The sequence below is a fragment of the Notechis scutatus genome, chromosome 3 (assembly GCF_049901735.1).
Source record: "Notechis scutatus isolate UNSWTSFEM ecotype Mainland chromosome 3, rNotScu1.2, whole genome shotgun sequence".
NCBI lineage: Eukaryota > Metazoa > Chordata > Lepidosauria > Squamata > Elapidae > Notechis > Notechis scutatus.
In genome coordinates, this window is record NC_142011.1 from 60,482,357 (window position 1) to 60,554,445 (window position 72,089).

General features: G+C 39.7%; 2 long non-coding RNA genes across 2 annotated transcripts; one reads left to right on the forward strand and one right to left on the reverse strand.

Moving 5' to 3' along the window:
• Positions 1-10,910: 10,910 nt before the first annotated feature.
• LOC148131210 (uncharacterized) lies at positions 10,911-29,806 on the reverse strand. The gene is made up of 4 exons (XR_015748577.1): positions 29,470-29,806; positions 13,078-13,148; positions 11,818-11,921; positions 10,911-10,983 (listed from the first exon to the last, which is right to left on the reverse strand). It is a non-coding gene; the product is annotated as an uncharacterized LOC148131210 (long non-coding RNA).
• Positions 29,807-30,656: 850 nt separating this feature from the next.
• On the forward strand, positions 30,657-38,459 carry LOC148131211 (uncharacterized). Its single transcript, XR_015748576.1, has 3 exons — positions 30,657-31,153; positions 32,817-32,914; positions 38,268-38,459. It is a non-coding gene; the product is annotated as an uncharacterized LOC148131211 (long non-coding RNA).
• The last annotated feature ends 33,630 nt before the right edge of the window (positions 38,460-72,089 follow it).

Sequence of the window (72,089 nt, forward strand, 5' to 3'; positions counted from 1 at the left end):
GGGTCTTGGCCTGTTCGGATCTTTTCCCGTGTAAGATTGAGAGCATCTTGGCAATGTTTCGATGAGGTCACACTCCCCATCTTCAGGCTGGTGCTTTCAGCTTCGTGCTTGTGCGACCTGCATACTTGTACCCGTGAAAATCTATGAAAACAAATAATTGTGTAAAACAAATAATTGTGTGTGTGTCTCTCTGTGTGTGTGTGTGTATATGTGTGTGTGTGTGTGTGTATGTATATATATATATATATATATATATATATATATATATATATATATATATATATATATATATATATATCCGAAAGCACCAGCCTGAAGATGGCGAGTGGGATGTCATCGAAACGTTGCCAAGATGCTCTCAATCTTACATGGGTCTTTTCCCGTGTAAGATTGAGAGTATCTTGGCGACGTTTCGACGAGTCCCACTCGCCATCTTCAGGCTGGTGCTCGGCTTCGTGCTTGTGTGACCAAAGTGTGATTGGAGCTGCTGTCTCTCTATAAATACTGGTGGGGAGGTTGGCTGTGTTGTCATTTCTTGATTGGTTGATGGAATTGATGTTTGCACATTGGTTGGCTTTTTCGTAAGAACATGTGTGGCTGAGGTATTGGCTGTTTGTCTATCAGCCTCCTGTGTTGTAACGACCTGGGTAATGGGCTGTGTGATGACCTTCTGAGTTCTATTGTTTTGACATCCTGGGTGTTGTGTTGTCATCAAGGGTCTTGTGCTGTAATCTCCTGGGTCGTTGGCTGTGTTGTAACATCCTGAGGTTTTGTGGTATAACCTCCTGAGTTCTGTGATGTGGTATCTTGAGTGGGTGGTTGTGATGTGACATTCGGGTTTTGGTTTGGTTCCAAGTTTGAGGCCTGGCTATGTGTTCATGGCGTGTGTCAGTTTGCTTGGTTTGGGTGTGTGTGGCAGCTGGTGATGCAGTCATGGTCTGGTTTCTGGACAGTGGTTGCCTTTTGTCTATGGGGTGGGTTTGGGTTTGAGTCTGGTGAGGGAGATTGGTGGTGGCGTCATGTGTTGTTTGGGGTCCAGTGTTGGTTTTCGTGGCTGGGACTCATTTGTTGATAAGGGCTAGTTTCCAGATGTCTGGTAGGCGGGAGGTATCATCCCGTTTATTCATGTTATGGGGGTGTTTCTCTATTTCGATGGCTTCCCTGATTATTCTCTTGTTGAAGTGTTCAGTATTGGAGATTAATTTGATTTCCTCAAAATTAATTTCATGTGCTGTGGCTTTAAGGTGCTGGAAAAGGGAGGAAGTATTTTCTTCTTTTCTGACTGCGTTCTTGTGTTCTGTGATGCGTGCATTTATTCTCCTGTTGGTTTGTCCAATGTATGTGGCTGGGCAATTGTTGCATGGTATTTCATAAACTCCTTGGTTTTCTAGCTGGATCTTGTCTTTGGGGTTTCTTAGGATGTTGGCTATTTTTTGGTCAGTGCCGAAGGCTGTCCTGATATTGTGGAGAATTGCTGATTTTATCTGTGGTGCCTTTGATGTAGGAGAGGAGGGTGATACCATTGTCCTGTTCTGTGTCTCAGTTTCTGGGGGGTGTCTCCTTTAGGATTAGGTTGGTAATTGTGTTTCTTTGGAATCCATTGGAAATTAATACATTTGTGAGGTGTGTAATTCTGTTCTCAGGTGGTCTTTGTCAGCTAGGTGTTTGGTTCTGGAGATGAGGGTCTTAGCTACGGAGTTGATCTGTGCAGGGTGGTGATGGGATTGTGCGTTTAAGTAGCAGTTGGTGTGTGTTTTCTTCCGGTGGATGGTGTGTCCTAGGGACCCATTGGGTTTTTTGTAAATTAGGACGTCCAGGAAGGGAAGTTGGTTGTTGGCTTCTGTTTCCATGATGAATTGTATTTTGGGGTGTAGGCTGTTGAGGTGTGTGAGGAAGTTGTCCACTTTTTCTTTCCCATGTGGCCAAATTACGAAAGTGTCATCTACATATCTAAGCCAGAGTTTGGGTGTGTGTATAATACACACACACACACACATATATACTGTATATAATTTTACTAACAAAATATATTATTTAAGAAGCTGACAACTTTAGCAAATACACATTGCTGCAAGCCATTATGACACTTGAATGGATCTGCTAATTTTAGATTCACTTGGTTTATCTTTGCAGAGTTATGTTCAGCTTGAACCTGTTTAACATCCCTTTCACAGAACTTTGAAGAAAATCTGGTGTATAATAATAAGCATTGTTAAATTACTTATGAACACTCACCACAATATATCAGATCTGACGTATGTGTAACTGACAAATCCAGTAATGTCTCTATTTAATTTTAAAATAAGGGGCTTGTCAAAAATGAAAGATTAATTAAAATAAAGTTGACAAGAAAAGTCAGGAGGGCAAATCTCTTAGGATTCTGGGAAGTGATTCAAAACCATTATAGCAGAAGCTTAACTAAAATGTGTACCACAGATTAGGAAAGATACAAACCAGACCAAAGTTGTGTCAGAGCAGATAACAAATTGGCTATGGGAAGTTATAAAAGGCCAAAAAGCCATCCTTCAAAAAGCACAAAAATAAAAATAAAAAAGACTTTTGGTATACAAGTTACCAAAAGGATTCCTTTAGAGACTATAGAAAATGTAAACTGATCACAAGGCATAATATTTGCAAAACAATTAGATCAAACACACATTTCACTTTCACATTTTTATTTTCTCCAATTATTATTTCCCTCCCCGTTTAGCTTAGGTTTTAGTCTTCATCCCTTTCTATTTCCAAGAGTAAAGGAAAATGGTGCTAACCAATAGCTTAGCTACCGTGACAACTAGAATGTGAGTAATCTCTATTACCTCATGGCTTAGTTGCAGAAAGTCCAATGGAACAATTGTGGGACATTCCATTCCTTCATGTTCTATTTCTTCACTTTTGTGGGTACAATATCTGTAAGAGATGACCAAGCAGAGCCCGAAGGTGGGGGTCAATTGAATCTTCAGTTTGGAATCCTAATGCAGTCACAAGAGATCTAAATCCAGCCTCCTGTGAATTCTGTTAACTCTTATCTAGCAGTAATTTGCCTTGACCATTACTATATCAGATTCTTGTGTACAGGTAGCAATAATCAACTCCTCTGTGGGGTCTTGAGTCCTGTTCCTGATTATTTGTGCCTGACAGTATCTGAGGCAGTGAAATGTTGGGCTAAAGTTGTTTTCGTATAGCTCAAATTATGTATACCTCTATTTTCTAGGATTACATAATCCACTGAACAATAAATTTAACTAACAGGTTGTTTATACAACTTACCTAAAATGTGGATGGCTATTTTTTTAAAATTTTAATTTAATTATTTACCAAATTATGGCACTATCTCACTCTGTGGACAGTTTACAGATAAAAACCTATACATAGTACTGTATATTAAGCAGGCAAAGCCTAGATGGGCATTTGATCCTACCCAGCACAGATGCTTTTATGATTTTATTCCGATTTTAAACTGAAAAGTTTAACAAAATATTAATTGCATTCTACTCCCAATTAGTGCTCTTTCTACGCCTTTCTTGTGTTCTGTTACCTTCAATTAAATACTCATTCCATCCAGTTATAAAATGAAAACAGATTAAAATATTTCCAACCTTCTGGTATTGTACCATCCATTTTATTTTGAACATAGGCATGAACAGTGTCTTACAACATAGTTGTACAACTTTTTTTTAGAGAACTAAAAAAATAATAAAATAAAAATTACATCTGATTTTGTTTCATAGCCATGATAATTAATCTATGTTTACTTTGTTTAATTAAATATAATAAATGAATAAATGAATTTGTAATTATGTATTTGTAATTTTCAGCATGCCAAAAGGAGAAAGAAACATTAATTGGGTTGCGATTTTGGGGGAGTTTTTGAAGACTCTGCCGAAGGCTTTTGAATTAAACATGCTCTAATGTTTCAGCTTCTACATTACTCAGGTCCAAAGAGTATACGTATAGATTATGCAAATTGCAACCATGTTCACCATTTGAGTTTAAAAAAGCCTGTTGTGGTTATCAGACCTTTCCATCAGACATGAAACTGAAATCGAATAATTGTGACATGTAAAATGCTATTTTGTGAATTCTAGCATTGCCTGTGTTTAATTTCTACCATGCAGGCCAGAGGTGTAATATGGGGAGATTGTGATAAGGCCAGAATGAAAACCACACACAGTATCTAAAAGGCAGCTTTCCCTACTCCTGGTTATTTGGGGATACTGTAACTCTGGCTTGGCAGTGATGGAAATCACTAGGAAGTCTTTTGCCATTATTTCTTAAAACTCCTACACTTGTTTGCTAGATCAGCTCCTACACTTGTTTGCTAGATCACAACGTTAAATGTATTTATGGTATCAATAGAGTTGCAATTCTTCTTAAGTCAGATTATTCGATACAGATGGAATGCATTGTAGGCCTTCACCCCAGAAGACATAACTGAAATAAAACGAAGCAGACAGTCTTCTCCGGCCAATTGGGAACACTTAAATATATTTTGTTCTCTAGGCAGAGATTACATCTATAAAGAAATACAATTTTTCAGAATACACTAAACCTAATTGCCAGAGAAATATTTTTATACCATTTTAAAAACCCAATAATAGTTCTTTGTTTAAAATGCTCCCAACACTAAATCTGATCTCCTGCTAACTTTCTGCACATTGCTGTATGTGTCTGGATGTAATCCAGGTTTCAACAATGCTATATATATTATTATAAACAAACATTAATCCTATTCTCTGTAATCTTTTTTTTAAAATCACCACTTGAGCCTTCAGAGATTGCTTCCCCATGAAAATGCAGGAACAGAAAGCCAGTTCCCATAAAATTCAGATCACAACAAGTATCCCTGCATATTTATAATAAAGCTACATTTTCATCAGTCTTTAGGAAGGAAAATATTTCCATGTAGGTGATTTTCTGAGTCCTAATCAAACACAGCTGCCTCTGTGTGTCTGCTGCCCATTGACTTCACCATACAAAAAAGAATACAGACAGGAATATATGCCCACAGTAATCTTAAGGTGAAAGCATCAGGACATGGGTGTGCTGTGATGCCACCGCTCTTATCTCATTTTTATTAGATTAGAACCAGATCTACCATGAAACATTTTGTACCATGGAGAAACAGCAAATGAAAGCTTTGTCTCATGATTCTTTGGGGTCAAATTTCCCTCATGACTGACTGGTATGACCCACAGGCCTTTTCAGAAAATGTGCTTAATCAGATCAGCAAAGACATAAATGATGCATTCATAAAGTACGCTAAGCTTGGTTAATGTTAATCTTGGTTTGTTTATTTTTTCGTATTTGGTATACAGTAAACCTGTCCTGTTTGACTGCAAGATCACAAGACTCAATGTATTGTGTGAATGCAGAAATTAATCAACCTTTAACTGTAGGCAAATGCTATACCCTATTGCAGCAAATGTGGTCATATTACACAGTATTTTTGAATCCTTCTTAGACAAAAGATAATGGTAAAACAGGTATTTGGTTACCCAGGAAAAGGTTTAATAGGAGTATCAACCTATTACAGGAATCTGTATAAATACTGCTTTAGAATAGAGCATAAACTAGTGATTAAACCCAGTCCATAAAGATGGATATTATCAGCACATAGACTCTGGAACTGCTGAGACTAAGGCAAGGAAGCACAATAACAAGAAAACTCTGGGGATTAAATACATTAAACAGTTCAAAGTATCTGAGTTAAGAACACTCCTCTACAATGATCCAATACATATCGATTTCACAGAAGACAACGTTGAAAAAGCACTAAGCAATCTAAAACCATCTCTATCTATTGGACCAGACGGAATATGTGCCCACTTCTTAAAAAAGATATCCACTGCCATAGCCGAACCTCTAAGCATAATCTTTGAAAAATCTTTCAGGACCAGCTCCTTGCCAAACCTATGGTCTCAAGCCACAGTCATCCCCATCTTCAAAAAGGGAGATCCCAGCCTAGTTGAAAATTACAGACCAATCTCTTTATGCTGCATCACCTGTAAAGTCATGGAATCAATTATTAACCAATCCATTATCCTCCACTTAGAGACAAACAACCTACTCTCTAATAAACAATTTGGTTTCAGAAAAAAACCTATCCTGTAATCTGCAACTCTTACACTGCAGAAACATATGGACTACACAACTCGATCAGGGCAAAACAATAGACGCAATCTACATAGACTTCTGTAGAGCCTTTGATTCAGTGGTACACGACAAACTACTCCTAAAACTAAAAATGGTATCTCTGGACACCTGCATAACTGGATAGAAGCATTCCTGTCAAACAGACAACAAATGGTCAAAATTGGGAGCATCCTATCAAATTCTGTACCTGTCAACAGTGGTGTCCCCCAGGGCAGTGTTCTAGGACCAACTCTCTTCATACTCTACATAAATGATCTCTGTGATCATATTAAGTCCAACTGCATTCTCTTCGCTGATGATGTAAAGCTATTCAACACCACAGATAAAACTGCTACCCTTCTAAAAGATCTTGACTATGTATCAGAATGGTCAAACAAATGCAACCTCAAATCTCAACAAATAAATGCTCTGTCTTACATATTGGCAAAAAAATAATAATCAGAAAATAAAATACAAGCTGAATAGTCAAGACCTTGTTGATGATCCAAATTCTGCCAAGGACCTTGGAGTTCTTATCTCTAATGATCTAAGTGCTAGAGCCCACTGTAACTACATAGCCAAAAAGGCATTAAGAGTTGTTAACCTAATCCTACATAGCCTTTTCTCTTGTAATATCACACTACTAATGAGAGCATACAAAACATTTGCTAGACCAATACTTGAATACAGCTCATCAGTCTGGAACCCGCATTACGTATCTGATATTAACACAGTTGAGAAAGTCCAGAAATATTTCACAAGAAGAGTTCTCCACTCCTCTACTCGTTGCAGAATATCTTATGCCACCAGACTTGAAATTCTAGACCTAGAAAACCTAGAACTACGCTGCCTTCGGTCCAATCCAAGTATAGTATATAAAATTATACATTGCAATGTCATACCTGTCAATGAATACTTCAGCTTCAACCATAACAATACAAGAGCACACAGTAGATACAAACTCAAGGTAAACTGCACCAAACTTGATTGCAGGAAATACGACTTCAGTAACAGAGTGGTAAATGTCTGGAATACTCTAGCTGACTCTGTGGTTTCTTCCCCAAACCCCAAAAACTTTAACCTTAGACTGTCTACTATTGACCTCACCCCTTTCCTAAGAGGTCTGTAGGGGGTTTGCATAAGCGCACCAACGTGCCTACCATCCCTGTCCTATTGTTTCTTTTTTATTTTTATTTCTTTTTTTTTCTTATATGTACCCATTTCATGTATCCATAACTATGTTTATACTTATACCTGTTATCTTATAATTGCTTGACAAAATAAAATAAAATAAATAAATAAATAATTAAACTCAACTTTAGAATAAATATAAATTCTATATTCAGTTTGAGCTTCCATATGCAAAATCATTCATAAAAACTATGCCTTGAGCTATTCATATCAAGTTTCATAGCAATTATATTTGCTTATCCCCTAAGCTATTTTAGGAGGACCCATAACTGTCTGTCCAAGTTAGTAGGGGCTCAACCTATAGCCAAATATTAATTGTAACATTATTAAAGAAAGTGATCTATCCCTAATTCAATTTTGATGAATCTCACTTGAAGAAGATTGTCACAATGTGACACCTGGAACAGTGTTCTCAAATGTGGATTGAACATAGTAAAATTAATTCATGGACTCAGTTAAATTCCCTGGATGTGAAATGTTGTGTGCTCAGCATTTTTAACTGCAGGAGGGATGAATTCAGTTCACTTTATGTAAAAGTAGCTGATAGTTCATTTGCCCATTTGGGGAAACATAAGATATTAAAGCATTCCCTTCCTTGGAACTTGATATAAAGGGATTTAATGTGACAAATGCCACCCCCAGCTATAGACTCTGTCCCCACCATTATTCCAGATAAGCTTTCTGTCCCTTTTGCAAATGCCCTAGTCTTGCTTTTATTAAGTTTATTCCATTGCAAATGGTCCTTTCAAAAGAAAACCAGGGTATAATATTTATGTTTTTTTTAAACTATCAGATTTAAAAGGCTGCCAGACTTCATAATGATTCTGGGTGGCATACAACACTTAAAACCAGCACAAAACAATACAATCAAGAAAAATATACAATTCATATCAAGAAATCTATATACCACTAAAACTCTTTATCTGTTTTTTTTATACCCTCAAGTTAGCTCAAACAGTGCATTATACTACAACAATTTTTGAACCATGTTATCAAAAATCTGCTTGCATAATGAATGTATAAAAAATCTGGGACCTATTTCTGTGGAACTGAAATTTCTACAATGTTCAGACCAGGTTTATTTTCAAAGTTGTAACTGTTGCAGCGTCTCCACAGTGATGCGATAGTGATTTCCAATCCCCTCTATCAGCTTCCCATAAGCAAAGTCAGAAACTGGCTCCTATTTCCATTGGATTTTCTTTTTGCCCACTTGTGGTCATTCTGTTTATTTGTTTAGATAAGTGAATATTGACATTAGGGACATTTGTTTGCCACTACAATTCTTTTTCTATCTGTGACAAATACTCTTATTAGATGATTCCAGGATCGTCCAGCATTGGGGTAAAAAAAAATTGTGGGTAGCCTAAAATTTAATATTCTTTCTGGTTACATTATACTGCATTACTTTTCTCTCAAAGGATGACAGAACAAGTCACAGGGTTGTCTTTTTTTTTTTTTTTTTTTTGTAAATTTTACTTGAGTTTTCACAAAGAGAAAAAAATACAAATAAAACATCTTTTTTGAAAGTAGCGTAACCCCGAGTTACATTTCTTCGTACAGACACAAATTCAGGTTCATGCTCATTTTTATATTCTGTTCCATATCTTATTACTATTTTACATTTTCTGCATAGCTTCTCCCCTCTTTGAATTTTCTCAATTTTATTTTAATTATCTCATCTCAATTCAAATCATTGTATTTATATTTTTTGTCTGTCCTGTTTCAATTATCTATTATCTTTTCTCATTAAACAAAATTTCTCCTGTAGTTACTGATTGGAGTATGACGCCTTTATATCTTTTCCCTAAAGTTATAACATTCAATATAATACATAACTTCCATTCGGATTCTGCTTGGTACATTCTTAAAATACACACTGTATTCTTTAAAAAGAAAAAAATTATAAATGTATATAATTAAAACAACATTCCATTCCAATTCAATTCTATCATTAATATTAATATTCATTAAAGTCTTAAAATCTTTAACATTACTTTTCAATTAAATATCATACTTCTATGGGAACAATTATAAGCTTTCCATAGTTAATTCCCCCCCCCTTCACTTATATTTTATAAAACATTAACTAATTAAAATGTTCCCGTTCCTTCCTAATTCAATTTTCTCATTTATTTTATTTCACTTATTTTATTCACAAACATTTCACTAAATTACACTAACTATTTTATCCCTCATTTTAATCATACATTGTTTCCAATTTTCTAAAGTTATTTCTATTACTAATATAACAATACAATCTTATGTACCTTTACAGAATCCTTTTTTCAGTTAGATTTTCACCCATTATCTCTAAATAGGTCCTGTTTCTCTATATCTTGCTCCGGTCTTTTGTAACTTCTTTTCCTTTCCTTCTTCCCTCTCTTCTTCTCTCTCCCCTTTTTACTCCCTTGTCTCTCTACCTCTATTTCTCTCTTCTGTATTCCCCTTTTCTGTTGCTTTCCAGTACTATATTTATTTTTCGAATTATTTTTCTTTTCTTTGGTTGTTTTTTAAGTCCCAAATTCTCCATTCTCTTCCCCCACTTCCTTTCTCTTCCCCACATAAAATTACTTGTTCATTAAAGATGGCCTCTTCTTTGTCCTAGTCTTCTTGTTCTGCAGCCGCCTCCCATTGTTTCTCATAGTTCCAAATCTCTACCTCTAAGAATTGAAAAACGAAGCCAAAAGAACCCTTCCCTTGTTGTGCATCTTCTTTGTACTTTTTAAGTTCATTTTCAATTCATCCAGAAGTGGTGCCATTGTATAAATTTTTAAACAACCACCCGATTGATTTTAGTCATTCAAATAAAATAACCAAGAATCCAAAGATCACCAAATAATCCAAATACACGCAAGCTGTTTCTTTTTGCTCTTTTTTTTCACTTTCTCTTCCTGGGGTTGCTATTTAGTTACAAAGTTTCAGTTCAAATGTATCTTTTAGAAGTCTTGTTAAAGTTTTACTGTAGATTCTTTTTAATTCCAGGCAGTCTTCTCCCTCTTTCAGATCCTGCCCTTATTCTTTTCTCTCCCTTCCTGCTTATGAAAAAGAAAGTTTTTAATGTCCAGAAATCTTTATTATCCCTTTGGCATTTTGTTTTATTTTCAGCTTAATTGCCTATTGATATCAAAGTGGATTTTTCCGATTTCTTATTGAAGTCTCTTAGTTGTCAGTATAGGGAAGGAGAGAGAAGAAAAAAAAAAGCCAAACCTTTCCCTTTTCACTTTCCTTCGCTGCTTCCGACTCTTCTTGGGAGCGATGTTTAAATTCCAGGGTACCTTAGTTGTTGCTTTTACAATTTAACCCGGTCAGCCAAAACTTTCACTTCTTATCTTCCTCCTGCACATTCTTTTCCGGTCGAGTTCTTCTTTGTGGTGGCCATTCCTGACCACCACTGCAACCGCCTTTGGGAAAGGGAGTAATGGCCAGCTGAGGAGGAGAGATGCGGCTCTCCTCGACCCTGCTGGCGGTCTCCCCCCTCTTCACCACCGGCTCGGGGTGCTCCAGCGGCGAGCCCAGACAGAACCGTGCACGATCGCAGATTTCTGTCTGTCGCCGAAGAGACTTCAAACTGGAAGTCAAGTCACAGGGTTGTCTTATAAAATATATAAATTAGATATATGTGATCCTGTAAAAGGTTCGCCACTCACTCTAATCCTAGACCTGAGAGAAAAAAAAACATGTTTTAAAAGATAGGTTAATCAAGGTTAGGGTAGGGGTTATTAAAGCTCTATTCTGTAGAAGGGTAGAAAGGATGCATCCTTGTTTTTATTCCCCTTGTAGTTGGTAATGCTTCTGACAGATTTCTTGCTATACTGCAACTTATTTTAAAGTTGTCATCAACATGTAAAACTAGAGATAACAGATTTTTGTTAAGAGCATGAGAAGCCTGCTTGAAATCCACTGACATACTGCAAATTGAGTTGATTTAGAAGTTGTGATATATTTTTCTAGCACATAATGTAGTATTTGACACTGGACCATTAAGGACAGGCAGTCTCTAAACCATGCTTGTTCATCTGTAAAGATATTCTCCAAGTTCATTCATGACTACAGGCCACAATTGAATCAGAAACCCAAATATTTATTTTGGTGCTTGTGTAGATAACGTACTTTCAACTTCTATTGAGAAAAGGCACACGATTAATTCATAGTTAAGAGGCACTTCAAAAATGTTACAAGTATAACCCCAGCTGTTATATAATGTGGATTAGGTGTCCACTGTTTGAATCTGACTCTCATGGTATGTTTAAGTTCATGACCCCAAAGAAAACTTTATAAAAACAAAAAACAAAGCATTGTGTTGATATATAGCATTACATCAAGTTCATTAGAATTAGCAGCTTTCCTTGTCAACCGAGCATGAGCTTCACAGAACATAGTACAATAGATCAAAAACTTTTATGGATTCAAATGCTTTGTGGTTTTAGCTGGCCACCCACAATCAAGCCTTGCCTCCCACTGAGAAGAGCTTTACATGTGGGCTGCTACTATTACCCAGAATACTCTTCACCTTTCTCATGCTCCGGAGAAAACAGTTATGCTTCTTCTCAATCAAAGTGGGGTCAGTTTTCCAATTCTGTTACAACACCACACCAGTCCTGTTACAACGCAGATTAAAAATGGGATGTACACCAAGATGTAAACATGAAACAAAGTAGTACAAGACATAATATTAAGATGGAAAATTACAAATAAGACTGAATGTAAAAAGTACAATGGGAATCTTTGAGCCTAAAGCCAGCCAGTTTCCAGATAGGCTGTTCCCTCAATGACTATAAGGAGATAAAGTTTGCAGAGTGTCAATGTAGAAAAAAGATACAAATGAGTTAGAGCAGGGGTGTCAGACTCAAGGCCCGGGGGGGCGGAACCAGCCCATGGGATGCTTAGATCCGGCCTGCAGGGCCACTCTGGGAGGACTGGCCCATGGTACCTCTGCCAGTGAGGGCCATGTGTGGCCCACCTGAGCTCTGTTTTTGTTGGCAGAGGGTTGCAGGAAGCCGTTGTGGGAATTGCAGCCATAGCAGGGGTTGACAGTCGCAGCTGAAAATGGAGCTCAGGAACCCGTTTTCGCTAGCAGAGTGATCGGGCCACCACAGGCGTCTCCCGACATGAGTTATGTCATGCTGGCCACGCCCACCCTGGCCCCCCTGAGGTCAAACACAACCCTGATGTGGCCCTCCAATGAAATTGAGTTTGACATCCCTGAATTAGAGTGAGGGAGATTAATAATATTTAATTGCAGGTGAATTATCTGCAAAAATACCCAAATCAGTCCCTTTGGTTTCCAAAGAAAAGCCTAGCTCTCCTTTTTATTTTGAATTTGGCTGCTTTACTGATGACTTGTTCATCCTGTCCACTGATGTTCAGCCCCACCCACATTTCCCACAGAAAATCAGGTGGTGGGCGGGAAAGGGGATGGGAAGGAAAAATGTGTGTGTGTGTGTGTGTGTGTGTGTGTGTATAAAGCTGCAGTTCAATTGGCTGCTGGTTTTGCCGCATTTGGTCTGCAGATTGCCAGCCTTGCATTAGAATTAAGAATTGGTTGCTACTAGATTTCTGCTCAGCTGAACCACCTTTGGGATGAGGGTTTGGAACAGAAAATGGCTGTTTTGCCCTCCAGCTCTTCTGCTGTAAGGGCTCTTGGCTAACATTACAAAATCAAATATGTTCTTCCGTACATGATGAAGTCATTACTAAGAGTGATTTAGGAGAATTTTAAAGCTATAAACTTGAAACTCTTTGCATAGAGCTTACATAACCGTAAGGAGCTACTGGATTCTTTCTGCTGCCATCTGTTGGTTGGGGATAACACAGCTAATGTTCTCCTGAAACAGAAAACAGATATTAAACAAACCTTCTTGAATTGTAGCTTCCCCTGGATGAAAAGAGTATATTGAAGCTCCCCAAATTATATGCCTCTATGGATCATATCTACTCAGGGGATGCTGGCATTTACCATTTTAAATTGCTCCTATCCAGTTCTCATACAGGTTTCACCCTAAAACAGCTAAATGAAATTCTGAAGGCTGAGACACAATAGCTTGCAAAGTATTTGGTTCAGACAACAAATTATGGATAGATCTTTCTGGACACACACACACACACACACACACACACACACGCACACACACACACACTTTGCATATGAAAAGTAAAAGTGTCAAAATGCACACAACAGCAGATACAGTCAATTTTTTGGGGAAAAAATCATTTCTTATGGGTCTAATGTCTTTTACTGTCTTTTATATATACTGCATATATCTTTCCCATGAATTAATTCTGTTAATATGTTGGCAGTAACTTTTGCCTTCTAAACAGAAAGTTATTGGTTCAAAACTCAGCAGATTTTTTTTAGTCCCCCCCCCCCCCGCTCTTTCTCTTTTTATAAGTCCACCACTGTATCACTTCATCATGTTTCTAGTTAATTGAAATTAGTCAACCTATGTATTATTTGGGAACCCCTTCTGTTTCAAAGCACCATAAAAGAATGATGAAACAATGCAGGATGGGACTTTCCCCCTCTTAAATACAGAAAGAGAGAGAACGAGAACGAAAAGAAAAAGAAGGGTTGCTCAGGGGTGTTTAATGCTGAGAGGCACTATGCACAGTAGGCAATCCAAGTGCAGAGATTGCCCAGAACAGAGGAAGGTTCAGCAGAGAAATTAAACACAGTGTCTGAGCTACCTCAAGAACAAAAACACCAGTTGGAGATTGCATTGGTGATGGGCTGGGGGTACATGAGAGGATGATGTCTCTTCCAGCCCTGGGAAAATCCCAAAAAAAGTCTGCAGAAAAATTTCCCACCCCGTTTTTTCCTACCAATCAATCATTCTTTATTTGGGATCGCAGGATGCTCTCTCCAGCTCCGTTCTCAGGGGGTGCGGGGGGAGAGAGAGAGACCTTTGGCTTCATGCAAGGAAAGCAGCAGAAGCAGCAGAAGTCTTTCTTTCTCTCCCACAAACTCTGCCAGAAATGAGTCTTTGCCGGTGCAGCCTTTTGGAGCAGAATGCCTTCTTGCAGGATCCCAAAGACTCATTTCTGGTGGAGTTTGGGAGAGAGAAAGAAAGACTTTTGCTGCTTTCCTTGCATGCAGCCAAAAGCAGAAGAAGAAAGAAGTGGAAAGTAGCAGCCCGGTGGCCAGATGAGGTGTGTGGGGCAAGTGAGGCAAGTTCCCCCCCTCCACTCTTTCCCCCTCCCCTCACTACCTTGTGTTGTTCACAATGCAAATGACACAAGCCTTGTGTTCCTGTGGTCCATGTAGGCGGTGCAGCCTTGTGTTCCTGCACAGCCTGGATTAATTGCTTTGGGGATGACATTTCTCTGAGGACTACCAAAATTTTCATGCAGACCACCAGTAGTCCCCGGCCCACTGGTTGGCGACCACTGGTTTAGAGAAACAGTCCCCAACCTTTGGTACCTGGGACCGGATTCAGAGAAACCCCCCCCTTTTTTTTTCATAGAAAAGCAGCAATGGTGGGAGGGGATGGTTTCACCCCCTACCTAAAACTCACAAATGTGCAGATGAAGCTTCACTTGCTTGTGTAGCCCAGTTCCTAACAGGCCGTGGATCAGTACCAGTCCCTAGTTTGGGGTTTGGGGGCCCTTTGGTTTAGACTAGATGCTCTGTGTCCCTCTTTCCTTAGAATTTATGAAGCAATTGCATAAAGTCATTTGTACATGGCAAACTCCAATCAGGGGGATATTGATTGAAGTCATCTAAGATTGATTGAAGTCATATGAGACGGGATTATTACTTTAAAATGAAGATGAAGATAGACTGGGAGACAGAGAAGAGAAAGAAGTACAAGAACTAAAAAGAATAGAATAGAATAGAATAGAATAGAATAGAATAGAATAGAATGGAATGGAATGGAATGGAATGGAATGGAACGGAACAGAACAGAATAGAAAAGAATAGAATAGAAAAGAATAGAAAAGAACAGAATAGAAAAGAATAGAATAGAACAGAACAGACCAGAATAGAATAGAATAGAACAGAACAGAACAGAACAGAACAGAAAAGAACAGAATAGAATAGACCAGAATAGAATAGAAAAGAATAGAAAGAATAGAATAGAAAAGAATAGAATGAAATAGAATAGAATAGAATAGAATAGAATAGAATAGAACAGAATAGAATAGAATAGAATAGAATAGAATAGAATAGAATAGAAAAGAACAGAACAGAACAGAACAGAACAGAAAAGAATAGATTAGAATAGAATAGAATAGAATAGAATAGAATAGAAAAGAATAGAAAAGAATAGAATAGAATAGAATAGAATAGAATGGAATGGAATGGAATGGAATGGAATGGAATAGAATAGAATAGAATGGAATAGAATAGAATAGAATAGAATAGAATAGAATAGAATAGAATAGAATAGAATAGAAAAGAATAGAATAGAATAGAATAGAAAAGCAAAGGAATAGAATAGAATAGAATAGAATAGAATAGAATAGAATAGAATAGAATAGAATAGAATAGAATAGAGTAACAGAGTTGGAAGGGACCTTGGAGGTCTTCTCGTCCAACCCCCTGCTCAGTCAGGAAACTCTACACTATTTCAGACAAATGGTTGTCCAATGTCTTCTGAAAAACTTCCAGTATTGGAGCATCCACAACTTCTGGAGGCAAGTTGTTCCACTGATTAATTGTTCTCACTGTCAGGAAATTTCTCCTTAGTTCTAGGTTGCTTCTCTCTTGATTACTTTCCACCCATTCCTTCTTGTCCTGCCCTCAGGTGCTTTGGAAAATAGCTTGACTCCCTCTTCTTTGTGGCAGCAAAGAAGAAGAATGAATTCAAATGATAACACACCTGAGGTCTGCTCTGAATATTACTAGTTAATTCAGTTGGCTTTCTTTCCAATTTTTGCAGTAGATTGACTTGTCTCAGCATTGTATTCAGTATTTTAGGAGCAGCTGGGCTGGGCAGCATGCCATTTATAAACTTAAGGACAGCTGATGGCAGATGTATTTATTGTAAACATGATAGCCCTGGTGACAATGACAGCATGCTTAGACCGTACAATAGAACTGCTACCCACATTTTCAAGTAACTCAGCAATCAAAATGTGTCCTTGCAGCTTTCGGGTATAAGATGTCAGATTTTATGAGATTTCACACCATGTTCTAAACACTGTGTGCTTTCTGACAATATCTGAAAAGCCATTTATTTTTGAACCGTGAGCTTCTACTTAAATCAAAGAGATGATTAATCAAATGAATATATACTCAGTTTGGATGTAATTCAAGACTCTTCCATGATAATCAATAGATGAATCATTTGAGCAGCTTTTAAAATCTATAGTAATTGAGGGAGCATCTGGCTGCAGATCAAAGCAAAGGAACAAGATTCACCAACACATTTTGCCATATCATTATTTAAAAAGCATACTACTTCAGAATGACTTTTTACAGACGCAAATAATTATTTGTTTCTAATTCATACAGTGTAAGGTTTTTCAAGGCTTTCCCGACTGCGTGAATGTTGCAATACAGCTTTTAAATATGAAAGCAATGATTCTCAGAGTTTGAACTCATTCCAGAATAGTACAAGTATAGTTTGGGGGGTTTGCTGGGATCGGCAGGCCTTTAATTAGCCTCTCTTGATTTAAAAGGATATGAAGAACTGCAATGCATGAGGCAATGCAGGATATAATGTGTAGGCACTTCGTAATGACTGGGAAGAAGCAGCAGTCAACTAAGATCGATGGAGCCAAATACATGGAAACTTCAACCTTACAGGATGACGGAGAATGAGAAGATCAGGAGTCAGCAGCTGATGACTTCGGTTTTATATCCTGCCCTTTTTTCACCTCCTGCTGAGCTGCTTTCCCAGCAAAGGAAAGAAAAAGAAAGAAGGGAGGGAGAAAACAACCCACCCAGCCATCCAACCCCATGAACGTTTTTTCCAGATCAGGGGCTGATGGCCCCATCTGTTGACATAGCAATAATTTTTAATGAGAAATTTTTAGTATTTGTGTGGGAGAAGAGAGCATTGTGTACACAGATGCAGTGCTGGCCACCATGGTGAGGAGCTGAACCGCTCCCTCACCTCCCTTAAGCCCGGGGTTCGGAGTCCCAAAACAGATTCCTTTCAGGCAGAGGAAAAACATTTAGGCCCGCTCACCTTTGAACTGAATGCAACGATGTTTACCTTGGCAAGACAAAGTGGCAGTTTTACAGATATTAAATACAGTCCTGAGGGGAAACTGGAGGCTGTCCGAAATTTTAATCTCCCAATTTAGTCAGTCCAAGAAATTAGCTAAAGGGAAAATTAAAATGCCACCACTGCCACTACAAAACCATACACAAAATAGACCCTGGTTGAAATCAAGGGTCAAGAGAGTTAGAAAGTCCAACAAAATCCAATATACAAGCAATTACATATCAGAAATAATTTTAAAATTATTTGTAAAATCCTACAGATTAATGATCTCTGCTACTTTTCTTTGCATCCCCTGGGGGCTGGAGGCTAACTCATATGAAGAACAATTGCAGGAATTGGGTAGGTCTGGATTAGTGAAAAGAAGGAGATGGGATGACATGATAGCAGGGTTCCAATATTTGAGGAGCTGCCATAAAGAAGAGGGAGTCAAGCTAGTCTCCAAAGCAGCTGAAGGCAGGACAAGAAATAATGGATATAAATTAATCAAAAGAGAGGAACAACCTGGAACTAAGGAGAAATTTCCTAATAGTGAGAATAATTAACCAGTGGAATGGCTTGCATCCAGAAGTTGTGGCTGTTCCATTGCTTGGAGGCTTTTAAGAAGAGACTGGATAGCCACTTGTCAGGAAAGGGATAGGGTCTTTTGCTTGAGCAGAGGGTTGGACTAGATCCCTTCCAATTCTGTTATTCTATTATTCTTTTTAGGATTTTCCGCATCCCGACTACCTCAGCTAACCTCAGCTCCAGTAAATTCTCCAGCAGTTCCAAGGATCCACAGCCCTACAGATGCCATGGGCCATTCATCTTTTAATTCGATTTTGCCTGTCAGATAAAATTGCTGCAAACACAAGTTTAGCACATCTTGAATCAAGATAGTTTTTCTTCCCCCTGCTGAGCACCAGGGCTGTGTCTTCGGAAAGGGAGGGCCAGAGCAAAGGAGATGAGGAGGGTTCTGAACCAGGCCTCAAGAGTTCCTGCCGAGGCCAAGGCCCTGCTTACTGATTTCCAAGGATAGCAAAACAACGTACCCAAGGAAGAAACAAAGAAAAAAATGGGTGGTGGATGTGGAAAAAGTTGTCCCTCCCCCACTGCCCACACAGTTTGGCTGTGAGCACTAAGACTTCAGCAATGCTGTCAGAAGTCTCCCAGCAGGAGCACAATTCATGTTGATTTTACAGGGAAGGTTGTTACCCGCATTTCACTGTTGATTTATTGGGTTTTAACCAGCTCCTTATGGTGCACTATAAGGAGAGGGGAGGAGAAAAAAAAGGAGAGAGAGTCATCTTGTACTTCTCCAGGAGAACTGCTGACTCTTAGTAAAACGACAATTGGGATGATCATGACAAATAAGGCCAGGCACAGGGATGGCGTTTCAAGAGGCCGGGCTACAACTGAGGGAAAAGTTCTCTGCTGTACACCCGGCCTATTGGTTGGCCACCTGCCATGCTTGTTTAATATTTGTCAGAATTTATGAAGGCCGCAGCGAATGTAGAATAACAAACACTGTGTCCGAGGTTCCGCATGAAACTTCAACAAGCAAGGTGCTGCAGTTACACACTTGCTGCCAAACTGAAAGGGCGGGGGGACTGGGGACTGGAATATAACTCTGTGAGTCAAAAAAAAAAAAAAAAAAAGCCCAAGAAAGCCCAATAGAATTTAAACAACCAAGGCAGGCCTGGGTTTGTTGCCATCTGCAGACTTCATTAGGCTGCCTTGATTGGCCTGTGTTAAACAAAGATGGGATAAGGTTTCAGACTTTTTTTTGTGGGAGTGGAGCTAAAATTTCAGGCTGATGGTTTAGTCAGGTGTAAGCATGAAGTTTCCAATTTAGAGACATAAATCGAAAACTTTTTTTAAATTTTATTATTATCCTCTGTTTTACCCTGACACCGGGCTTCACCTCAGCTCCTTTTCAGAATTCAGCTGATGTGTTTACATAGGCTGTGCCTTAATTGATTGGCATGCAATCTAATATGACACATAAAATACATCTTTTTGTGAAAGATACTGTTCAGTATCTTCCAGACTTCATAATTGGAAGTTCTCAGTTGTTTGCCTTTGTGTTCCCTTTTTCAAAATTCTTTGGATTCCATCTATCTCCAGAAATGTGTGTTCCAAAATCAGACCAATCAACCGTGACAAACTAAGACACACCTAATAAGTTGTTTCATAAAGAAACAGCCTACCAAAGAAGCATGTAAAAGCAGGAAAGCAAAACGGACATTTTGAAGGGGAACATAGTGCAGACAGAGCAAATTTTCTAATTTGTGAGGTGTTTGTTACACAGAACAGTGTAGAAATATGTGTAGCTGATTGTGCTGGGCAAGAACAAATATTCTGATGATAGTTAAGGGCTAGCGAGTGTATTATGGCATGTAACATTTGTGTGGACCATAATGTACCCTTTAAAATGTCACTAGATTTCTTTTGTTGATTTTATTCCAAACACTAGTCTTCTGAATGTTATCTCTAGGGAAAGTTCTACACTTAAAATGACATTGTTTAACAAAGCATTTTTCCAACTACTTATTTGTTTTCTCTCCTATGGTGAAAATAATTATTAAGATGCCTTCAGCTAATGTGCAAGTAGATAGCGGAGAGCCAGATGGAAGTAATCCTTCAATTTGGACCTCTATATTAATAGAATAGAATAGAATAGAATAGAATAGAATAGAATAGAATAGAATAGAATAGAATAGAATACTTTATTGGCCAAGTGTGATTGGACAAGGAATTTGTCTTGGTGTAAATACTCTCAGTATACATAAAAGAAAAGATACATTTGTCAAGAGTCAAGAATCATAACATACAACACTTAATGATAGTCATAGGGTACAATCAACAATCAAATCATACTAGGAAACAGTCAAGTGGGATGGGATGGGTGATAAGGAGTGGTGAGAAGATTAACAGTAATAGTAGTGTACACTTTGTAAACAGTTGAACAGTGTTGAGGGAATTATTTGTTTAGCAGAGTGATGGCTTTCGGGAAAAAACTGTTCTTGTGTCTAGTTGTTCTTGTGTGCGGTGCTCTATAGTATCATTTTGAGGGAAGGAGTTGAAACAGTTTATGTCTGGGATGTGAGGGGTTTCTAAATATTTTCACAGCCCTCTTTTTGACTCGTGCAGTATACAGGTCCTCAACTGAAGGCAGGTGGGTAGTAATTGGTTTTTCTGCAGTCCTAATTATCCTCTGAAGTCTGTGTCTTTCCGGTTGGGTTGCAGAACCAAACCAGACAGTTATAGAGGTGCAGATGATAGACTCAATAATTCCTCTGTAGAAATGTATCAACAGCTCCTTGGGCAGTTTGAGCTTTCTGAGTTGGCGCAGAAGGAACATTCTTTGTTGTGCTTTTTTGATGATGTTTTTGATGTTAGGTGTCCATTTTAGGTCATGTGATATAGTAGAACCTAGAAATTTGAAGGTCTCTACTGTTGATACTGTGTTGTCTAGTTTAGACCTCAGATGAATTTAGGAGTAAATCATGAATTTAGGAGCAGCCTAAATTTAGTCTTATCTAATGTGACTTGGATAAATCACTTATCAATGATACGTCAATTTGGTACAGACAACTTTTTAGATTTTATTATTTAGTACTTCCACTGACCATCCAAACTTGATAGTTCTGCTAGATATTGATGATACCCTATTTTATATTTCCAAATAATAATAAAACCCAGGGTTTTTTTCCCCATTAACTGGTAAATAACACTCTGATAGGAGGCAATGTGGAATCCTGTATGTAATATTATTTGTCTAGTATAAGATACAAATTCTCAAAACTAGAACCTAATTAGACAGCCTGGAAAAAGAGATAAGATAAAGTTGTTACAAGTCATATCAATTATATTTTCATGTCCTTCAACTTGAATTTGGAGATGAATTATTGTCTAAATTAATAAAAATGAGGGACCCTTCTTTTTATTTATTCAACCCTTTCACAAATCCAAATTTAAAATGGAAAGATGCACATGAAAATCATATAATGTTTTGGAGCCACTAAATTTGCCCTTCTAGTAAAATGTTATGCATGCTGTGTTTGTATATTTGCAAAACAGGATGACATAACTGGGGATTGAAACAGTTTCCCGCATGTTCATGTTTGAAGGATCAGAGAGGTTTAAGGGGCAAAATAAGTTGTTCAGTTATGCAGAGGCTTAGTAGACCTATTTGGCCATTAATTTGTTTAAAAATTGTTAAAATTATGCTGTCAGCAATTGGAATTTTGCCAGTGAATTTCATCTGGAGAGGCTTTAGGGTTTCTATTCCCGCTATCCAGGGAAGGCTACCAGCCTCACCCGCAGAATGAAAAAGCAACCACAGGAAATTGAGTTTTGGCGAAAGAAGTGTGTATATTACACAACTTTCTACTTCAGGCTATTATCAGGACACTCTGTTACTGGTACTGTGTTTCTCACAAAATAAGGCCGGGCCTTATTTATTTTTGACCCCCCAAAAAACGGCTAGGCCGTCTTTTTGGGAGTGACTTAATTCCCCCCCTTGCATCCTCGAGCGGGCGGGCGGCGATGGCTTGGATGTTGACCATGGTGTTGGTGGGGCACTTCGTATCGGGAGACCTTCTGCCACCATTGCTTTCCCTTCTCCCCATGCTGCCGCAGCGTTTAGAGCAACGCCGCGGCATTTGGCACAGCCACGCATGGCCAGCCAGGGTTCCTCCCTGCAACCGGAGCCTGGCGGAGACACTCTGCTTCAGGCGCTCCTGTCGCCGCCTTCCCTTCGCCTTCAAAGGCAAAGCCAATTCTTTTAAAAATGACGCCCTACTACCGGTACGACAAAGACTCCCATGCCCGAGAGGGCAGCCCAACCCCACGTGGGGCCGCAGCACAGGATCGGCCCACCCCAGGAGAAGCGCCTAGCCGCCATCCCTGCCTGGCACGGGCAGATTGTGAAGAGCTTTGCCTGGGGCGCCCAGCACAGCTGACAGGTGGGCCTTCCTGCCCAGCGGCGGAGCTCTCACCAAGGCAGTGAGCGCCTCCCTGCTGGACCCTCTGCTGATCCCGCCAGAGCTGTGCAGGCTGGGCAGAGTCAGGAAAGCGAGTCGCAGGTGCATGCCCGCCTGCCTAGCGAAAGAGCCGGGCCGACCCAAGCTTGGCTTCCTTCCCAAGTCCCTCCAGCCTGAACCTGAAGGGGCCACCAGGAGAGGCTGCCCAAGGCAGTGATAGTGCCCACCCGTCCGTGGACAGGGAGGCAAGGCGACGGCTTGTGCCACGTCCTCCTCCGAGCTGAGCCCCGCCGAGTGAGCGCTTCTGCCCAATGCCTGTGCCGCGGCAGCGTTTGGAGCTGCTGGCACGTTTGGAGATGCATGGGGACGGGGACGGGCTGGGCGAGGGGTGGAAAGGATGGGCGGCTTCGGGCTTTCTCCGCTGGACCCACCGGCCAGGGAAGCAGCGCTGCCATCGCCTTGCCTCCCTGTCCGCAGACTGGTGGGTGCTATCACTGCCTCGGGCAGCCTCTCCCGGTGGCCCCTTCGAGTTTGGGCTGGAGCAACTTGGGAAGGAAGCCAAGCTTGGGTCGGCTTGGCTCTTTTGCTTGGCAGGTGGGCACGCACCCGCGGCTCGCTTTCCTGGCTCTGCCCAGCCCGCATCACTCTGGTGCGGCCCTGGCGGGATGAGTGGAGGGTCCGGTGGGGAGGCGCTCACTGCCTTGGCGAGAGCTCTGCCGCCGGGCAGGAGGGCCCACCTGTCAGCTGTGCTGGGCACCCCAGGCAAAGCTCTTCATGCTCTGCACGGCGCCAGGCAGGGATGGCATCTGGGCGCTTCTCCTGGGGTGGGCTGAGCCTGTGCTGAGGCCCTGGGAGATTCGCCTCCCCATGTGGGGTTGGGCTGCCCTCTCAGGCAGGGGAGTCTTTGTCGTACCGGTAGTAGGGCATCATTTTTAAAAGAATTGGCTTTGCCTTTGAAGGCGAAGGGAAGGTGGCGACAGGAGCGCCTGAAGCCGAGTGTCTCCGCCAGGCTCCGGTTGCAGGGAGGAGCCCTGGCTGGCCGTGCATGGCTGCGCCAAATGCCGCGGCATTGCTTTAAATGCCGCTGCAGCACGGGGAGAAGGGAAAGCAACAGTGGTGGAAGGTCTCCTGATATGAAGTGCCCCACCAATGCCAAAGTCAATTCAGGCAACACCATATCCGGGTATGCAACAAAAGTACTTCCTAATGGCAACCCCCCCCATTCCTCTCCATTTCACATGTTTAATATAGGCCGCAATTTGCTGGGAGGGGCTTAATTTGATTTTATGCCTATAAAGCATGCTGGAACTTCCTATTGGGGGAGGCCGTATTGTTGGAGAAACACGGTAGTATTCAAGTAATTGGAGTCAGTTATTAGTTCAATTTCCTTGTGTATCTGAAACTGGGATGGTGTCTTCTTTCACCCAGCAAACATCTTGGGCCTCCTGATGATTATGGAAGGGATATAAAGCACGCGGTAAACCCAGAACCAAACTGTTGAAAAGAAAACATGACAGGTTGTAATGGGGGGTTGTGCTGGCATTATGAACCCTTAAGATACACTGATCTTTTTCCTCATCTGACTCATGTCTGTGGAATTTCATCAGCAAAGAATCTGCTTCCACTGGCTCAGACATAAAGAGACACTATTTTTGTTTAATATTTCAACAAAGGGAAAAGGTTAGCAAGGGAATTAACATCCGTACAAGGACTGTTTTTCCATGGAGTTTACCCAGGGTAGCCAACACACAGCTAGCTACAGTGTATATTTGTCTTTTCTAAGGCTGAGTGGTTTCCGTATAGACTCTTGCCAACCACTCTGATGAAGCCCACAAAGCATGTTTTGCTGTGGGGAGAACTTGTACTCTTGACAGCAGCCAACGAAAGAGCAACACATATTGAAGTGCCTAATTTTGCATGTCTGGGTCAGAGCTACATCTATGAGTTTGATGTAAATTCCTTTTGGTCTTTTTTAAAAAAAATATATATTTCAAAGTCACTTAGATCCGAAATTTAATGTTGTAAGAGCCTGATCCCATAAACCATTTGATTTTTTCTTCAAGATTAATGCTGCAGAATTCCTTAATTTTATTTTAAATCAAGGAATTATCCATCTTAAATGTGGAATGCACTTGAAAAGAATCCAGCTACATTTGACAGTGTGGACTATTTATATTCTAAAACATTACTTACTCCCTTTATAATATTGAATTATTTACTTAGAAATACTTTCATTCATTTAGTGTCCAAATTTTCTCAAGTGTTGGAACAGTGGTTTAACCTCTCATCTCTGACACAGAAAGCAATATAATCTCTGTTTTCATCCCATTCTTTAAACATGTCTTTCTGACTACCTGGTTTTTATAAATAGCCACATAAGTTATTAGGAAATGACTTTTATGAATTATTCACAGGGAACCAAAATCAGAGAGGATGCACACAAGATCTGTTTCTGACAACAAATATATTTGAGCAAGATATGTTTGGTCAACTGTATTCCAATAAATTAAATTCCATAGCACTGAATCCTATTTCCTTGGAATCTTAATATTCTGATTATTATGGCATTTTTCTTTATGTCCTGTTGCCAGTTGGCTGCTATAGCTGATAGGCTTAAGCTGGCACTGCACAGGAAATGCTTATAGGAACTAAAAGGATTCTGGAAAATGTAATCCTTGAGAAAACATGCGCTGGGAGGCACACATCTCATTAACAATTTGGTATTTTTCAGAGGCTTTGTATTATTTTTATCCCTTTTTATCTGAGAGAAGGACCTGGACCAAGATCATAAAGATTAATATGCTCATTACTTTACTTAGATGTTTATTTGGTTTGATCACTTGGCCAAATCCAACAGGATGAAGTTCAGCTGTTGCAAGTTCAATCTGTCATGAAGCAGCTAAAAAGACCAATACATTATCAAAAAACACTGCGCTGAGATCACAAAAGAGAACTGATCTGTTGTACTCCATGCTATGTAGACTGAATTTAGATTACTGCGTGTTCACTTTTGGATACTAAGATATGAGAATCTGGAACTGGGACTCAGAGGAAATCTATCATGATACCAAATCCCATGAAGAAAGCTTGAGATAGTTAGCTGTATTTAGCCTGCAAAAGAAAAGAGTAAGAAACAGATACAAAACCACTATACAAATATTTTTTAAAATAGCCACATGCAAGTGGATGTGGATTTCTTTTCACTTGGAACTGAGAGCTGGACCAGGTCCAACAAATTGACATTTAAAACATGAGATTTTAGCTTGTATCGTTCTCACAAAAGTCATCAAAAATGTGTACAGTGATAGCAAACATCAATCTTGAAATTCCTGAGATATATCCAAGCCTGGATCATTTCCACAGCACTGTAAGACGTGATGTTGTGATACAATCAAAAAGACATATGGGAACTTCTCTGTTTGAGATTTCAGAAGTGTTATCTCATTTGTCTTTCCTGAGAAAATGAACTTAGTTAGCACTTGGAGATAGCTCTCTCTAGCAGAAAGAAATGGGCACAAGAACCTCTAACATATTAACTGCATGCAGTACTTTTCAGTGTGGTTTGAGATGGCATCGTTAGGAAAAATGAATACCATCATTTGATATGCAACTTAATTATAGAAACATTCTATAACTCCAAAGAATTTTTTATGGGAACAGATGATACAGCATTGTTCTACATTAAATTGAAGCAATGGGCAGAAGATGAAACATATGTAGTTCTAGCTATATTTCTGCCCACTCATAATTGCGGTTCTATCATTATCTTTGGCCTTGGAATGTTGACATATCTTATCCATTAGTTTAAATTTTGCTTAAAAGTCTGTGCATTAATCTAGCCTATGACTAATACAAAATATTTTTGAAAAGACCAACAACTGTCTTGATTGATCCACTTAAGTAATTACTCATATTAATGTTAGTAGATACTCAGCAAGTCAACTTGCCAGGTTCATCTTTTTTTACTCATGTCTTGGGTTGTAGCCATGACTGCAAAGAAAAATGGAGCTGCTTTGATGGCAGAATGAGAAAGATTGTTGATCAGCTCATTTTGTATGTTCCTCATTTCTGTACTTAGCATACAGTTCTGACCAAGGCTTCCTAGACGCAAATTACACACACACTTATTTTAAAAACAAGACTTATTTTATTACAATGCTGGGAATTGTTTTCATTCCCAATTGGAATTGATCTCAAACATTCCCTCAAGTTAAGCACCCACCTTTCTTTTCTGTGAAGTTCTGCCAATAACAGAAGTATCAAATGAACTAGAAAAAAAACCAACTGAAGTACAAAGAGCTTCAAGAATGAATCTGAACCGAACAAACGACTTTGCTTCCTGCAAAGGTGTCACCATCTTTGCCTGTCCTTTATACCTTATGGGAGGGGTAATCACCTCCCAGCCTTACTCCCGAGTTGCCCCTTTTGTTTCAGCTGCTCTCGCCATCTAGCAGCTTTGCGCACAGTCGCACGGGGAACAGGCTCCCCTGGGTCCTCTGCCTCGCTGCTGCCAGATTCTGAAGGCTTTGGAGGCAGCACCCCACTCCCAGATGGTCCTGGCCCCATCTCTGCATCGGATGCAGGACCCTCATCCGAGTCCCCTCCAGACTCCTGGACTGGTCCCCATTCTTCCCCACTGTCCGATTCTGCTGCCGTCTGCCGGCTGCCTGCGAACCACAACACATACTTATCAGCCTATCCAGCTCAGGTTTGCATGTCGCAAGGAGATTAATAATTGAAAGCCTATTTCCACAGACTCAAGGTGAATACTTATCATGCCTCTTATAATCTCTGAAGAGCAAACTGGTTTGATCGTGATAATTCTATTCAGCACTTGCCCTTAAAGCTTTGCTCCTCTTTAAAAAACCCATTCTAGATTTTGCATCAGTGTCTTTTCTGAGTGCTACTAATCTAGATATTTTGCCTTGGGATAATGGGCAAGCTGACCAAGGTTCATTTAAAACCATGAAATGTTTTTATCTGTGCTTACTAGAACTAAAGAGAAATTTCTTGACAGTGAGAACAATTAACCAGTGGGATGGCTTGCCTACAGAAATTGTGAGTGCTCTGACACTGGAGGTTTTTAAGAAGAGTTTGGACAGACGCTTGTTTGAAATGTTATAGGGTCTCCTATAGGGAATCCATGGGGACATGGAAAACATTATCCCACTAGTTAAAGTATTCTTTTCATTTTGGTAGTAACAGGCATTGCATGTTAGTGAAATCTTGAAAAGATAAGGGAAGATCATAAAACATTTTGTTTCATTTTGCTCCTGATCATTATGATCATATTTGGAAGAGCTGGCTCTTCACTCAGGCCTTTGCCTGACAGAGCATGAGCCTTCACTTCAGCATGCTTTTACTCTTATGTTTATCTTTTGTGTTTATTGATTTGACAACAATTGCTTTGATTGTTGTGAGGCCTACCCCAAACCAATTTTAATATATTATTATTATTATTATTATTATTATTATTATTATTATTATTATTATTATTATTATTATTATTATTATTATTATTATTATTATTATTATTATTATTATTATTATTATTATTATTATTATTATTATTATTATTATTATTATTATTATTATTGAACTCACAGCCAGCCAGATGTTCAGACTTGATTTTTCTAGAGGTCCTGGGATAGGTTCATATTGTCTGATGGTGTTACAGATCAGGGTTGCAGGATGTAAGCTGTTTGAAGTCAAGCTGCCTCTTGCAATTGACCAATGGTGATTTTGTCAATGCTGCTGGCATTCAAGGGGTGCTAAGATATTTTAGGATTGCACTCAAGGCTCCTATCACTATTAGAACTATCTTTGCTTTCTTTTGCCACAGTCATTCTATTTGAATGTTTTTATATTTTGTGATTTTTTTCCAGTTCTTTCTCTTCTGTCTTCAGGCATTGCAATATCCACTATTCCGACATTTTGTCTCTTATCAACAACAGTTATTAAATCTAGGGTGTTGTACAATTATTATAATTCTCTTCTTAAAATGGTGTTTTGAAAAAGAAATGAGCTAAAATTTGCAAGCTTTGCTCCTTTGTGGTCCTGTTTTTTTCTCACATCTTTAAAATCTGGCTTCTTGGTTTCCTCTGCTGCTTGGTGTTTTCCCTTTACCCTTGCCTGGCTGGGTTGTTAAATACTTTGTAAATTAAACTCAGGATAGGGAATTTATTCAAACCTCAAAAGCTTGAAAGAGGTTCAATGCAGCCCCTTTTGCACCAGTATTCCATAAAATGTGCTTTATAATTTGTGAGTTGGAATGTTTATTTATTTAGGAAATTTATATGGCTGCTCATCTTACATATATAACCCTGTGGCTAATGATAATACATCCCCATTTAATATAATCTGAATCAGCAAAAACACAGAATCAGAATTAAAATACTGAATACAATATTAAAATAACTGATAACTGATATAACACACTTATATCTTCCATATCTGGTGAGTCATAGCTGAGACCTTCATCAATGTATTTGCAAAAATTAAGGCATTTTGTCCCATTGTGCAGCATTAAGCGTTTCTTACACTGAGCTGCATGCCAGCTTCCAATGTTTGTTAAATGTTTTTTTTTTTTTGAGCCTTTGGGTGCCATTAGCTATTATTTTCCATTTCAACTACTGTGAGGAATTATGGTCATAATTAAACTTGCCTGCTTTCATGGGGTTTTCATAGCCTACAATTATGTCACTGTTCTTTGCAGAGAATAACAGACTTGATTTGTAGCTCCCCAAGATAATCACTGTGTAATTAAAATGGGCTGATTAGTTTTAGAAGGAGCTACTGATTTAAAAGCAAAAGTACAAATGACTTGTGTTTGGTTTGGTTTGGTTTGTATCTCCTCTTGACTTGCATTGTCAATAAACAAACAAATAAACACACATGGTCTTTGGTGCTCCCTGGGCTTGGCTGTTTTTCTTGCAGATGTTTCATTACCCAAACTAGGTAACATTATCACTTCTCACTGTTCATAAAGGAAGTCAAATCAATTTACTTACTCATAAATCCCTCAGACACTCATATTTCTTGGAATGATTGCCTGCTTGAATTTGAGGATACAAACCTTTAGGATTGTCAGCTTGGAGACCATCAACAGTGTATTATGAAACACTGCTGCTTCTTTTTCTTCTTTTTCTCCCCTTTTCCTTAGTTGTTTGGGTGGGGAGAGGGGTTTGAGAAAGAAAACATTTTCTCAGTCAACCATTTACTGTGCAGCCAGGGAAAACTGTCTTGTCACTCTGCCATGAGCAACCCTTTCAAGATAAGTCAAAATGATTTACCCTGTAAATAAAGTTTGCTGTTTTCTTTAACTGCAAGAATTACCCATGTGGCAGAGATTTCCTATGGAGGAGTGGTGTGGTAAACTTTCTTCATTTATCCACTTTGTTTGCCTTCTCTCAACTCTCTCCCCTACAACATTGGAAAAATTAGCAAATCTATAACTAAGGATATATATCTATATATATATCTATCAGACCCAACAGATCATTCCTGCCTGGGTTTTTGAAATCATACCTCATAGGAAGACCAGTTGTTCCTATTTGGATTCTAATTAAAGAAGGGGTTTTCTGGTCTCACCATCCAACTCTCTTTGAATTAGGAACTAACTGCATCAAAGGTTATTCTACAAATAAATAAAACAAATTTAGGTGGCCTGATTCTATTGGAAATAGGCAGGGCTTTCTAGTTTCTGAAAAAACAAAACTTTAGCATTTAACATTTTCTTTATATAATATCTGAGGTAGCACGATTGTAGGAATGCATTAGGTTAAAATGCATGCAGAGTAGAGGTCACAACAATCTTAATTTAAAGGTTATTTTTATTCTGTTCTAAGGCATTCTATTTCATTGTTGACAGTTCTTACCATTATTTTTTATGTATTTTATTTATTTTATTTGATTTGTCAATTGCTTACAAGATAATAGGTATAAGTATAAACATAGTTATGAATAGATGGATACATATAAGAAAAATAAAAAGAAGCAATAGGATAGGGATGGTAGGCACGTTGGTGCGCTTATGCACACCCCCTACAGACCTCTTAGGAAGGGGGTGAGGTCAATAGTAGACAGTCTAAGGTTAAAGTTTTTGGGGTTTGGGGAATAAACCACAGTCAAGTAGAGTATTCCAGACATTGACCACTCTGTTGCTGAAGTTGTATTTCCTGCAATCAAGTTTGGTGCTGTTAACCATGAGTTTAATTAATTAATTAAATGATTAATTAATAATAAATAAATAAATAAATTAAATGAATTTAATTAAGAAATTCTTCCTGAAAGTCACCTTGAATTCTACTGATTTAAAATGGAAAATTACTGTTTTTCATCCTGGTTCCCGTGTTGATTAATTTTCCACTCTAACTGGGTATTGGGATCTAGGTCATGTTGCAAAGCACTAACTCTGAGATTGCACCTGTACATTCTGAAATCCTTCCTTCTTTCCTTCCTTCCTTCCTTCCTTCCTTCCTTCCTTCCTTCCTTCCTTCCCTTCCTTCCTTCCTTCCTTCCTTCCTTCCTTCCTTCCTTCCTTCCTTTTTCTCACTAAGCCCCTTTTCATTCTTTTTTTCCCCCACTGTGCCTGCCACGTCATCGAACAAATTGACAACTGACTCTGGAGCTTCACAGAGATTTTGTGAACTGGGACAAGACAAGTTTGAGCTGCCTGTCATCATTGCACCACAGGTGAGAAAAAAGTCTGTTTTGAATTGCCCTGGCTTTAACCCTGAGTTAAAGTACATTTCTATACTACTAATATTCTCATGTCTATAACCTTTAAGGGGTGAAATGTGCATTCTAGGGCAAAACTTTGTCAGATCAGAAGTGTCCACTATCACTGACACCAACTTGTCTGACCACACTTTGAAGACACCACTGTCGAGACTGAAGATTCCTCATGCTACCAAGTTATGCTATTCTGTAACATTTTAGGGAGGGATATTCTGCTTGTTTGCTTCTTAACAAATACAGGTAGTCCTCGACTTATGACCACAATTGAGCCCAAAATTACTGTTGCTAAGTGAGACATTTATTAAGTGAGTTTTGCCCCATTTTATGACCTTTCTTGCCACCACTGTTAAGTGAATCACTGCAGGTGTTAAGTTAGTAACACAATTGTTAAGCGAACCTGACTTCTCCATTGACTTTGCTTGTCAGGAGGTTTGCAAAGGGCATCCCATGACCTCAGGACACGGCAACCATCATAAATATGAGCCAAGTGTCTGAATTTTGATCATATGACCGTGGGACTTTTGCAACAGTCATAAGTGTGAAAAACGATCATAATCAGGGGTGGGATGGTACCGGTTCTGCCTGGCTCTGTAGAACCGGTAGCTCTGAAGAGCAGCAGACACAGAACCGGTTCTGTGTCTGCTGTTGTTTGGCCCACCTGCCCATCCGGGCTCTTACCTGACCTTTATTTCCTGCTTTTTCAACTTCAGCTGCATTGTGCGGCACAGCTGCAGTTGAAAAAGCAGGGAAATAGAGGCTTTTCAAACGCTGTGCACTTGCGCGCAGCGCTTATCAGCTGTCTGGGAGGCACAGCTTTGGTTGTATTACACGCACATGCATAAAACGTAAGTACCGAACTGGTAGTAACACCGGTTGAATCCCACCCCTGGTCATAATTCACTTCTTTCCAGAATCAGAATAGAGCTGGGAGAGACCTTGGAACTCTTCTAATCCAGCGCCCTGCAGGAGAACCTAAACTATAGGGCAGGATCAGTGCCATTATAACTTTGAATGGCCACTAAATGAACTGAAGTCGAGGATTACCTGCATCAGAAAGGAAATCAAGACAACACTGGGCACTAAGCCAAACTGCCATCCCATACTACAAAAGCATTACAGGAAGGGCACAAAGCTCATTTGGAAGCCTTGCAATCCTACCCTACAAACGGCAGCTTTTTGATGCAGAACTGGCCCTCGGAACCACAGCATTGGGCTAATAAACAATTTGTTTAGTTTTCTAACCTGCTGATAGGGAAAGATAGTTTACATAATTATCATTGTGTGAATGACAGATAAACATTTGGGTGAAGCATTTCAGCTGGTCATCAGGCCACCTCCTTCCTTTGAGGCAAGTTGAAAAAGTGCAGCAACTTTCACAAAAGGAAAGTAAGTGCTTGTTGTAAACTCGGGAGACAAGAAGCTTAAAAGACTGAGCTTTTGTTGGGTGCTTCTGTGGGAGGGTACTGAAGCACATAAGATTTGGAGAGCCCTCACTAGCCTGTTTCCTTAGGGCCTTAATGCATCAATTCCCCGCATAAACTTCATCTACATTATTTTACATGACCTTGGGATATATTCATTTCTGAATAAAGTGTTTTCTTTTTTGCTTTCTTTTCAGAAACCACGTACACTCTGGGAGAAATAGTAAACATGGCCGTGAACTCTTGAGCTCTTATTTCTTTATCAAATATCCACTGTTTCCCCACACCCCCCAAGGTAAAATACCTGGGAAGTGTCAAATCTTCTTTGCACAAATGACAATAAACTCCGATTGCTACACTCCATCCCTGGCAGGTTTTACAACAATTGCCTTTCAGCTGCAAAGTATGCTACATGGTAGTCAAGAATCAGTGCTTCACTCGCAGGCTCCTTGTTTAGTGGCATTGACCTTTCACTTACAGATACTGGTTATTGAAAGGAAAGAAGAAAGCCCATAAAATCTTTTTATCGCACTGTTGTGGATCATCCCCTTTCAAAATCTGTAATCAGAATCCTTATTCTGGAACAGTTTAAATAAAGGGATAAGTTTGGTGTTATGAGAAACATTATAGAAATAATAGTTGGCCATGGGTCCAACAGCTGACTGGGGGATAGTTTGCTTTATTCAGAAAAACAGAATTACAGAGATGGAAGCAGAGGGGGTATTCAGCAGGTTCTGACCAGTTCTGGAAAACCAGTAGTGGAAATTTTGAGTAGTTTGGAGAACCAGCAAATACCACCTCTGGCTGGAGATTTTACAGTATCCTTCCCCTGCCACGCCCCCCAAGCCACGCCCACAGAACTGGTAGTAAAATTTTTTGAATCCTACCATTGGTTGGAAGGGACCTTCTCCTTCAACCTCCTGCTCAAGATTCTATACAATTTCAGACAATTAGCTGTCCAGTCTCTTCTTAAAAGTCCCCAGTGATGAAGCGCCCACGATTTCTGAAGGCAAGCCATTCCACTGGTTAATTGTTCTTACTGTTGGGAAATTTCTCCTGGTTCTAGGTTGGTTCTCTTCTTGATTACTTTCTATCTATTGCTTCTTGTCTTGCATTCTGGTGCTTTGGAAAATAGGTTGACCCCTTCTTCTTTACTGCAGCCCCCCAAATATTGGAACACTGCTACCCTGTCACCCCTAGTCATTCTAGACTAAATATACCGAACTCCTGCAACTGTTCTTCATAGGTTTTAGCCTCTAGTCTCCTAATCATCCTTGTTGATCTTCTCTGCATTTTTTCAAAGTCTCAACATCTTTTTTATACTGTGGTGGCCAAAAGTGGATGCAACGTTCCAGATGTGGTCTTACCAAAACCTTATAAAGCGGTACTAACACTTCCTTTGCTACTCCAACTTTAGGCAGGGAATTATCCTACTGTAAGAAAGGTAACTTTTTCTTTGTTCAATGTAGCATCACTTGGTTTTTCAACATTTAATAACTGTACATTTGATGAGTAAGAGTTTTATATGTGAACTCACACTGAAAATCATTGTGCTACAGAAGCTACAACATAAAATGACACTGCCCCATAAACAGAAAGGCCATTAGTCCATTTTGTATAATACTAATGTGAACACTGTTTGTCTCATAGAAATTTTCATCCCTTCATCTGAGAAAAATGAGGAACTTGTAGACTTCCAAATGTTGCTGAGCTCCAAATTAAGGAAGTCAAGTCAGAATTGTCAAGTGATGGATGTAGTAATATTGGGCATGGGTGATATGGACATTCTGTGGGTGAGAAATATGGGGCAGAGAGAGCCCCCTTGAAGTGAGAGTAGAGGGAGACAAGCATCTAGCCAGTGAGAAAACAGGAAAGGAATGGTTATGATATTGCCATACTGAAATAGGCATGGGCCCATGAAGCAATAGCAATAGCACTTAGACTTATATACCGCTTCACAGTGCTTTACAGCCCTCTCTAAGCAGTTTACAGAGTCAGTATATTGCTCCCAACAATCTGGGTCCTTATTTTACTGACCTCGGAAGAATGAAAGGCTGAGTCAACCTTGAGTCAGTGAGAATCGAACTGCTGAACTGCTGGCAATTGGCAATCAGCAGAAGTAGCCTGCAGCAAAGGTGGTATTCAGCAGGTTCTGACCAGTTCTGGAGAACCGGTAGTGGAAATTTTGAGTAGTTCAGAGAACCAGCAGTTACCACCTGTGACTGGATATTTTACAGTATCTTTCTCCTGCCACGCCCACCAAGCCATGCCCACAGAACCGGTAGTAAAAAAAATTTAATCCCACCACTGGCCTGCAGTACTGCATTCTAACCACTGTGCCACTGTGGGTCTTGTAAGATGAATGGAGTAACAGGAGAGGGCTGGTATCCAGGTGCTGCTTCATTGGGTTGGATTGGTTGAGATGATATCTCTAGCAAAATATGGAGGGTTGGAGTTTCAAGAAGCTAATATAGGGATCTATATTATATAGAGCACCTATACAAGCTAATATTTATGCACTGATAGCCCATTGGAGATTTGAGACAGTGGGATAGTCTATTCCAGAGAAATTTGGTCCAGGTCCCCATTTCTGACCATTGCCTATTTATCAAGGGTTGGATGACAGGATTACTAGAGACATGGCATCAAGTTGCTATTGGTAAATATCACGTCTCTGGGCCTCCTTCATTGCTCCTTCATATGATTATAGATGGATGCACAGATCAGATGTACACCATGAAGACATGATTGGGAAAAGACAAGATATACACTTATCTGAAATTTGGCCACTAGGTTTTTGCATGTCTTCAGCAGCTCTGATGCCATGGTGGCACAGTGGTTAGAGTACAGTACTGCAGGCTACTTCTGCTGACTGCTGATTGCCAGCCGTTTGTCAATTCAAGTCCCGTCAGCTCAAGGTTGACTCAGCCTTCCATACTTCTGAGGTTGGTAAAATGAGGACCCAGATTGTTGGGGGCAATATGCCGACTCTGTAAACCACTTAGAGAGGCAGGAAAAAGTACCGTGAAGCAGTATATAAGTCTAAGAGCTATTGCTATTAGCTTGGCAATTATTGTTCATGAGATCTTGGCTATGGTATGAAGCCCTGTCTCACACACACATGGCTGGGTTTGAGTGTCTTATATTACACCAGGCATTAAGGGCAGAATGTGCTTACTGTTGATTTACTGACTGTCTGATTACTCCATTGCAGCAGTCATCTCCAAGCTCTTGGATCTCACTGCAGGGCTGGTAGTGAATAACCTGGCTTTTAGTGCTTCTAGGTATGTACATATGGCCTCACCATCATGGCTTCCAAGGTATTCTATGGCAAATGGTCTTATAGGCTACAACTTGTTAAGAATGCAATAGAGATAACAGAGTTGTGGTTTCAGATTTCACAGACATGAGCTACTTTAGTTTACTAATTATAATATGCTAAAGATAATCCCAGTGCAAGTTCTACAATGAAGAATGAGATTAGATTATTACTGACAGATAATTGTTCTGGCTCTGTTTAAATAGCTTACATGAAGGAGACACACATTGTTCCATGTGTTCCATTAGTAGTGCTACCCAGACCTTATCATTAGGAAGTTTCTCTTAATGTTTACCTAAATTTGGCTTCTTTGCACTTTCTATATAATGATGCTTTTTAATGTAATATTCTGGAGTAAATGAAAATGAAACTGTTTCATTTTATATGTAATAGTCCTTAAATTATTTATTTAGCTCTCACATTACTTTTAATTCAAACATCTCTAGATTGAATATACTCATTTCTTTCAAATAATTTCTCAATTTAAAGTCTTTCTCCTTTGCCTTATAGTTCACTGTCAACTAGACTCATTTCAGTTTATTGAAACATAGCATCCAGAACCAAGATGGACAAAATGACCAGTACAAAATAGGATGGAAATATTATTGTTCCATGATCTGATGACTTTTTTTGTTAATGAAACATCTGGATGTTTTTATGTGGAGATTGTATAACGTCACTAATGAAAAGCCATTACACAGCTATTCCATCTGAATAGAATGGAAGAAAGACAGGAAAAGATGAGAGAATTAGAATTGGAGTATGCCATCTTTTGGGAACCTTGGTTAAAATTAATAGGATAAGACAATCATTAGATAAACATTTTTCCAGATATAATCTAAGATTGCACTAGGATTTTTAAAAAAGAAACCGCTTCATTCTGATAGTTCATGTCCAACTGGTGATTAGTAGTGCTACCCAGATTGTTTTTACAGGTACTGCTGTCAAACTTATTCTCCCCACTTCCTATATTGTACTTGTTTATTTTGGCTCACAGGGCAACACTTATCACTGTTGAAATCTTGTGTTGGCTTCGGTCCAATATTCTTGTATGTCAAGATTATTTTGCATTTTAATAATTTGCACATAGAGTTCAAAATTTAAAAATTTGGGACCTGTTCCACAAGGGGCAGGCAACTAATATTTCTGCAATATATTTATCAGTATGCAATCAGGGGGGATAATATGTGTATATGTGTTTGTGTCATTTTTAATGCACATTTTTTTAAATGTCTTGCTCATTTTTTATTTGTTTTTATAAAACTCTTTTTTGGAGTTTTGTATTTTAACTTTTTTTGAATAAAAATAAAAATTCATGAAAAAATTATACTGCATCTTAATTCTTCTTATAGAACAGAAAATGGAATAGAATAGAATGGAGTAGAGTAGAGTAGAGTGGACTAGATTAGACTAGATTAGAATTCTTTATTGGCCAAGTGTGATTGGACACACAACAAAAGCTCTCTGTGTACACACATACAACAAAACGATAGGTCATCGATCACAAATAATTACAATCATTAATCATAAAATACAAACAATGTGATAAATAATAAGAAATCAGTAGAAGAAAATAGTAGGAAAGATGAGAAAGGATGAGAAATGAGAAAGATGCTAATAGTAATACAGCCTACTACATGGGTACATTTCTTAGGCTTGATCTAGTGCTGTGAGAATTCAGGGTCTCTGAATGTAGTTGTTTTGGCCTGCAATAACGGTGTCTTGAGGGGAGCAGTTGAAAAAGATTATGTCTAGGATGTGAGGGGTCTGTAGTTGTTTTTCTAACCCTCCTTTTGGTTCATGCAAGTATTTAATAATATTCCAAATCATTTATAAAAATATGGACTAGTATACGACCTAGGAAATTGTTCAGTGACACCAGTGGTGGGATTCAAATTTTTTTTTTTTTTACTACCGGTTCTGTGGATGTCGCTTGGTGGGCAGGGGAAGGATACCATAAAATCTTCAGTCAGAGATGGTATTTGCTGGTTCTCCGAACTACTCAAAATTTCCACTATTGGTTCTCCAGAACTGGTCAGAACCTGTTGAATACCACCTCTGAGTGGCACTATACACAAGACTGCTCTCCAGGGTGGTAAGAAACATTAAGGAAAACTTAATGATGGTGATGGTTATTCAGTCTGCAATGAATCTAATTATGGTCCATTCATATTTTACCAACATCTCAACTGAGATTTTATGGAAATATTTTGGGCCCTAGATCTGCTGAAAATTCGTGTTAAATTTGATGGAAACTTTTAAGCAATCCTTCCATTTATTTTTATTTTTATTTTTACACCCTCTTTTCTCCTGTATTGCCTTCATTTAGAAGAGAAAAGTGTGAAATTAAATGATGGACTACATGAAAGCAAATGACGTGATCTTGAAATCTGACAAGATGGAGATCTAGGAATCAGGGAATTGCAATTCCTTGGAAAGAACAGGTATGCAATTCAACATTGTTTATATGAAGCTCAAGACACCTCTATGGTCAGGAGGACAATATCCTGCAAATTTAACAGTAATACAAGACTATTCTTGTGTCTGGTTTGGAAGTTGCACTATTTTTAAAAAATAAATACATCCATATTCCATCACAACCCGGAATTGGTTCTCAGTGGTTTCCATGATATAAATATTAAAACATCCACTGTAGAAGTTAAAATAAAAATAAAATTCTTAAAACCAAATCATTTCCCTCATTTCAACCAATCAATAAAAATAAAAGAGAACAAAATCTAACTAGAAGTAGCTTGGTCTTCTTTGTAATGCAACCAAGAAGTGGGCTATTTGATTTCCACTGGGAATAAAGAGAGCTCTTACTCCTGTAAAACCATGCCTCCTGGCTTTGGCTCCTTTGTCAGAAGTTGGGAGCTAAGAATTGTTTCTCCAAGATTGCACAGTAATCTTGAGCTGATTCTGACTGGAGTATACTGGTTACACTAGTGTAAAATGCAGGTTTCATTCTGTCGAATGAGGTAGTTAACCATACACACATTACACGAGTAATGAAGCAGCTACATTGGCTTCCTGTAAACTATCAAGTGTGGTTTTTGCTTGGCTTGTGAGGTCCGGAATAACTTGGAATCAGGATACCAGGTACATCGGCTTCCCTGATTTGGAGCTGAGCTAAATTAGAGGAGTTCTGTTGCTTGTACATTCTGATTGCCATCTTTGAGTTACTAACAGATGGGTTTTTTTTCCTTTGGAGTGATGCCATCTCTCTGGAATGCTTTACACCCGAATATTTGGAAAGGGTTATGCATTTTAGACACCTGTTGAATAGACATCTTCTTACCCAGGCTTTGCTTCTAGGACTGTAATTTATGAAGTTTTAGTTTTTTATTTTCCCTTCCTGACCCAGCTAAAGACATACACGAACTTTGTCCTGAATATTTTAATCTACTGTAATCTAACTGGTTTTATTTTAATACATGCTATTTTAAGGTATTTTGCCTCAAAGCGAGATGGATGGAAAGCAAATCTAATAAATATATTTAACATGGGAATGCAGGAGGGAGAGAGAAAGGTGCAGCGTGAAAGAACAAAAAGACAGTAATGGTTTTCAAGTAAATGTGAAAACCCAGATATTTTATGTGACTATTGAGACAAATGTAAGTAAGGATCAAATGGATCGAAAGGACTAATTTAAATCAAACTTTATGAAGTAGCGTACTAAAATTACTTTGATAGGATACTTGCACGTCATCTCTCAAAACACATTTCCTTTTTAAATTCCAGCACATAGTCACTTGCATTCTAAAGTAACTGATTCTCAGGAGGCTTGTACTAAATGTTCTTTATCTGGAATACACTCTTCAATTCTTATTTGCAGTGTTCATTCATGGGAAAGATAGAAAGGTGAATTGGAGTGCATATCTGTTTCAGCTAGGAGCTTAGGAAATTTCGTTTTCCTTATCTCACTCTCTTTATTTTTCTCTCTTGGACTTTAATTTGATTTGTTTTATATTTTTTTAAAACTCATTTTCACTTGCCACACAACATCAGTTGGAAACACTGTCATTAAAATATTGTTGTTGAAAGCTATTGTTTTCTTGCTTAAAAGAAGCTTTGAAAAGCTAGGATACTATTTTCAGAATAAACTTTCCGAGAAAATAACTTCTTATCTCTTATATAGTTCATACTTTCCATCATCTTGCTCAATCTGGATGATGAGCCTTAATTTTCAGCAACCAGCGTGGGAAAACTGATGTGATAATGTACTGAGGGAACCTTTTTCTATCTGTTTAAAAATTGAGACCTCAATTCCCATTTCATTCCAGCCAGATAGTATCACTTAATTTTTTGTAACACTCCTACAATATACTCTTTAACTTGGCTCCTTCTATCTAGCTAGTACAACACATCTGGAGACTGCCAGTGGGGAATAGCTGGAAAGCGCCATGACTGTGTGTTATAACATAAAAATAGAATCTCGGCTTGAGAGACAGTGAAAGGGAGAGCATGCAAATTTGTTATAATCTAAGGGCGTTTATTTTCCTTCCTGAAGGTTTTAAATTCTCCTAACAGGTGCTAATTTGATTTTCCTATGGAGATTAGTCCATAATAGAAGCAACTGTGGGCAGAGAAAGAAAGTAATTAGGGTGCATGGGCATGCCTGAACTTCTCTTCTCTGGTCCTCTAGTCTGCAGCTATGTCCATCAGTCATTTTAAGCTCTGGATTTAGCCTTCTAAGCTTGCTTGGGGAACATGGTCTGCTTTTGCCCTCTGGAGGGAGAACTGTGATTGCAAACGTCATGGGAAAAAAAATAAGAGGCTAGGCAGGCAGATGATTCATACTAATGCGAAGATGTCATCAACTCCAACAGTCTCTCCTGCAGGAGATGAAATTAATAGAGCCAGAAACCTAAAGCAAATGCTGTTGCCATCCCATTAAAGTGTCAAGACAACAAGAAAATCTTACCTTGGCTAACTATATAAAAAGGTTTAGAACTTCAAACTATTATTTGTAGTTATTTGCAGCCAATTTGACTTTTGAAGCACTGTTGACTGTTATATGATATTTTTGCTGTCATATATTTTTAGATGTCTCAACTGATTCATTGCCAACTTAATTTTTCTTGAACATCCTGGGCCAGTTTCTTTAATGCAGTAACTTTAGTTTAAAAAATCTACACCAGACAATTCTGTGATCCAACAATTTTAACCTTTTTATTGGCTAAAACAGCAGTAACAACAGATGTCCCATGGAATCTAACTTTTTTTTTCATATACTCATCAATCATCTGTGTCCAGCGCAATAATGCCAAATAGACCATCAGTTAAAGTATTTTATGATTACTAAATGCTCTTGATAACATGTTCATGTCATGTTATCTTCAGACTTATTAAAGTCTCAGTTGATTAAAGATTGTTAGATTTAAAAAATAATAATTTATTGGAACTGCTTGTTTTATTCAAACATTTTCATAACAAACTACTTAGGATAATATTTCTCTTGGCCAGAATTTTAAGAGGAGAATCTCATGTTGTTAGTAACTGTATTTAACTGTTTATTTTTCTTATGAGCATGGAAAAATATACAAGTACTTATATTTTCATGTGATCATTATAAGGAAACATATCACATAGAAGCAGTTGTAATTTTGAATTTTGATATTTTAAAATTATATTAAATGGCCATAACTTTAGCTGTGTTTTATTTAGCACAATTAACCAATTTTTCTACTGAGTTGTCAATTTTATAACTTAGCAACTGATCAAATAGTTGATCTCCAACATATAGTATGTGATGCTTTTTATCTCCAGTACAGTGTCCAAAAACCTTCACTTACTAAAGTCCCAGGAAAGAACAATTTGAGTAAATAGACGTGAAGGGATATGGGGAGAGAATGGATGAGGAAGCAATTTGGGATAATTATTTCTAATTATAGACATACCGTATGAATAGTACATACATTTTTCTCATCGTATAGTTATGCTACCACAGGATTTAGCAACACAACAAAGTATGAGAGCCAGTGTTTCAATTGCAGTGTAAAATAGTGTCCATTGTCTTCCCAAATGAAACAAACATTACTTAAAAAATAACAGAAGTGTCATGAGAATTTGTTGATCTTGTGAAGGTTGGGCCATTTTTTTCTAAGGTGGTTGGAGAATCTCATGAGACTCATCTCATTAGTTCTGACTTTTGATTTTTTTTATCCAACTGCAGGAACCTCGAATAGCTTGCCAATCTAATAGCCAAGTTTATAGCCCTCTAATTATAAAACTTCCTTGTGTGGTATTTGTTACAACTGAAGTCAAACTGAATTTCTGCAACAGTTCAGGTACTTAGACAGAAGCAGTAGTCAATAGATAGGACCCATTACTAGAGGTTAAGAATGAAACAATAAAAAACAATGTCCTCTTCCAGTTTCTGCTCTCCCTGCACAGCTCTTCGGGCGGGGGTGATAGGATCAGAAAATAAGGCAGACTTAAGGACAGAGAGATGGGATCAGTAGCCAGCAGAACCCAGCTGCATTGTGGGAGCCAGGCCAATCATCATCATCGTCATCATCATCATCAACAACACGATGTTTCTCATATACAGATCAGAACAGGATTTCATTGTAAAATGCTATTTGGTTACTAACATTGTCTATGGAAATGCACCTCACAAGGGAAGCTGTTTGTTTTTACATGCCATGTGCTAAGAACGTTTACTCATTGCAAGTATTACCAATCTAAACAACATGAGCTAATGGAGGGCCTTGTGAAAATAAGAAAACATGCTTGTTTGAAGAGCTGTCATATGTTCCTGTTATGAAAATATTTAAATGTCAAAAAATCCTCTATGTTTGCCCTCTGATTCTGTAGTTTTTCCATGTACATTAAATTCAGCAAAGGAAACCATTTTTTGATATTCCACCCCCCGTGGATGGCATGACATGACGTGAGTACTTTTCCCATCTGGTATCATGGTCCTTGCACATTTAAACAACATAATTGGACACACAACAGCCCCTTTTATGGAGCCTGATTGAAAGTAATGATCCCAATTGCAAATGTAATGATCTGTGAAAGAGACCAAAACTGTGATAAATGAAAGAATTTGAAGAACTTATTTTTCTCCCCCCAGGAGTGTATGTTTGTAGTGAAAAAGGTTAAGTCAACAGAAGCACAAGACAGGACACAGGACATTCCAGATGTGACTTCACTGCAAGGCCAACACTCTCCTTCAGAAAGAATGAAAAATGTATTGTGTTTGTGCTCTGAGGACCCTCCTGGGACTTTCTCTCTCCATTTTGCCAACAGAATAACCCCATGAAAGCTTAGATTTGGTGAATTTAATTGGGGAAGGTCTCCCGATGAGTTTCATGGCTGAATGCATGTTGGAAAATAGACTTTCTTAGACAGAGAATAATATTGCAATGTGCTGATTCACCAAACTAAAATGAGGAAGGGAGGGGAAGAAAGAAAGAAAAGGAAAGAAAGAAAGAAAAAAGAAAGAAAAAAATTCATCCTATTATCTTTGCAACATCTTTTGCATTGCATCTTTTGTTCTTCTAGTTCCTTACTAACCATCTAGGACACGGGTGTCCAATTTGCAGCATTGTGTTGCTGTCACATGATGTATTGTAACATTTTTTCCCTTCACGGAGCTGGGGTGGGAATGGCCTGAGGTGACGCATCTGGCCCGTGGACCACCAGTTTGATACCCCTGATCTAGGACTATCAAAGGACTGCATTTCAGAGATAGCACACATACTGTGCATGAAGAAGTTTCAAGGTTTATCACAAGGAGTTCTCTGGAAAATGGGAAAGACTTCTATAAACAGTTCTGGACAACAGTGGTCTGTTAATTTTACCAGCGCAAGAGTGTCCTCTATGTTCTAAAAATCCATCAGATTTTTTTTCCAGTTTTATTCTTGACATATCTGATTCTCTTGCCATATTCCCACATTTTCCCAAAGTACTTTTGGCTCAGATGTTCCCAGAAGTAGTACTTCAAAGTGCACAGGTTGAGTAGTAGGAAATGAAAATCTCACCCTGGAAGATGTGTGTTAGAAATGAAGGAGGAAGCAAGAGCCAAGGCTCTTTGGTGGGTTTTACAAAGCCTGTGGTCCTTGGCCAAAAGAATCTGAAAGCTTATTGTATGGTTTGGACGGCAGGAGGTGGGAGTGTGGGTGTAAGAGAATGGCAGAATACTGCACACCATATTGTGCTTTCCTGCAGAATCTGCAGCTGTTGAGCTTGGCTGATTTTAATTCTTCAGAGGTCAAGATTCCTGGACCTACTGCAATGATGTATATGACTTCCTTATATTATAAAAAGGACATGTTTATTTTTTTTTTTCAAGTCTCCCAAGTGCTCCTGCAGTGAAACTAAAGGGAGTGGAATTCAAAAGACTCAGCATGATGTGTGATAGAATGATGAATATCATTTATCAAGCCAAGTTGGGCTGTAATTTTGTACTCGGGGATCAGTAATAAGTCTGTTGCATTCAATGGGACTTAAACCTCCACTGCCAAATATTGAAGGAAAAAAACAACACCTCAGTGCTATAGTGCCTTAATTACCAACATGAAATCAACAGTAGAACAAGCCAACCAAGACAAGCAGAGCAATTCTGTGGATCTACTCTGAAGCAAGGCTGACTGTAATCAGTGGAATTTATTCCCAGGAGTTGTATTCTGAAGATATAAAACAACGTTAGACATTCATATCTCTGAATCATTTTTAAAATATTGATGATTTCTTTCTGACATAAATAAATATGATGAAAACATTTCTTCTTCCCAATATATCACATCAAGTAACAATTCTTACAGAGAGGAAATTATTTAGCATCAGTGCAGCTCAAAATAAAGATAAGGAATTTATAGCCCTCTCTTAAGATTGTAAAATATGTAAACTAAGGAGACCAGTTAATCTTTAATTTTAGTCTCCTACTTATTTCACTGTTTTGGCAAACAGAACGATCCACAAACCCTACTTTAGTCTACTATGTCAACTTATTCACTGTCATAAATCACACTGTTTTAAATACAAACTGAAATGGGGAAGCTATTTTTTTGGGAAAAGATAAATACCTAAAGACTAAGACTTATTGACATGGCTGCAGAATTTGCTACATGGAGTGAGGACTTTGGTAGAGGGCACTTAGCAATGGACCTTGGGCAATCCTTTTGTCTGGCAAAGAAATGATCATGTACCCATCCGTTCTAGGGTTAACATTAAGACATGCATGGACTCTCAGATCAGGAAATAAGACACATGGAGAAGAGATCTGGTTTTGGTTTAGAAACCACTGGCTACTATTATGCCACAACTGCTATGCCCACATGAGACTAACTTGAGATGAATATAGTTGAGAGACACAGTATAGGTATAAGAAAAACCCGATGGATGAGATGAACAATGTCTACTCTTACAATCTTAGAAGTTAGAGTCGTTCATAAAAATGATAAGGTGAGACTTGGGATCAGTATAATAAAAGTACTTTATGGAATTTGTTACTGTACAGTGTTGTGATGGTCATCAGTCTGACAGCTTTAGAATGGCGGTGGAGTGAGTGCATGGAGGATCACGCTACAGGTAGTCCTTGACATGTAACCATAATGGAGCCAGCTCATTATGGTCATATATCATGATGGTCATAAAATGGGATGGTCATATGACTGACCTGATTTTATGTCTTTTTTGTGGCAGTCATTAAGTGACTGCTGAAGTCATAAAAAAACGCCATGGTAGCTAAATGTCTATGGAGATTCTCAGTCATCCAGTTCAAGGTTGTCCCTAGGTGCTTTTTCAAGAGTCAACTGGAAACTTTCTGGTTTTTCTTTGAAGATGTTTTGCTTCTCATCCAAGAAGCTTCTTCAGCTCTGACTGGATGATATGACCATCCCCTTTTACAATCATCACAATATACGACCTTAATGGGCTGGCTTCATTAGGGTTGCATGCCAAGGACTACCTGTGGGCTGATCCTCCATGCAAATTTTCCAGATGCTTCATATGGAAGCCCTTTCATGGATTATGCCTGATGTTGTTTAAAGACAAAGATATTAAATCTTTGCCTGTAAGTAGCAATTTGTCTTTTTTTTAGAGATTGGCTCTACAGATGGCTATTCCACTTAAAATTAAAGTAGAAAATGGCTAGTAGAAAAACATAACTGAATACTGAAATTGAATCCAAATGCTTTTCACATTCTCTTCCCTGTGTATGTAGAAAACCACAGGCAGCGTCGTACTAAAGCTATTGCCAAGGGTGATACTGAATGTACGATATAGAAAGAGACATATTCCTCTAAAAGGAGACCAGAAGAAAATGTCATCACATTTCATAATATGTTTTCATCTTTAAGTCAAACAGACTTTTCTGCATCTATGTAACAGTAGCCAAACTATTTCAAGTTGTTACCCTTAAACAAATCAGCACCAAAAGCAGATACAAGAATCTACAGCCCAATAATTACTTTTATGGTTTTCATATCCAATTATTCTAGTAAAATATTGTCTCTGTTATAGCCTGCATGCCAGCAACCCCATTTGGCATCTTCTACCCTGACTGAAATCTGTTTTGCTTAATGAATAGTGTGAGACTTTTCAAAATCAGTTCCCAATACAGCCATGTATTACAAACCAGCGGTCCCCAACCTTTCCCAGCTTTCCAGTTCCCAGTACAGCCATATATTATAAACCAGTGGTCCTTCAGCCTTGTGTGGGATGGGGACTGTTTCACGTACATGCCCTCCATTCACATGAATGGAGCTTTGTGCATGACTAGAGGGTGCTTCCGCTTGCAGGCAAAGCTCCACTCACGGGAGTGGCAGGCACTTGCTATGAAACTCCACTCCCACAAGCGGAGAGAGCTCGTGCACTTGTCCGTCTCTCCTGCAGCCTGGTTTTGAACAGGCCGCGGCCCGAGGATTGGGGACCGCTGTTATAAATCATCTCAATATAGACTGTGTATATTCTCACAGAATAGGTGGCATATGAAAAAGCATCCAAGGCAAAGTTTTAACTCTTCTAGAATCCTACAGACGGGGTGGGCTGCTGTGGGTTTGCAGTGGTTCAGGAGCAGGGGTGGGATTCAAATTTTTTAACAACTGGTTCTGTGGGCATGGCTTAGTTGGTGGGCATGGCTTGATGGTCATGTGACTGGGTGGACGTGTCTTGGTGGTCATGTTATTGTCTGGGCGTGGCCAACTCAACATCACTCACATCGAGGTACACATCTCCTCGCCCGGCCTCTCTTGACTGTGGGGATGCTGCAACAGTCGTAAGTGTGAAAAATGGTCCTAAGTCACTTTTTCAGTGCCACTGTAACTTTGAATGGTCACTCCACACAAGCAAAGTACCAGCAAAGGAGGGGGAAAAAACTCCAGAGAAGTTCCTGAGACAGGAAGTCTAGTCCTGCCAAGAATGTAATAAGGGTTAACGGAAAGGCAGTTTCTGTAAGCAACACCAGAATGTTTCCTTCCTGTCTTCCTTACAGGATTAGGCCAGTAATTTCTTCTAACAACCGGTTCGCCAAACTGCTTAGCATGTTAACAACTGGTTCTAGCGAATAGGTGCAAACTGGTAGAATCCCACCCCTGTTCAGGAGGTCCTCTAGCTAAGATTCTGCACAGTTTGGAGAACCCCCAAATCCTACTCCTGGCTGGCCTCACTCATCCTGCCCTCCCCTCCCCTCCCAGGAGTCCCCATGTGGCCCATTTTGGATAAGTGTAGGGTGTGTGCGGAAGCTCGGGGAGGGTGAAAAATGGGCCTCCCAGAAGTTCAGGAAGGCCAGAAATGGGGCTGTTCCAGTTTCCAGAGAGTCTCCAGAGCCCAGAGAGGCCATTTTCACCCTTCCGGAGGCTCGAAGAAAAGGAGCCCGGGGAGGGCAAAAATGCCCGTGGTGCAGAAGGCTGACTAATCCACGGCCACCATGGCCACGCCCACTCAGCAACCAGGCAGAAAACCCGTTGCTAAAATTTTTGATGCCCACCCCTGCCTACAGATCTAATAGTGTTGGGTGGCCAATTCTATTACTCTTTCTACCCACAGGGGACTCAAAGAGGCAAATATTCTGCAATAAATTACTAGCAGTTAACATTGCAAAATGCAAGTCAGATAATTAGGAGTACAACTCAGTAAAGCCTGACTCAGGAGAAATAATTTAAGCCTTTCCCTAAAAAGAGTCAGAACTGTCCAAAGAAAGTTTGATAAAAAGAAGGACTAAAGGCATTCCAGTATCTAAGGAAAGAAGAAGAGGGGAATCAATGTATTCTCCAAAGCACCTGAAGAAACAATGGATGGAAACTAATCAAGGAGAGAAGCAATCTAAAACTAAGGGGAAATCTCCTGACAGTGAGGACAATTAACCAGTGGAATGGCTTGCCTTCAGAAATCATGGGTGGTTCATCACTGGAGGTTTTTAAGAAGACACTGGATAGCCATTTGTCTGACATGGCATAGAGGTTTTTTTCCTTAAGCAGGGGGTTGGACTAGAAGACCTCCAAGGTTCCTCCTGACTCTATTATTCTGTTCTTCTGACAGTCCAGAGCTTGGCATCAGGAGAACTACCAATATAGGATGGACTTAGGCAAGAGAGCCCTGAGTTCAAGTCCATCTTTCATTTTGAAGATGCACTGGGTAACTTTTAATCTGAGAGCCAGTTTGGGACAATAGATTAAGGCATCAGATTAAAAATCAGGAATGCTTTGAGTTCTGTTTCTGCCCTGAGCACAAAGACAACTACATGCCGTTTGGTTAGTCATTCTCTTTCAACCCTAGGAAGAAAGCAAACAAGGCCAAACCATTTCCAATATGTTGCCCCCTCCATCCAGAAAAACCTGGCAGGGATTTGTCTAGGCGTCAACACTGACATGAACACACAAGAAACAACAGGAGTCAGGAGTCAACACTGTCAGGAGTCAGGAGTCAACACTTTGTCAGGAGTCAACACTGACATGAACACACAAGAAACAACAGTAACTGCAAACGCACACAACTTAATGTATGTATTTTGTTATAATATAATAACCAGAGGTTATATAATAACCAGAGGTTATAACTACCGCAACAATATAACAGTGCTAATATATTCAGAAAAGAATATACAGAGCAATGGTGAAATGAGTGAAATTTGTAGAAACTAAAATATATCCATAAAGTATTAGTATAGAACTGGCTCAATACTTTAAGATATTAAATCTAGTGATACAGCTAATATGAAACATAATCAATTTTAAAATCTATTTCTGAGAGTTATAATTATTGAAAAACCTGAAAAACTGGGTATGCAATCTGCAATTTCTGGGTGAAAGGTGGGGTTTAAATCTAATTTATTTTAAAGAGAGGTGTTTAATAAACAGAAGGACCTTTGAAAGCACTGCATATATGTAAGGCAATGTGGAGAATAGCCTTCGGAGATAAATTAGGATTCAGTCAATGTATCTTTTCATCACCTTTAGGCTGATGATCAAGTGGTACCTTGATTTTAATTTTTGCAAACTATGCTTTACATCCATTTTAGGGCGTAAAGTAATAATTATTCTTCCATGATTCATTGTTATTGAAAACAATAAAAATATTTACTGATATTCTTGCATACTTGGGTTCCTTGCTGTGAGAATATTCAGAGAAAATCTCTCATCCGTAAATAAAGATTTTCTCTTTTAAAATTATGCCGAATCAACATTGATGGCAAAAGCAAGGGCACAAAATTGATTATTAAATTATGGGAGAGGTTTAGCTCCTGGGTATGAGTTGGTTTTTAAACAAAGAATCCCAGAGCTTCTCTGTGTATTATCCCTTACCTTTAATTTTTCTGCCTCTTCATTCATCTGCTTTCCAGATGAGTTTCAAAAGTACACAGCTGAAATATGGCACAGAGTGATTGTATCTCCAGTTAATTCAGCCTCGACAGACACAGGAACTGCCACAGCAGCCTGCTATGTTTCTTAGCCCATTGCTCTAGACATACATGTCATTTGAATGATGTACCTAGAAACAATATATACTCTAGGGGTGTATACTACTGGGTTTGGACAAATCCCAAATTCTGAGCCAAAGCAGATCCCTTCAGAAAGATATGTGGACCCGTGAAGCTTCGATGTTCCTGGATTTTTGAATGTGCCTTCAGAAGTGGATGCAAAGGGAGATGCTGCCAGATTGCTACATTCTGTCCACGTTTTCCATATGCGATAGTCCTGACAGAGGGTCAGTGTAAATCAGGAAAGAAAGACAGGTTCTTCCAGATACGTGTTGTTGTTTCTGTGGTAATATATTTTATTAATCATTTTATCATTTTCTGTAAGGCCTTTGAATAACTAGCAGTAAGTCTAGGGAGATGTGGGCATTCTTGGTGGGGGTAGGAGTACCTTTGCTCATGAGTGTCTCATCCTGTTTGATTCTGCAAGTTTAGAAGGAATAGGAAAATAGGTAAAAGTTCAAGGTACACAGTTGTGCTTTCTCATGGGACTTTCCAAACTTTCCCATGAGACTTTCCGGCTGTATGATCTCATCCTAGTAAGGTAACATCTGGGACTTTCCAAGATTGTGTGTTCTCATGCTGGTGAAGTAATCTCCTGTTGAGGTCATTGTTTTCTGAATATGCATACTGTATTTTTGCTTGTGTTTTTCTCAATAAATACTGCTACCTGAGTTCACTCAGGGCTGGCATTTTCTCAAGACATTTCCCTGTGTCTCATTTTCGAATGTCAGTCCACCATAAATGGTGACCCCGACGTGATAGCTTGGAAGGCTATACGTTTCCCGCATCCTATACTCATCGTCGCGGACGCCGACTGGGCCCTCATCTTCTTCGCTGGACGAAGATAGATTCTTTTCGTGAGTATGGGGGAGATCTCTCGAAGGCTCAGAAAGAGCACATCAGGGAATTGAGAGGGATCATTGGGAATAGTTTTGGGTTTGGAATTGGCAGTAGGGGTTGTGCTGTAGGAAAGAAAGAAATTGAGGACTTACTACAGTATGTTTGGAAAAATATTAAGTCATATCCGGAGGAGGTAGTATTAAAGTAGAGTCCTGGAAAAAGATAGGGAAATTTTTGCACGAGGAACCTCGTGCCCCTTCTTCAATTTTGTTAACCTGGAGGGTGATTATGGATGCGTTAGCTACTTATGAACAACCGCTCCTATCACCCCCGAAGAAGGTTCGCCGCCTTACCATGCGGTATGCGTTTGTTGCCGCCGACGGCACCTCCAGATAAATCTGGGGACTGTCCGGCGCTAGAAATACTCTGTCAGAGGATAAGAGTTTACCTTTAAGGGTTCAGGTGGATGCAGTTACTGCAGCTATTCAAGAAGCAAAGAATAGAGGGGAATTATCAGGAGATGATTTGGTGGAGTTTGGAGTAGAAGTTCAACTTAATCCAGTAGAAATTGTCATGGATGCTGCGTTGAATCCGCAGCGGGAGTGGAAGCCTTTACCTCTCAGGATTTTGAGGGAAGTTAAGCAAGCAGCAAAAGAATATGGTGTTAGATCGCCATATACTCAGGCATTGTTAGAAGCAGTTGGTTATGGAAATAAAATGATTCCGGCTGACTGGAAAGCTCTGTTGAATATGATTTTAACTCCAGCTCAATATTTGGTGTTAGATCAGAAATGGAGACAGCTGGCAGTCCAGAGGGGAACAGCAAATGTTACCCCAGATCAGCTTTACGGAGCTGGTAATTTTACAACAGTGGAACAACAGAGAGATGGTATGCCTGAGGAAGGGTTCGTTCTTCTCCCACAATTAATTTTTCAAGCCGTAGGGGCTCTCCCTGACGGCGAAGGTGGTGAGAAGACCTTTACTAACATCAAACAAGGGAACAATGAACCCTATGAAAATTTCATTAGCAGACTGAAATTGGCTATTGAAAGACAAATTGATAATCAATTCGCCCAGAAAGAGTTGCTTTTTAAGTTAGCAGTAGAACAAGCTAACACAGATTGCAGAAAGATTTTAAATCCACTTGTAGCAAGTGGAGGCGAGAAATCGCGGATTTGATTAATGCATGTAGGAAGGTTGGGAGTCAGTCTTTTAACATGGAGACTTTAGCTCTGGCTTTACAAACAGGACATGCTCAAAAGGGGAATTGTTTCAATTGTGGGAAGCCTGGACATTTTAAAGCGCAATGTCGGGCTCCTGGAGGAGGTCAAAGTCAGCAGAATAAGAGATCAATGGGACAGGGTGTTCGTCCTAAATCAGTGTGCCCGAAATGTAAGAAAGGATACCATTGGGCATATCAGATGCTCCTACAGTTTTTACTGATGGAGGGAAAGTTTTTGGTGCTTGTGTTTGGAAAGATAAATCTGAATTTGGCATACAAAAGTGACTTCAGAGCAGAAGTCTGCCCAGCAGGCAGAACTTGCTGCTGTAGTTTTGGCTTTTCAAAATTTTCACAATCAGGATTTTAATTTAATAGTGGATTCATTGTATGTGTATAATTTGTTACCCTTTGTAGCAGGTTCTTATTTGTCTCCTGGAATATCACCTGATATTTTAAGATTGCTTTTGCTGTTACAAGGATGTTTGGAGCAGCGTGTGAATGTGTTGCTCACATGCCATGCTCAAGACCATGTTGACAAAATTAAATAAAAAGGAGGAAGCTCCTGGGGCTTCCGGCGATTCAAGATCAATTAAATCTAGCTTTATATACTTTAAATTTTTAAAATTTGTCTGGTAACCCCCTGCAGCGCGCCAGCAGGCATTTTTCTTCTCCTTCTACAGATGCGGTGAGACCTCGGGTGTTGGTGCGGTTCCTTCCGGATCCAGCATGGGTTCCTGCTGAGCTGATAACGTGGGGACGTGGTTATGCAGCAGTTGAACATCTTGGTCAAATTCGTTGGGTTCCTGGTCGGTGTGTTCGACCGAATCATTCGCAGGCACCCGTGAAGGAAGTTTCGGAGGAGCAGGATGGCGCATCTGTGGTTCCTGATTCTCTTGATGCCGATGGCTCGGACGCGGCGCTGTGAAGACTGGGAAAAGATGACTGCTTACCTGAGATTACCAACTTGTATGCAGCAGGTTTCTTTGGGGAACCGGACTAAATTAATCTGCAAACAGCGGTATCCTTTGGTTTTTCCAGCATATTGGTCCTGGCATAAGGATCAAGACATTCTTTACTCGGGACCTGATAAGGATATTATATCTTCAGCCTGTGCAACAACTCTGATCCTGTTTAATGTTTCTGTTTTAGACTACGGACACAAATTTCTCGAGGTCTCATCCCGCCTTTGGGAATTGCTATGAACTATAGGGATATTCATATTTTAAATAATTTTACTGTTGCTATGTTTAATGATACTATAAAGAATATTAAGATGATTAATGTAGAAATGTCTGAAATTTGTAAAGTTACTTTGCAAAATCGATATGCTTTAGATATTATGTTAGCTGCCCAAGGAGGAGTTTGTGCTTTAATTCATTCGCATTGTTGTGTTTTTATACATAATTATGAGCCAAACATTACAAAGACTGTTCAGGACATGGAAGATCGTATTGCTCAGCATCAATCTGGAGCTGATGGGTTTAATGCATCATTCTGGGACAGTCTGTGGTCCTGGCTTCCTGATGGATCATGGTTTCGCTCCTTATTGCAAGGGGTTGTTATTATTATTGCTATATGTATCTTATTATGTTGTTTTATTCAATGTATTCCTAATCTATTACAAATGTGTACCTCAGTCTTCCGGCGTGTGGGATCAGGTCATGAGGGAACTGTGTACTATGCCACTAAAACACCCCCTATCTTTGAATAAATAAAAAAGGAGGGAATGTGGTAATATATTTTATTAATCATTTTATCATTTTCTGTAAGGCCTTTGAATAACTAGCAGTAAGTCTAGGGAGATGTGGGCATTCTTGGTGGGGGTAGGAGTACCTTTGCTCATGAGTGTCTCATCCTGTTTGATTCTGCAAGTTTAGAAGGAATAGGAAAATAGGTAAAAGTTCAAGGTACACAGTTGTGCTTTCTCATGGGACTTTCCAAACTTTCCCATGAGACTTTCCGTGGCTGTATGATCTCATCCTAGTAAGGTAACATCTGGGACTTTCCAAGATTGTGTGTTCTCATGCTGGTGAAGTAATCTCCTGTTGAGGTCATTGTTTTCTGAATATGCATACTGTATTTTTGCTTGTGTTTTTTCTCAATAAATACTGCTACCTGAGTTCACTCAGGGCTGGCATTTTCTCAAGACATTTCCCTGTGTCTCATTTTCGAATGTCAGTCCACCATAGTTTCTATCTCAAATAAATTCCAATTCAATCAGTTCTGTACTGCCAGTCACTGCAGCATTTGTATACTGTATGCATCATAACAATTTCCAGCTTTATTCCTCCTTTATAACTAGAATCTCAATCAGATCGACCTGATATATTTATTATTTCTGAGTCTTCTCTCCTGGCTCTTTGCAGATCCCTAAAACAATTTCGAGGCTCATAAGAGCCCAGGTGAATGGATAAAACTGACAAGGGGTTAATCTAATTAAGAGGTCACAAGCACCAAGAGCAATAGAAGGTTAAAGAAGCTACATGCTTTCCACACCTTTGAAACTCTCTGCATCCTTCCTCATCCTTCTACACCTACAACTTATCAGGCTGGCTATTTTTGAAAGCAGGTTTGGCATTCTTTTAAAAGAAGATTTCCATATTTAACTCTGTGTGTTGGTGAGCAGTTAGGAGGTCCTCCCAGACATTACTTCTGCTCAAAGAGTAGGTGTCAACTATAGCTTGGAGGACCTTTGCACAGGTACCACTTGCAGTAGTTTCTGAATTGAGTAGCTGGTCTAGAATGGAGTGGAGTGAGAACATTGTTCTCACGTAACATTGTTGGTCAATGAGCTGCATTAACTTCCAATGACGTTCCTGGCACAGTTGAAGGTGCTGATTATCACCGCAACATGGCATAGGGCCTGGCTATTGGTGGGACCGTCTCAAATGATTTTGCTCTCTCCTAGGACTTTGATCTGGGGCTGCTCTATTAAGCAATGTTATCTTGATGGACCCAGGAGTTGTGCCTTCTTTGCCCTGTTCTGTAGACAGCATCTCCCAGATATTTGGATGAACGTAGCCCTTCATAAGGGACTTGACATTCAAAACAGGCATTTGAGCCAGGATGTAACTAACCTTTGTTTATTGTTTGATTGACTGAAGTATTGTTACAAATAGAGAAGATTTTTTTTCTCGTTCCTATACTTTGTTTGAATTATAGTGGATTGTTTTATTTAGTTGGTTTTTCAATTTTTATAGGCTGTCAAAAGTCATTGTTTAGATGGGCAGCCATATAAAGAACCCACCATTGCTTTCCTAGACTTGTCTCCCATTAAATCTGTACAGACGGCCCCAGTTGCAGGCCTTGTTATTAAGCAGATTTAAAGCTTGATAGTCAGGACAGCATGTTGTTACTGCTATTTGAATTTATTTGTTAGCAACTCAAGGATGTGAGGAATTCATATTAACGTGGCTAGGGGGAAAGGTCCTTTAATCATGTTAAGAATTTCAAATGCAGTCTTTGTGCACCTAACTCTTATTAGGTACAAAGATTTATCCAAACAATGATAGGAATTAGATGTCCTCTGTGGATGTAATCACATTTTTTTTGTCATCACTTGACATTGGACTTGATAGTCACATTGACCATGCTCCAATCATTTGAAAAGATGCCTCCCACTTAAACAGTGAGAGGTCACTGCAGTAAGAAAAACTGTGTGTTCTATCAACAGTGAGAGAGTGATTTAAATTATTATGAAGAGACGGAATGAATCCTAAGATAAAGGTATGTCAGGATGGTATAATTTCTAACTAACCTTTTGAGATCACCTAAATTATGAATCTAAATTAAATCACCTAAATTATGAATCTCAAGTGTATGGGAGATAATTCAACAGTGCTGTTGTCAATGGCTTTGAAACAGCCTAGTCACATATAGGAATAGGTAAATGGAGGACAAACATATAAAAGCAAAGATATTCTGAATCCTGCAGGAGATAAAAAAACAATTTAGGGAATGGCTTTTAGAGAGTGGACTACAGAGACAAGAAAGGGATAAGCCATTGCCCTTTACACCATATTCCCAGTATTCAAGGTTGCTTTTCATAACTGTTACATTACCACCCCATGGGCAGGCAGTTTCAACCATGTTTTTATCTTACTATGGCAATATTTGGTCCTATACAGTAGTGGTATTCTACCGGTTCAGCCCAGTTCTGGCGTACCGGTAGTGCCGAAGATCAGCTGGCAGAGAACCGGTTTGCTCCAAGTCTCTCCGATGCTCTGCAGTTGGGCTTACCTGACCACCCCTGCTCCTAGGTCCTTTTTAACCTCTCAGCTGTTTGGTGGATTGCTATGCTAAACAGCTGAGAGGTGCAGTAGCTTAGTTTTTACTGCTTTAACACGTGCTCAAGGTGCACATTTGGCGCATGTACATGTTGAGTCACATGACCCTCCCCCTGCAGCCACGCCCACCAAGCCACACCCACAGAACCGGTAGTGGGAACTTTTGAATCCCACCACTGGTCCTATATTGTGTGTCAGTCCTCCAGATATGTTAGTTGGATAGGATAGCTGATACCAAAGGAGTAAATAAAATGGAAATGATGAAGTTTAGAGTGGTGGTCAATACATTTAAATAAATTAATAAATTAAAATTTATGCAGTGCTGGTTACTGCACAGCCTACAAATGGTTCCAAGTAGAATCAGCTACTTTCTTAAAGACCCGGCTCCATTGTTTTATATTTGTTTTACTTTATTTTATTTTTTATTAAGGATTTTAATTATAATAGCATACCTAATAGCAATTAAACAAAGAAAAAAGGGCATAGAAAAAAAAGAATAAAAAAGAAAGAAAAAAAAGAATATAATAAAGAAAAAAAAGAAAGAAAGCTTATTCAACCTTTAATACTTATAGACAAATTTAGTAGCTCTTCTGCCTTATAAGATTACAAGCATCCCATCCTTTTTCTACCAGCAAATCCACAAAGTTGCTTATCTTTGTTATGACTTACAATAACCCAAGATAGCCAAAATAATTCAAGTATCTATAAGAAGCTATTTAGTTTTTATAGTTAATTCCAAAATGAAAAGTCAGTATATAAAATTTAACCGAACCCGTAATCCATTTATAACTTTTTTAGGATCAAAATCTTGTTTAGTTTTTGGCTGTTTATTTCAATTCTTTATATTTTTAAGCTTATAATTAATTTTTTTGGTTCAGAATTGATGCTAAACTCACTCATAACTTTTCAAGCTTATTGATCGGAAGGTCTCTAACAGCTTTAAGATGATTAATAGGCAATTTCAGAAAATTGACTATTTCAGATTAAAAACTGACACTTTTAAATTTAGTTTCAGCCACAGTTGCGAGCAAGAGACCCTGTTCCATTAGTAAATAGCCCTCACTGTTTAGAAATTTCTCTGGGAATGAAGAACATATCTGCTTTTCTGCAGATTTATTCTAGTCCTGCATGATGGCACAACAGAAAACTGTTCTGCTTTGTCTTTTGCATGACAATCTGAGGTTCATTAGTCTGACCAGTAATTTCCTCCCTTATATATCTAAAGAAACTTCCCCAGATAAGCTCCACCAAATTCAAGAGGTACCATTACTCTTAAAAATTTCTTCCTCTATCTCCTGCTTCAATATCTTTATCTAGCAATTAAGCTGTTGGACTGCAGCCAGAGAGAGTCCCCTGAAAATTTGCCAGGTGACTTTCAGTTATGTCTGTGCATAACTTACCTTTCAGGGTTGTTATGAGATCAAATGATGATCCCCAGATAGGCTGCTTTGACACTGGAGAAAAATTTAGTGTGTGTAATGAGATTTTTGTCTATGATTTTAGGAATATAAATTTTATGATTGCATTATTTGTTAGATCATACTATTTGTTGGAGAATTACTGTAGGTAACTTTCCATTTAGTTTGTACCTAGCACACTCCTAGTCAGTCTCCATATCCAGATCTGAGCAAATGCACAGTTGTATTACTCAGTTCATCTACCACGAATATAGCTTGATGTTAAATATCAGAAAACAATACAATTAGCATGAAAAATAGGGAGATTTTAGATTGTCTCTCTCCTTTCTCCCTCTCTCCTTCTCCCTTTCTCCCTCCTTCCCTCTCAGAGCAGAAAACTTTCCAAAGTTACTGGACTAGGGGTAATTAGCACAGTCCCAAAGGCAGTTGCTCTGGATTGTTTCAGATTTAGCCCTTTTATGTCCTTGACTTACAACCAGTGGTGGGATTCCACATTTTTTCCTACTGGTTCTACGAGAGCATGCTTTGCGGCCCACACAGCGCTCAAAAACTGCCCTCTCTGTCAGCACTAGTTAAGTGAGCTGATTTTTACCTCAGCTGACAGTCAGATGATATTTCTGAAAAATGGGCCAGATCTGTATGAGTAGGTCGTTAACAAAATGGCATAAACTACAATGAAAACAGAAATAAAATTAACTGCACCATGATTTGAATTAATTCCAAAATAATGATTAAAATCATTATTCACATCTTAATGTCTACATTTGGATCTCAGATGTAGGTTGTATATGCAGCCATACTTCTCTGAAGTCAGTCTCCTTCCCCAATTTTAAATCTTTGGACTGTGTGGGCAATATTTTTAAAACTACTACTACTACTACTACTACTACTAGTACTACTTACTATGGTACTACTACTGTGCTACTACTGTGCTGCTGCTACTACTACTACTATTACTACTACTACTTACTATGGTACTACTACTGTGCTACTACTGTGTGCTGCTACTACTACTACTACTATTACTACTAAATCATTTGAAAAAATGTGATCTTAAAGATCTTTATTAGTGGAATTATATGAGTTCTTTTCTCAATAAAGACTTATAAAAAGAAAGCATGAACACAGACTACTTACCTCTGTATTATTAGTTTTTGCAGAATTATTTGGCTTTAATGTGATCATGACCTGTTGCCATTTCAGAACAATGTTTTCACTTGCAGCAATAGTCCAACAATAGTCCAACTTTGTTAAACCTGTGAAATCTCTGCTCAAAGAATTGCTCTACTCCAAACTCCAATTACAGGAATGTCCTTTGTGGAGAACATACTCCTGCTGACTGATGCCACTCTAGTTCAAAGATCAAGAGACAAGACAGCAGGGATCTAGGCTACAGGCTGAGCAGGCAGGAAACCCAGTGCCTAAACTTCCAGTTAGGGTCAGATTTGCATTCCTCTCTAAATTATTTCTACCTTTCCTCATAAACATTAGCCTGGAATATATTATGCCGATCTGTGTGCTTTTTCATATTGGATGATATGCAAGTATTCAGCCTATTCATAACGGACATGAATTAATCAGTCCTTGAAGTTCTATTTGAAGACACACTAACACTCACACAAAGACAAACACTTTCAATATGTGCAAATGCTGCAAGTCAACAGTGCTCTGTGGTTATTTTGCAGATAGAACCAACTACACTGTTTCATGATATCAGCACTGAAAGTGTCTGCTGTAAGGTGCATCTGTAAGGTGTCTCTTTGCATGCAGGTGAGTACCTGTGGCCCTCCAGATGTTAACAAATTATAATTCTTAGTATGCCTCAGTACTGACATTGCTGGCTATGCCTACTGGGAGTTGACATTCAGCAACATCTGGAGAGCTGCAGGTTGCCCACCCCTGAGAATGACCCCATTGCCAATTGCAAAGCACAACTAATCAAATTCCAGGCCTCTTGATTAAAAACTGCTTTCCAGAAGTTCTTCTTTGGCCTAATCTGTTTCAAATAAAGATGATAAAACTAACATCTCTTTATAAATATATTGCAAAAGAGCAATCTTTTGCTGAACTCACTATTGTAAGCTTGGTGGTTGTCTGTCAGTGGCAATTTCTCTTCTTCTCCTAACAGGCTGCTGCTCTTTATTTGGAAAACCCACCCAGTGTGATCCTCTGGGACACTTGTCAGAAACCATATGTACCCTATTCCACCCCACCCCACCCCACCCCTACCTCCCAAATTTCTTCAGTGACAAGGGAATTCTTTTAGCAGATAGGGCTGACAGCCGGTATTCCTGAATTCCTCTAATCCTGGCTATGCTAGCTGCTCCCTGTGTGGCCTTGGAAAAGGCACTGGACTGTTCCTTAGCATTTTCCGGAAAGAGGTGAACAAGCCATCTCCAGAGAGCATAGGCAAGGCTGGGTGTGCCTTCCAGCAAACATAACTGGAACAGAATTCCATCCCAACCACAGCGTGGAAGGGCTGAAAGGTAGACAAAAGATTATCTAGATGTAGCTGATACCGTAGAAAGTTGAAAACAACAAACTAAATACACGTTTGGTCATGAACCACATGCTACACATATCTTTGAAGATATTCCTTTGATTTTTTGGGGGGAGAGCTGTCCCTTTAAATCGAGAAGGAGCTTATGCTTGTTGCTGCACTAAAATACTCTGAGCATCAGGAAGCACCCTTTTCAGAATAATAATAATAATAATAATAATAATAATAATAATAATAATAATAATAATAATAATAATAATAATAATAATAATGAAATGCAGCATTAAGGATCACAAAAGAGGACACAGATTTGCCTTAACATGGTTAAAAAGGACTTAAGTGATAGGATTGTGATTTGCATGGTACGTGGTAGTTGGCTTTCCCCTAGTAAGGTTCTGATCTTTGAACTCTGTTTCTTTACCTTAAAATGTAGGAGTAGGAAGCCAGTGGATTTTCATATGTGTTCCTGACCTACTCTTCTCAGGAACTTCAGCCATCAAATGCAATTGTGAGGGAGGGAAGGAATTCAGCAAGAAGTGGAGGGTCACAGTTTGCCCACTCCTCAAATCAAAGATTATCCTCTAAAAACCCTTCAAATAAGACACAGTCACATGCATATATTATTAGCTGTAGAAGAGACTTCAATAGTATCTTTCTGATGAATCAGAGTTTTTTTTGAATTCAGAATATGGGATGAATTGGCACCACCTTGATATAAAAATTGCGGCATTTTCATTTGTAATACCCTGCAGGTTGTAATGAAGTTTTCTGATAAATTCTTTCCTTTGTACATTTCAGATTGGATTTTGAGATTATTGGTTAGCAAAGGATTGTTTACAGACCTGAAATCCTGATCTCAATGTTTCCAGGATATATAACTGTACATGGACAGGAACACCTTGGGGCAACAATTTAGGATCTCCAAATGAGTGCTGCTCAGAATCGTGCTGCCTTTGATACAACAGATAATATTATAGCTGTTCTGAATTATAACTAGAAGCCACTAATAACCTTATCCTCCCTGAATTTCTTAATATCTAATTAAGTTTTGCAGTCACTGTTGACTTCCACATTTACCAGACCCTGCTGAAGAACATGCTATGTTCTGTTTCAAGAGTCATGTCTAACATCGGATCCTTCATTTATAAAGTCTCTCATCTGCTGTAACACTCTGACAATACGTCTTTCAGCTGGGTTTTTGGAGTTTTGCTTTGTTTATTACAATCTTTTCCTTACACACTCTGTAGTGTTCTGTTTTACTAGTCTAAGTTTACATGCTAAGGGCATCACAAGATTGGGAGGACAATATAAAATGGCTTCGTGTTAGTTTAAAGTAATTCAGAAATGACTGCAGGAACACACTGATCTGATTAAATCCACATTTGCAGCTCTCGTTTATGAGAAGGGGCCCGTAAATTGTCAATTTCAGTATTATGATCAGACCTGCCCTTTGATCCTCCCACCCTTACTGGATTCAATTGTATATGCACAAGAGCCCAAGAGCAGAAACATTCTGTTTGTTTAGGCAGCAAATGGGCAAATGATTTTCCTTGTCAGTTTCTGTATGAGTACTTCTGCGGGTGTTTACACACACAGTATCCATATATTATAGATTGTCTGTCTCACACACACATGTAATACAAACACATGACTTTGATATGGAGCACAGGCAATTCGGCTTCTTCTCTGCCTCCCACCCAGCCACCCCTTTCAATTTCACCCATCTCTCTGGTTTTTATTTCATTTTTAAGCTCTTTTATTTGAGCATTCATAAACTTTGAGCCCTAAGCCAGGCTTAAAACCACATCAGGAACAGATTTTTTTTTTTTTTAAAAAAAGTCTCAAACAATGCCAAACAGAATAGGCCTGTGTTAAGACGATGTACATTTGATAAACATGTGAACTTCCCAGGCAGATTGGCCCAAACAGGCGTTTTTGTAGCATTTTGCTTTTTATTTATAGATGTCTATTTTGCGGAGTGAAGAACAGGTTTGGTTTAGCTGCCTCTTTGGGTGGTCCAACACAACTTTTACTTAGGCATCCAGTAGCCTGCAGGCATAATTGGTATGCATGCTGTTGTATCTGAGATAGCTTAATAAAGCATTACATATCTTACTGCTTCCATATTTTATTACTTAACCCAGTGCATGTGGTCAGCGAGTAATTTGAATCAGCTGTGTTTTTACTTTCTGTTTTAAAGCTGAAGTCTGAATTTCTCTGTGAATTCTTTGAAACGAACTAATACGATGCATGCAGCGATAAAGGGGGTTAATTAGAGACAGACTGTTAGTATAATATTGGATTGCCCCAGGTGTAGTTTATTTTCATATTATTGGTGGTTTTACCATGGAACGTCAGAAAAAAGAAGAAGCAACATTTCCTTGTAAGCGCCTGGAAGGAAAAGTGCAGATTCACTTCAGAATTAGGATTTGTTCTCCCCCTTAATAAGTACTACAACTCCCCTGCCCCTAATTAGGTTAAGATGAATTAGCATGTTGATTCAATACCTTCTTATAACAGAACACTGATGTAATATTAAAGAAATGTGAATGAACCTTTAAAAAAAAGGTATTATGAAGAATTTGATTAAACCTGCTGAAATGCTGCCACAAGAGTCTTTTCAATGGATATTCAGGGAGTTAGTGCTACAAGAGGAGAGCTCTAGTCAGCCAAAGTGTATTTTGTGTAATAACATTCTTTTCTGTGCTAGAAGACCTAGGGAGAGTTGTAAGGGACTTGTACATAGACTCCAACTCTTCAGTCTATATTAACTGTCAACAATATGTTTTTTCTTCTTCTGTTACTGAAGGTTCTGGTTAGGTTTCCTTTTTAAAAAGATTGGAATGATTGGCTCAAAGCAAAGCTGTGTGTAAGATCAGCCAAATAATTTTTTTCTGCCAGCTAGATTTCATCTCAACTTAGTTAATTTGAACAGGAATTATTTATGAGAGAAAGAGGCTAGCAGGAAAGAAAGTCATGGTGTTTTAGTTACTCAATGAATAAGCAGCTTCACCTAAAACATAACAAGGTGAAATATTTTCTTTTTCTTGCAGAACATATATGCATATACACAAACACTTACGCATATACACAAAGCACACAGATTCTTAGGGGCTAAAGATTTACTTAGGAACCAAGTTTCTTTCCAATTTGCTTAACTAGGCAAATTTTATAAGAGTTTGATCTGTACTAGAAAAGCAAAATGACTATAAAATCACAGGCTTTCAGCAAGATCAGTTTACATGTTAAACCTAGAATTTAAAAAATTTGCATAGCTTTCATGGAATAGCTTGTGCACGATTAATGTGATATGATTGTAAATACAAAATACATTACCACTAATTGGCAGTACTCTAATCATGGGATGAATTGCTAGTTATAACTAAAAATTAGCTACAGTAGATTAATGTTGTGCTGACAAGCATGGAGATAGAATAGAGGGCTTTCAAAGCAGTTTCCAATTCTAAAATTAACTTTTAGGATTTTGCATGGTTTTGTTTATTTTAATGTATTCCGTGGTTACTTTTAATGCAAACTGGACTAAATTTGATTTAAACAAAGCATTTTTCACAGCATAAATCTATCCAATCGCATTGCATAACTTTTCCTTTCCTTTTCCCCATCTCTTTTAATATTTGCACATACTTTTCTTTTCTAAGGAAGCCAACAGTAACTCATAATCATTTTTTCGAACATATTTGATTAAACCCCCCCCCCCAGCAGAATTAACTATTGATAAAAAAATGCTGTAAAAATTGAGGAATCAAATGTCACTTTCATTCCTTGATTGTTTTGGAAAGGTTGAAGCTGGTTAGTATGTAGTTGGGAGATTAAAAGAAATTTCAAGCTTGTTTGCTGAACTTGTTTGCTGATCTCGGAAGAAGGTATTGGCAAGCCAATTTCTGTACTTTCTCTACCAAGAAAATCACGTGGACATGTCCATGAGGTCATCAGGAGCTAATGTGGAGACTTGATGTTTTACTTTTTAGTACTTAAGAATAATAAACAACAATTTCTAACCAAAATGCCAAAGTCACAAACTAATATGAGCAATAAATACCATATTTGCAAAAAATTCAATCTGTACATTCCTGTAAGTATTCTTGTAAAAATGCTTAAAACATTTCAGGGGAAAAGCAAAAACATAAGAAGACTAAAAAGTGTAAGACTATTACTAAAGACTATTACTAAAGACTAAAAAGACTATTACAAATCCTCTAAGCAAAGGTTTTTTTGGTCTTTTAATGATCTTGTAGTCCGTTGCGGGGTGGATTCTGGGCAACTGAATGGAGTTGAGTGTTTACTGGCTGGATGCCCTTCCTGTCACCAATGTGGAGTTCATAGCAGATATATTCTCATTGTGCCCAGAGAGAGAAATATCTGCCTCTACCTAGGATCGAAATCACAGTGTCCTGATTGTGAGGTGAGAGCTCCATCTCTAGGCCACTGCACCACTCAAATCTGCTAAGCAAAGATATACCTTTAAAATACATAAATCCTCAATTTACCATCTCCACTGAGCCCAACATTTTTGTTGCTAGGCAAGGCACTTATTAAGTGAGTTTTGCCCCATTTTATTTCCTTTTTGACCATAGTTGTTAAGTAGGTCGGTTTAGTTGTTAAATGAATGATGTGGTTGTTGAGTGAAGCTGGTCTTCCCCAATGACTTTGCTTGAGAGAAGCTGGCTGGGATGGTCATCACAGGACCATGTGATTGCACAATTGTCATAAATACACGCCTGTTTCCAAGTGCCCAAATTCTGATCACGTGATCACGAGGACGCTGCAAATTCCCATGTCAGATCAGTCCTTTCATCCGTATTCCAGGAAGAGGAGCTAACCCTTCCTTTCTGGGAACTCAAAGGGGAGATTCTTCTTGAGTTTTCAGTGTCATATTGATAATAGAGGATGAGTTTGTGGTGTAAAGATACAGAGTGGACATATGGGAGGGGAAAACAAAAAGAGAGCTGTAGTTAATTGGGGGAGTAGCTTAACTTGGCTTAACAATGTCCTTTGAACAAAGGAAGAAAGATAGCTGAATTTAAGTTTAAAATTCTTACCTCCTCATAGGTTGTTCATTAATTACACAAACTTGGTTAGACAGTGGATTCCAGACAGAAGAAGCATCCTATACTCCCACAAACTTATAAAAGAATTCCAGGAGCAAACTGGCAGGTCTTTCCCCACCTCCTCTTAGCCTTCCTGATCAGAGAGATTCAGCCGCACAAAATATCAGTGAGTTTTGCTTCAGAAAAGGGTGTATTGTAAATTTATTTAAACCAATGGTGAACGCCCAAATCACCTAATAATTAAATAACCAAATAATAATAATTCTGTCACTAGAAAGTTAAATTTATTAAAATTCCATTAGGTTTAATGCACATAATGGAATTGAATACTTTATTTGGCCAAGTGTGATTAGACACCCAAGGAATTTGTCTCCAGTATAGAAGCTCTCAGTGTGCATGCAAAGCAATGTAATGAATGTCATTTAATTCCTTACCATGTAAAATGGGGGAAAGGACCAAAAATTATACCCTTGTTTTTCTGGGGCATCAATCTATCTTCATAGCTACCAACCAATAAATAAGTCAGTTGCAACTCTGGCCCTACAAAGCTTACCAACTCATCACTGATCCATGTATACCTTGGTTCCCCAAATCTCAAAAAGTGTATGATTATTTTTTTGTAGATTTCATTTTTTACAAACTTGCAGGGACAGAGCACCAGGGGAAGTTTGAAATGACAGGGGGCTGTCAGCCAATACGGTTATTATTACTTTTGGAAAAGCATCTGCCTTACAGATCTCAGTTTGAAACACCTGTGCTTGCTACCTTTAAAGCAACAAAAGAATAGTTAATAGCTCAAACCATGGAGGTCTGCATTTGCTTCCATCAATTCAGGTTGAGCTAACGATGACAGTGAGAATGGCGATGCACGCTAACAATATATGAATGGGACACTTTGCACAAGTCATCCTTCCCAAGAGGAACCAGAAGCTAGTCAAAATTTGCAATTACTGCTATCGGAGAGTACAGCAAACCTTTCTAAACCAGAGCAAACCTGGTCTGGGAAAAAGGAGTCTCCTAATTTTTTAGAAGCAATTCAACAAACCCGAAACAAGGATCAGTAGGAAAGACTAGAGGCACCGTTTGTCACCAGTCATCCCCCTCTGGATGTATCTGCAGAGCCAGCTCAATATTCACTGCAGGAATCCAAGTGATTGGAAAAGATGGCTTCCTGACTGCCAAATAAAGGGCTAGGGTATGGGCGGTGGGGGGGAAGAAAAGAAAAAGGGATGGCACAGAGGACATTTGAGGTGTCATTGCCACACAAAGGAACAATTCACATCCCACCCATGGCTCAGCCAAGTGCTCATAAAAGCCCTCTGGGATTTGGGGGTCCTGTTTCTGATTTCTAATATCCCAACTCTGCCACATGCTGCAAGCTTAATTGTCTGCATCTGTGTCTTTCCAGAAATGTGGCTGCCTGCTGGTTGTATTTAATCCTTTATCTTATTCCTGCTAATCTGTTTTCTATTTCTAGACAAATTCCCAAATCCTGGCCACCTAAATAGAACCCACAAAATGCTCATATGTAACCAAGGGAAGTCCCTTTCAGAGGGTCGATTCAAATAAGCATTTCTTTAAATCATCTACTTTGCATCTCCTAGGCTGGAACCTGCTTTTTACTTACCCAGCCAAACCAGCTTCTTCCCAAGACTGTCTCCGTTTAGAGTAATAAACTTTCTACAAACTGTTAATGGTTATGAATAAGGAACGGCATAAATTTAGTCAAGGGGGGAGGGATGGATCCAAAGTTTTATTGCCTTCAAAGTTAAGTAAAAAACATCATGTGTTAAAAGGTTGGCTTGGTGGTCTGGTGCTACCAAAAATCACATGCTCTTCCTGTGTCTTATGGGCAGTGCAAAAAGAAAGTATAAATAAAAAGTAAGGGCCGAAGATATCAAGTCTCACTATCTGTATTACTAGCCAACAATTTCCTGGTTCATTAGAATCTCCATCCCCAACTACAACACAAGATGTCAGATGAGTTCTTGACTTGTGCAGTTTCCTCTTTTGAAAGGGTTAAGGTGGACACTAGAGCAGCAGCCCCAAACTCTTTGGGAACCAGGGACTGGTTCTGTGGAGAGACGTTTTTCTGTGGACTGGAAGGGGTGTGGTTTCACGTGCTGCCCCTGCAGATGGGGTTTCACTTGTTTGCATGGTCCAGTTTCTGGCCTGCCATGGCCCAGTGCCAGTCCATGGACTGGGAGTTGGGGACCTCTCCTCTCCTCATCCTTATTAAGATACAGAAATTGATTGAAGATTCGGTATTGAAGTAGTAGGAACTTTGTATGTATAGTTTTTGATTTTAACACAAAATTTGGTGACAAACACAATTCTTGTGTTCTGTCCCGGGAAAGATCTGACTCGAGACCAGTGTGAATTGAGCTCTTTATTAGCTATCAGTAACTTCAACAAAACCGGAGCCGCGGCAGCCTCTTTTATAGCGGCTGCTCGCGGCTCGCGGCCAATGGCAGTTCTTTAAACTTCCCGCTGTCAGGCAGACCAATTGCAACAGTAGTTAAGTAACCAATCAATAGGCGGCAATGGCAGTCCAATCAGAATGTAGTATTACGAGTATGCAAATATCTATATACAACACCCCTCCCCACTTGGTTTGGTCCATCCTACGTTACATAGTCACGTAAGTAAGTGGGGTTTTTATGGTTCCTACTTGACCTGCGCAATTCAGTTGCGGCGTTGTCTTCGGCTGGTTCGGACAGGATCACTGTCTCTCCTGTCTTTCTCCGTGGAACCTCCTGGAAGGGTGAATCAGCCATGCCGCTCCCACCCGGTCTGCCCGGGCTGGTTGAATCGGCTCTGCCGCTCCCGCCTGGTACACCCGGGCTGGTTGAGTCAGCTCGGCTGCTTCTTCCAGGAGTGGCTTCGTGTTGTTTTTCTGCTGCCAGCTCCCTTCTTCCGACGTTGCCTGCAGGTAAGTAGTTTTTATTTCTTGATGGGCCTACTGGTGTTGTTGGTTAGTGATTTGTTTTTTGTCGTGTTAGTGGAGGGTCTCCCCCTCCCCTTTTATTATCATTTGAGGAATCTCCCCACTCTCTGGTTTTATTATTGTCTGTTTGGTGTGGTGCTTGTGTATGTTCTATGTGCCTAGGGTTGTTGGTGTTTCGTTCTATTGTTCTAGATCTTAGTTGGTCTATGTGTCTCTTCCAGCTTCTTCCGTCCTCTGTTTCTCGTCGGTATGACGGGTCCCGTTATTTGGGTTATTCTAGCCGGTATCCAAAGTGGGTTCCCCGTAAGATTTTTGGTGGTATACAAGATCCCCTGTTGTAAATGTGCGGTACTTACTGGAGGAGTCTGGTGGCTTTTCAGGGTTGTATGTGGGGTGTAATCTATCCAGGTGCGACCGTAGTTTCCTGCCCATCAGGAGTTATGCTGGGCTCTTGTTAGTCGATGTGCTCGGTGTTATATGTTGGATGGTTAGCATTTTATCGATTTTGTCTTGAATGTCACCCGGGTCTAGTTTATCTAATGCCTCTTTGGTATACCGAACCATGCGTTCCGCCCGTCCGTTTGTAGCCGGGTGAGCGGGCACTGTAAGGGCATGCCATATGCCCTGTTCGGCGAAGAATTTTTCAAATGACAATGCTGTGAACTGCGGCCCGTTGTCTGAGACTAATAGGTCTGGTAACCCATGCGTTGCGAATAATTTTCTTAACTGTTTGACGACGGCTTCTGTCGTCGTGGAATGCATGACGCTGACCTCCAGCCAATTGGAGTAAGTGTCAACAATTATTAAAAATGTATATCCTTTTGTGGGTCCTGCGAAGTCTATATGGATCCTCGACCAGGGGCCCCTGGGTGTCTCCCAGTCGAGGATCGGTGCAGGAGGGGGGGTAGGTCTGGACTTTTGGCATTTAGTGCATGTTCCCACCCATGTCTCAATGTCCTTGTCCATCCCTGGCCACCAGACGTAACTCCTGGCCAGGGATTTCATTTTTACGATACCCGGGTGTCCTTCATACAGTACTTTTCATACAGTACTTTTTCCTGCAGTCTTTCTGGAATGACAACCCTATCCCCCCACAGTATATACATTCCTTCACAATCGAGAGTTCAGTTTGTCGGTTACGGAAGGGTTTAAAAGTTTCGTCATGACCGGTTTCCGGCCAGCCCCTAACTACCCAGTTTAAAATCCGCGCCATCTGTGCATCTTTTGCTGTTTCTTTCGCGATGTCTGATGCGGTGATGGGAAGGTTTGGCAATGTCTCAATTTGTAGAGTGGATGTGGTAGGTGCCGGGTCATCATCCAGTTCTGGTAGGGGTGAACGGCTCAGGACGTCTGCATGGGGTATGTCCTTTCCTGGTCTGTGGATTAGCTTGTAACTGTATGCGGCGAGGAACTCTGACCACCTTGTCATCCATGGTAACAGGATGTTGGGAGTGGCCCTGTTCCCCGCGAGTATTCCCAGTAATGGCCTGTGGTCTGTAATTAGAGAGAATGTCCTACCGTAAAGGTATTCGTGGAATCGTTTGACCCCCGTTATTGCGGCTAGGGCTTCTCTGTCCACTTGGCTGTAGTTTCTTTCAGCTTTTGACAGTGTTTTGGAGTAGAAGGCGATCGGTGCTTCTCTGCCGTTTGGTAATGTGTGGCTGAGTATGGCGCCGACGCCGAATGGTGATGCATCGCAGGTGACTGTTAGTGGCAGGGTGTCGCTGTATTGAATTAACACAGATTCAGATGTCAATAATTCTTTAACTCCCTGGAATGCGGCTTCCTCTCGTCGGCCCCAGGTCCAGGTAGCTTTCTTATCCAGTAATCTGTGCAACGGTTCCGCTATCGTTGCCTTCTGTGGCAAAAAGACATTGTAAAAGTTAATGAGTCCCAAAAATGCCTGTAAGTCTGCTTTATTTTTGGGTCTGGGCGCTTCTTTGATAGCTCTTTTTTTTTCTGGTGGGGTGGATCCCTTCTTCATCTATGAGGTATCCCAGGAACTCAACCTGATTGGTGGCTAGCTGGCATTTTTCTCTTTTGACTTTGAGTCCTGCTTCTCTAAATCTTCGCAAGACTTCCCTCAGCTGGTCTTTCAGTTGGTTTTTGTCCCTGGCAGATACCAATACATCATCAAAATAAGGGACCACCCCCTTGAGTCCTTTCAAGAGGTGCTTCATCAGGCTTTGGAAAATGCCTGGGGCCACGCTGATGTCGAATTGCAGTCTGTTGCATTTGAATGCCCCCCTATGCATCACAATAGTCTGTGCCTCTGCTGTCTCGGGGTCAACTGGCAATTGATGATATGCTTGCGCAAGGTTGAGCTTCGCAAAAACTTTTCCTGTCCCTAGTGAATGTAAAAGGTGCTGGACTACCGGAACGGGATATGCGCTTTGTTGTAATGCGTGGTTGAGGGTGGCCTTATAGTCTCCGCAGATGCGCACAGACCCATCTGGCTTAATGGGAGTCACAATTGGAGTTTCCCATTTTGCGTGATCGATGGGTTCCAACATCCCCTGTGTGATGAGTTTGTTCAATTGCTCATCGATTTTTGGTTTTAGTGCGAAGGGGACTCATCTGGCCTTAAGCCTGATTGGCGCTATGTTAGGATTCAAATTAAATGATATAGGGGTCCCTCGGTACTTGCCTAGCTTCCTGTTGAATACGTCTTAGAACTCCTTCATCAGGCTCTCTTCCCAGTCCGTCTCGGTGACGATGTTAATTGTGGTCACTCCGATTCCCAGGGGTGCGAACCATTCGAGTCCAAGCAGGCTAGGGTGATCTCGGTCAACGATCGTTAATGGGAGGATTTCAGTATGTCTCTTGAACTTGACTTGGAAATGTCCGAGTCCGATTACAGGGATCCTGTTTCCCTGGTAGTCTTTCAGGGTCAGGTTTTGCTTTTCTAGTTCTTCTCTTTGTATGTCTGATATCAAGTTCTTTATGGTATTCCATGATACCATGGACAGATATGAGCCGGAATCCACCTCTATCTCGCATGGCTGTGCTTCTATGTTAACGTTGAAGCGTACCTTTCTTGCATCAGTTGCACTTGAATGGCCAATGATGATTGTTTGGTGTGTTTCCTCCTTCTCGTTGAGCCGCTTACTTCTGTTTTCTCGGCTCCAACGACTCCCGGTCTGTCTCTCTCTGGTTCTGGGGGGAGTGCTGCCTCGTCTTTTAGTGCTGTAGTTCTTTCTGTTCTGGCAGACTCTAGCGATGTGCCCCCGTCTTTCGCAGTGTCTACAAATGGCATCGAGGAAACAGCACTCGGAATGTGGGTGGTCTCCTCCGCATCCGGCACAATGGAACTCCGATCTCCTCTCCCTCTTTCCTCTCCGGTTCCATTCTGACTGGAGCTTATGTATTTCTTCCTGCTTGTCGTTGGTGTCGGGCGAGGAATCGATGTCCTCATGGTGGGTGGTTGTGTTGGTGGTCTTCTGAGTGCCCTCTGATTTCTTGTCCCAGGCTTGGTTCGGGTTGTCCTGAGTCTCTTGGGCAGCTGTATTCATTTGTCGCATGGTGGCTGCTGATTTTTTCATTGCTTCAGCGGCGGTGGCTTCAGCGATGGCCTCAATCACGGTGATATTGAGTCGGGTCAGCAGTCGGCTTTGTAGAGTAAGGTCTCTCAGTCCGAGGACCACGTGGGCTCTCATGGCTTCGTCCATGTTGAGAAAGTTGCATGCCCCTCCAATGTCCCTTAGGGCCGCCACGAAATCTCCGATGCTCTCGCCTTCTCATTGATCTCGTTTGTAGAATTCATGTCTCTGGATAAGGCTGGAGACAGCTGGCGTATAATGGGCTCTCAGTAGCCAGTTCAAATCTGGGCACGCCATCTGTTTAACCTCCTGTGGTTTGGCCAAGGCCTTGGCCATTTTGAAGACTGTGGGCCCACAGTGCGTCAGGGATACGGCTCTCTTCCGTTGATCGGTTATCCCCTGT